Raw genomic sequence first — 72,089 nt, forward strand, 5'->3', positions numbered from 1 at the left:
ATTTTTGTATGGCAAAAAGGCCTCTCAAAATACTATCTCTCCTTAAAATTTCATGAAGAAACTCATCTTATATAGAGAGATATGATAGAGTCCTTATCTAGGTCAAACACCTAGTCAAGGCTTATCCAAACATGGCAAGTAAAGGGCCGCCCAACTCTTGAGCACCTCCTTCATATTTTCATGGATGGATCAACAAAAAAGGGTGCACAGTGTAAACCCTAAAATTCACGAAAATTCCAAAACAAATTTGGATAAATTCGGTGCAAAATTGAAAGAGTTTTGGATTTCTAAAACTCTATCTCATAGAATTCGAAATCCAAACTTATTCCTTTTAGATTTGATCCAAATCACCTTCCATGTAAGAAAGAAGAGAGGAGACCTTTTGTGAATGTGGGAGAGATCTGGGAGAGGGCTTTTGTCGCACAAAATAAGTGGAGATTGGCGTTGAATAAGAGAGAGGGCGTGGAGACGGTTTATGTGGCGCAAGGTGGAATCCTAGTCCTACTAGGATTCTATCTCATAACTTGTTTTAATTTGGTTTCCCAAACCAAATCAAATCAAAATTAGATCAACTCAATTAAAATAGATCTTAACCTAATTAAGAACCTAATTTAATCAGATTAAATTAGATTTAAATCTGATTTAATTTTCTAATCAAATTAGAAATTAGATTGACCCAAGTCCTAGTTGAACTAGGACTAGTTTTTCCTTGCACTTGGTTTATCCAATAAACCAATTGGACTTGATCCAATCAAGCCCAAACTAAATCTAATTAAATCATATTTAATTAGACTTAATCTCAGCCCATTCGCTTAATCAAATTAAGCCAATGAGCAATCAAATTGCTAATCGATCCTCCTGCAACACTTGCACTGGGTTAAATGTCAATCGTATTGATTATTTAACCCTATAATGATTCTTAATCGTTGATCAACCATCCGATCGGATCATGAACTCTAATGTGTGTGACCTCATAGGTCCGAACCTAAGCCGGTAGCATAGAAATAAATTCTTATACCAATCGAAGTGACCATCTAGCAATGATACCCGACGTCCGGATAGGTCGAATGTGTAGAACAACATCCTTAGAACCCATGCGGATATAGTTTTCATATAATTCATCCCCTTGACCAAAATGATCATAGGACACCCCAGAGCTCAACTGTCAACTCTGATCAGGTTGTCCACATTGTATTTCAAAATATCAAATCCATCTGATGGATTACCCTGACCAAGGTTTTGTTAAATTGAAATACAGTGACTCATTCTTCTCCAACTCTTGGAGTGGTCAATCCCATCTCGATCACACTCTGACTTTGCAAGTACTTGACTGTGCCCAGAAGCCTTCCATCCCTGAATTAGAAATTCAGTTAGTCCAGTACCAAAGCACAGTGAGCTGCTTGCAAGTCACTGAGGCGATCTCAAGTCTAAGGGACACTTATACCTATATCCCATCAGAGACATTCTCGACAGCAGAATGCTCTGAAGTTGGTCACGTTCAATGATGATGTACCCTTACATCTCACCTGTATGCCATACCAGTGTCTCCACACTCCTTGGTTAAGAGGACAACCAACCCATATGGCCTACAGCGACCTATGCTCGATAGAAGCTGTCGTCCTTATTAACAGCCTATCATTTGGTCGTGAACAGTTTTAAGGACTAATCGATAAATCCTCTCTTTATCGAATCTAAATAGTCCTAAGGACTTCATCATAATAACGTTGTTCATTAGAAGATGAAAGCTTATGATGAAGATGCCAAATATATTTTATTTATTTACAAATCAATTACAATACTTGGTTGCTCAACCGTCAACAGCTTGACGATTGGCTTTTTGAGACACATTTCCCAACAATTTGGGCTCAAGAAGCCAGGATCAGTGCCCTTAAGGTGGAACTGTCAGCTGCGAAGAAGAAGATCGGCCAGCTGGAAGAAAATTCATCCCGGCTCTTGGCCTGGGTCGATGATGAACAGAAGTGGTCGCAGAAGGTCTCCGACCTTCAGAAGCAGCTCCAAGACGCCGAGATGAGCCACGACGTGCAGTGGGCCAGCTGGCGCCGGCAGGTGGAAGAGTATAAAGAGAGATTCCGGACGGCGGCCGACGAAGTCGTTCGTCTCCAGAGGCAGCTGGCTAACAGGGCGCAGCTTACTTCCACCCAAGATTCTGAAGAGCTCCAAGCCCTGAGAGGCACTGTTGAAGGGATTTCCGTCTCCCTCGGGGAGAAGACAGCCGAGCTGCAACAAGTGAAGATCCAACTGGCGCTTGAGCGGCAGGCCGTCGCAGACGCGGAGGCGGAGTCTGAAGTTTTGAGGAAGAGGCATCAGGAAGCGGAGGCTGAGAGCCAGCAACTTTGTCGGGTGCTCCAGGATGCGCTGCGGAAGAGGGAAGAGCTAGAAGGAAAAATAGAGAATCTGAGGCAGTCCTGGTTGAGGGATGGAATAGATAACTCTAGGTCGGAGGGAGCAAGGCCTCCTTAGGGCTCTTTTTGCCTTTCTGTCTTATCATGTAGTTACTTCCTTTTTGTCGTTTTGCCCTCCTTTCCTTGGCCTTCCTAGCTTTGTAGTGTGTATATCGAAAATGGAATAAAAAGAGCATTTTGTGTTACCTCGTCCGTGCGCTGCACTAATATCGCTGTCTGTCGAACCTTTCTTGCCATCTGTCTTGCCTGATGTTGACATCGTTGGGAGGGGGCTTTTTCCTTTCATCTGATCTTGTTAGCCGGCCAGGTTTCGCCACCATTAACCCTTGCTACAGAAGTCGTGGATGGAGCCCGACTCTCGTAGGAGTCCGGCTGAAGTCTTCCTTGTAGGCGGAACCCGGCACCCGTAGGAGTCCGGGTGAAGTCTTCCTTGCAGGCGAAACCCGGCTCCCGTAGGAGTCCGGGTGAAGTCTTCCTTGCGGGCGAAACCCGGTTCTCGTAGGAGTCCGGGTGAAGTCTTCCTCGCGGGCGGAACCCGGCTCCCGTAGGAGTCCGAGTGAAGTCTTCCTCGCGGGCGGAACCCGGCTCCCGTAGGAGTCCGGGTGAAGTCTTCCTCATGGGTAGAACCCAGCTCCCGTAGGAGTCCGGGTGAAGTCTTCCTCGCGGGCGGAACCCGGCTCCCGTAGGAGTCCGGGTGAAGTCTTCCTCGCGGGCGGAACCCGGCTCCCGTAGGAGTCCGGGTGAAGTCTTCCTCGCGGGCGAAACCCGGCTCCCGTAGGAGTCCGGGTGAAGTCTTCCTCGCGGGTGGAACCCGGCTCCCGTAGGAGTCTGGGTGAAGTCTTCCTTGCGGGCGGAACCCGGCTCCCATAGGAGTCCGGGTGAAGTCTTCCTCGCAGGCGGAACCCGGCTCCCGTAGGAGTCCGAGTGAAGTCTTCCTCGCGGGCGGAACCCGGCTCTCGTAGGAGTCCGGGTGAAGTCTTCCTTGCGGGCGAAACCCGGCTCCCGTAGGAGTCCGGGTGAAGTCTTCCTCGCGGGCGAAACCCGGCTCCCGTAGGAGTCCGGATGAAGTCTTCCTCACGGGCGGAACCCGGCTCCCGTAGGAGTCCGAGTGAAGTCTTCCTTTGCGTCGTGAACAGAACCCGGCTCCCGTAGGAGTCTGGGCCTTCCATTTTGCTCGAGCCGGTGTGAGGTTCTCCCCTCGTTACCAGCTTAGCTGTGGGGGCGCATTAGGGCACTGTAAGGCCTCTCCCCCCATCCGGTCTAAAAGAACCGGGCCTTCGACTTTGCTCATGTCAGGACGAGGTTCTCCTCCTGTTCCTGACATGGCTGTGGGGGCACATTAGGGCATTGTAAGGCCTCTCCCCCCATCCGGTCTAAAAGAACCGGGCCTTTGACTTTGCTCATGTCAGGACGAGGTTCTCCTCCTATTCCTGACATGGCTGTGGGGGCACATTAGGGCGTTGTAAGGCCTCTCCCCCCATCCGGTCTAAAAGAACCGGGCCTTTGACTTTGCTCATGTCAGGACGAGGTTCTCCTCCTGTTCCTGACATGGCTGTGGGGGCACATTAGGGCGTTGTGAGGCCTCTCCCCCCATCTGGTCTAAAAGAACCGGGCCTTTGACTTTGCTCATGTCAGGATGAGGTTCTCCTCCTGTTCCTGACATGGCTTTGTTTTAGGAGGGATCATATCCAGTCATAATAAATCCACACCAGGTGGGAAGGGCACGTTAGGTAGAAAGGAAAGTAGATTCAAGGTGAAATCGTAAGTGATACATTTACAGTTTTCCCGCTCCTCCTTGAGGCCCTCCGGTGATGGAGTCGATGGTCCCGATGGGAGGCCGGTCCCCAGGTTGCTCCTCCCTTCTCTGCGGTTCAGGCTGTGGGAGGGCTCTTGGCCGGTCTCCTCTACCCTCAGGCCTGCGGCGGATGAATCTGTCGAGTCGACCTCGTCGAATGAGCTCCTCGATCTCGTCCTGAAGCTGGATGCATTCCTCTGTGTCGTGGCCGTGGTCGCGGTGGTAGAGGCAGAACTTGTTGGGGTTGCACTTCCCGGGGTGTGTGCGCATCCTCTCCGACCTAGGGAGCTGCTCCCTGACCTCCATTAATACCTGGGCCTTCAAGGCGTTGAGGGGGGCGTAGTTGCGAAATCTCCCTGGTGGGGAGCCCCGCCGAACCCCGTGGTCCGGGCTTCTCTGTCTGCGTGCCCGGGGTGGAGTATGGGCGCGCTTATGTCCAGGAGGGGATCGAGAACGCGGTCGGGCTTTCTTTGGCCTTTTCTCAACTGCGGGCTTACTCGAATCTCCCGCTTGCCGCTCCCTTGCTGTCTCTTCGTCCTTCATTTTGAAGGCTTCTTCCGCTCGGGCGTATCCTTCAGCCCGAGCCAGTAAATCGGCAAAATCCCTGGGGTACTTCTTCTCCAGGGAGAACAAAAGATCATTCTTCTGAAGGCCACCTTTCAGGACGGCCATGGCAACTGATTGGTCCAAGTTCCGGACCTCCAACGCCGCGATGTTAAAGCGGTTGACGTAGGCCCATATGGACTCCCCTTCCCTCTGCTTGATGTTGATGAGGGACTCCGAACCCTTCCGAGGGTGCCGGCTGCTGACAAAATGGGCCACAAATTGGTGGCTCATTTGATCGAAGGAAAAGATGGTACCCGGCTTCAAAGCTGAGTACCAGTTCCTCGCTGCTCCCTTCAAAGTAGACGAGAAAGCCCGGCATAAGATGGCGTCAGGAGCGTCGTGAAGCAGCATCATCGTCCGGAAGGCCTCCAGATGATCAACTGGGTCCGAAGTCCCGTCGTAGCTTTCGAACTGGGGAAGCTTGAAGTTTGGCGGGATTGGTTCCTGCATGATCATTTGAGAGAAGGGAGGATCAGTACAAATATCCTCACCATGAGCGGGGGGCGCGTGGCGGAGTTCTTCAATCCGTCGGTTCATCTCCTGGAGCCTCCGGTCCAGGAAATCCTCTCGACTTCGAGTCTCGAGGGTCCTCTGGTAGAGCGGGGGCAGGGATCTTCCAGGGGTGGAGTCGTGGTCCGATTGAGGGCTCTCTACTCTCGGATTTGTTTTCTCAGGAAGGATGGGGTGGCTGGCCCAGGTGGCCCGCCCCGCCGCCGGGTTCAGACATTCTGGAGATGCCCTTTTCGGGTGCGCCGATGCCTGCGGTTGCTGCTGCTGCATTGCTTGCACAGCTTCGATGAGGCCTCTGACCTGCTGCGCCAGCAAGTCAAATTGCTCCGCGCCGACCGCCACCGCCAGAGGAGGAGGAGGAGGCTGGGAAACAGGAGGGGAGGCTGGAGCCTGAGATCTGGCTGTGGAGGCCGTGGACCGTCGTGTGGACACCTTGCGTGGAGGCATCGAGCATGGATCTCGCGGGGAAAAATTAGGAGTGGGTGTCGGAGAGACGATCGAAGGCGGCTCCGTTGAACACTCCTTTAAGAACAAGGGTACTGCGAGGGTTCACCCCCTTCCTCTAGCGCCAATCCTGTTGGTGCAACAATCTGCTTGCGTCGGAGAAGCTGGAGTTGGGGAAGCCGTGGTCGCCGCCGGGACCTGCAAAGGAAGTCTAAACCGGAGGTGGGGTTGCTCTGGCAAGACCCTCCGATGCTCAAGTCAGTTCTCTGCCTCAACAAGAATGGAGTGCTCGAACGGAGAATTTAGCAGAGTTTTGGGATAAGAAATGAGCTTATTGAATAACGTATCTGGGTCCCCCTTTTATAGGCGGAGGAAGCAACGGATTGATGGCGACGTTTGTAACTGTCTGGCGTGGACTGCCCGAGGTCAGGCAGAGTTTGCTACGAAGCGTAGTGGAACGGACCCGTGGCTATCGCTGGGGCATGCCACGTGGAGTCTGCCGCATGAAGTGGGGCGGCGTTTGTCGTCGTGACTTGCCAGTGGATGGGAGAATCGTGCAGTATCCGTTGTAGGAGGTGGAGCAAGATCGTGGCCATTTATCGTGGCTGGTCAGGTAGTAATGGAGCCACGCGGGATCCGTCATAGGGAGTGGAGCAGTGCTGCGATCGTTACTGCGGCCTGTCAGAGAGTGGTGGAGCTACGCGGAATCCGCCGTAGGAAATGTAGCAGAATCGTGGCCGCGATTGTGGCCTGGGAGTGCTGATCTGTCGGCTGAAGTTCGGCAGTGGTTAGAGTCCGGCTACCGTAGAGATCCGGACGAAGACTGTCTGCAGTCGTTGGAATCGAGGACGGGGCCCGGCTCTCACAGGAGTTCGGGCGAAGTCTTCCTGCAATCAAGGTTAAAGGCGAAGTCCGGCTCCCGTCGGAGTTCGGTCAAGGCTTACCAGTAGTTAACGTTGAGAACGGAGCCCGACTCCCGTGGGAGTCCGGGCGGAGTCTGCTCGCTGCTGAAGTTATCGGCGGAGTCCGGCTCCCGTAGGAGTCCGCCCGGATCCCGTAGGAGTCCGGGCGAAGTTTTCCTGCAGTCAAGGTTAAAGGCGAAGTCCAGCTCCCGTAGGAGTCCGGACGGGGCTTACCAGTAGTTGACGCTGAGGACGGAGCCCGACTCCCGTAGGAGTCCGGGTGGAGCTGTCCTGTAGTCGATGTCGGTGGTGGAGCTCGGCTCCCGCAAGAATCCGGGCGGAGTCTGCTTGTGGCAGAAGTTGTTGGCTTCGAGGATGAAATCCGGCTCCCATAAGAGTCCGGGCGAAGTCTCCCTGCAATTAAAGTCAGAGGGGAGGTCCGGCTCCCGTAGGAGTCCGAACGAGGCCTACCAGCGATTGATGCTGAGGACGGAGCCCGGCTCCCATAGGAGTCCGGGCGGAGCTATCTTGTAGTCGATGTCGGCGGCGGCGCCCGGCTCCCGTAGGAGTCCGGGCGGAGTCTGCTTTGCAGCCTTTGGAGTCGAGGACGAAGCTCGACTCCCGTAGGAGTCCGGGCGAAGTTTTCCTGCAGTCAAGGTTAAAGGCGAAGTCCGGCTCCCGTAGGAGTCCGGACGGGGCTTACCAGCAGTTGACGCTGAGGATGGAGCCCGGCTCCCGTAGGAGTCCGGGTGGAGCTGTCCTGTAGTCGATGTCGGCGGCGGAGCTCGGCTCCCGTAGGAGTCCGGGCGGAGTCTGCTAGCGGCTGAAGTTGTTGGAGTTCTTGGTGACGGAGCCCGGCTCCCGTAGGAGCCCGGGCGAAGTTGTCGTGTAGTCGATTCCACTGAGGACTTTGGCTGTGGGCATTTTATACCCAACACTAACCTTAGGTCTAACCCAATTAAAAAGACATGATTTGAGTTAACCCATGCTTCATGTTTTATGCAATGCCATTAGATCTTTAATCATAATTCTAGATCTAAAATATATTTTTTAATTCTTAATTAAGTACAGCATCAACATGGTTAAGGTTATGAAATAATTTTTTATGTAAATCTTTTACATTAAATCATAAAATATTTTAGATCAAATCTAAATTTTCATCATTTTCAGTCAAAGCAATTTTGATTAATTAAGATTAGATGTAACTAGTTTCTTCATAACTTGTATCACATACAATAACACCTAAGGTTTCAAGATCTAGGGTTTTGCAAGAAAGTAAGTTTTTTTTTTCACTTTCTTCTTCATGAGATCTCACAGTGGCACCCCTACACGTCATGAAGAGCACCCCATTGAATGAAAAGAGAGGGTCATGTAACCCTACTTGCTCCTATGACCAGACGGCCTGGTGATTACCCAATCCGAATACTTTGCTACTCAGAATATCTAATCTAATTCATATATTATATATGCAAAAAAATTTAGATCAAATCTAAATTGTATTAGATTTGATTTTACATTAGATCATACCTAAAATTAGATCATAATACATCTCATGCATTGCTAAATCTAGATTTCAACTCTACATGCATATATGTTTATGTCATGATGAATGTGGCTCTGATACCATTTGAAGGGAAGCATGGTGGGTGATGTGCATGTATTTTCAAAATTTTATAAAAAAAATATATAGATTAAATAATTAATCTATAATGCATGCATAGATCAAATCTAAATCACCATACAGGATCTATGATATAAACTAATATACATGTATGCACATCTGAAATCTAAAATTCAGCAAGTATAGAATATATCTAATTTATATTTAGATCACATCTAAATATTAATTGAGATCAAAACCTCATACCTTAGTGCGGGTAGTAGATCACCGCATCTGAAATCCATGGTAAATGGTTCTTCATGATGCTTGGCAACCGCGCACGCGTCTGGTCTCTACGGATATCTATACGAAGCCCTTGTGCTGATCGATCTCTCCGGGAGTGCTAACTCATGAGGACACCATCTAAGAAGAAACATAATGAGGATGAAGAATAAAGAGATCTTCTTCTTTTCTTTCGAGATCCATATATCTGATCTCTACAATAGAGATCAAGAGAAGAATCCTTTCTTCTCAATTTCTCATGCATAAGAGAGAACCTTTCTCTCTTCCTTTCACACCCTTAAGAAGAATTTTTCTTCTCTAATTTTTTATGATAAAAATTAGATCTAATCTAATTTCTTATGCTAAAAATTATATAAAATCTTGAGATCTAGAAAAACTCAAAAGAGAGATCCAAGAGAAGAACCGTTCTTTTTTCTTCTTCTCCCTTTTTCTTCTTGATCTAGAACTCTAGGAAGCCCCAAACATCCAATCAGATTTTTTTAATATTTCTTCTCTAAATTTTTATATTAAAAACTAAATTAAATTAAATTTTCATTTTAGATAAAAATAAAAAAAAAATCTGAAAGAAGAACTCCTTCTTCAAGCGTGCACACAAGAAAGAAGATCCATCTTCTTCCTTGATCTAGAACTCCAAGAAGTCCCAAATATCCAATCAAATTTTTTTGATATTTTTTTTTAAATTATTATATTAAAATTAGATCTAATCTAATTTTTATCTTAAAAAAATAAAAAAAATCTGAAAGAGGAACTCCTTCTTCAAGGCTGCGCGCAAGAAAGAAGACGCATCTTCTTCCTCGATTTTTTTCTCCTTGGGAAGAACTTTTCTTCTCCAATTTTCTGCTGTATAACCAGTAGATAAGTCTCTTTTTGATATCTAAAAATCAGTAAGAAACTCTCACAAAATCCTTTCAAGAAGGGAGAAGAAGAGGAGAGATGGTGTGTGGATGTTGGGGCGTCCAAGAGAGATGGCGTGTGGATGTTGGGGCATCCAACTCTTGGATGCCCCCTCCTTATTTTGGGCGACATGGAGAAGGGAGGGATGCCTCCTTTTTTTCTCATGGAAGGAAGAGAGGGGGTGCACAACATAGGGCAAGGATATCTCACGTTAATGAGAGTAGGACATGAGGAATTAATTATCAAATAGGGTGGCTTGGTTTTGGTTTAGTTCTATTCCAAATAGGATTCAAGATCTTGATCAAATTCTAACTAATTCTTGAATCCAATCCTAACTAACTTAGAAATTAGTTATAACCAACTAACTAATTGGGTCCTAACCCAATTATTAAGCTCTAATTAAATTTATAATTAGTTAGATTAAAACCTCATTGATCTAGGGATTGATTCTTGATGGATATCAGGAAAGCTATTTGATAATAGGGCTTGATCCAATCAAGCCTATTATCCAATAAGATTTGATCCAATCAAAACTTATATAAAATAATTGAATCCTATTCAATATAGGTTTTAATTTATTTTCCTGAGATCAATTGAAACAAGTCCTATTATTTAATAGGACTGCATCCAATCAATCCAAAGTCAATCTAATTGAATCCAATTCAATTAGATCTATTCCAATCTCTATTGCTCAATCAAATTGAGCTAATTAATAATCATATTATCAATTGCTTGTTTCTTTAATTTACTAACTATTAGTAAATATTTATTGCAACCTTTGTATAAGATTAATCATCAATCAAATTGATAATTAAACCCTCCAATGATTCATAATCGTCGATCAGCTATTTGATCAGACAGGTACTTCTATGTGTGTGACCCCATAGGTTCGAACCTAAGTCGGTAGCACAAGAATAATTCCTGTACTAATTGATGTAACTATCTAGCAATAGGACCCGATGTCTGGATAGGCCGAATGTATGTCCAGCAACACTCTAGAATCCATGTAGATATAGTTACCGTATAATTCATTCTTTTGACACTTGATGCTCAAAGACGACTAAGGGTTAAACTGTCAACCCAGAATGAGTAGTCTACATTATGTCTCAACCTCAAAAATTTTAGGACTCCTCACTAGGACTACTTTGGCCAAAATTTTGCTAAATTGAAATACAATAATGCATCATCTCTAATTTTACTTGGAGAAGTCAATCCCATCTTGACTCGCACTCAGATTTTAAAAGTACTTGACTGTACCCAATAACCTTTCATCATCGAATTAAAAATTTAGATAATTTGGCACCAAAGCACAGTGAGTTGCTTGTAAGTCATCGAGGCAGCCTTAGGTCAGAGAGACACTTATACCCATATCTCATCAGAGCAACCCTTGATAGTAGAGTGCTCCGAAAGTGGTCACGCTCAGTGAAATGTACTCCTACAAATCACCCATATGCCATACCCATGTCACCATACGTCTTGGTTAAGAAGACAATCAACTAATATGGCATACAACAACCTATATGTGATACAATTATCGTCTTTGTAATAATTGTATCATTTGGTCGTGAGCAGGATTTAAGAACTATATGATAAATCTTTTTTTATCATTTTGGTAGTAATTCTAAGGACTTCATCATAATATATAAGTTTTATTTTGGAAGATGTATTCCTCATGATGAATCTATCAAATAACATTTATCATTTTATAATTTATATATTTGTATGGAGCACAATCATCTACAACTTAGATGATTGGCTTTAGGACATATTTTTCAATAATGTGTGATACATGAGTTTCAAATCTAGCCAGCAATGGATCCAGACTCATGACATAATCCTAATCTGATTAGATTAAATCAGCTCAAAAGTCTGAATCAACTCAAACTCTTCCTAATTGATTTTTGAATTAAACTCTTTTAATTCTGATGAGTCCATAAGTCAAGATTGATATCTAGCAATATATCATGACTATTCGAAAGATTTAGAATTTGATAGAAATATTAAAATTATTCTTCTGTGGTGAGTTATCGTGCAATTCAATCCTTCGATTACACAACATCCCAGAAAGACCATGGGTATAGAATCATATCAAGCCCAAATATCTATCCATATATATCTCGATCTGATAATGATGACTCGATTGATGAATCAGTAAAATTTTTTTTTATTATTCATCCCTGCTTTGACCAGAGACTCTCAGAGTCATCATCCTATGAGATCACATAGGATGTTCTCTCCTTCTACAAAGAGTGATCGATTCCTTATTGATCACTCACAACCTCCATGCACACTTCACCATACCCAAAATATCCCAGGCACATCTCAAAGTGGCATGTTAGAAAATAAACCAATGTAAGGATCCATGTACACAAGGTACCAGATGATCTCAGGTCAAAAGATCACATGCACTACTCTCACTAGAGAATCATCTGTCGACATGCTGTAAGGCTCCATCACATATTTTTTCTATGGATCAGTTTCGTGAACTCGTTCTCTAATAAGCACCTACATCTTTGTATTAGTGTCAGCACACAAGTGATTGTGAGATCAATCACCCTCTCCATCGAGCGTACATAGGATGTATCAATCTTACCGGCATCATCGATCCTCGACTCGATGATCCAACGACTAGAAATATTTTAGATTGGAGCTATCAAGATTTTAGGTCTTACTAGAATGATCTCATCATGACCCTAAAATCATTACCCTAATCTATGGGATTTATCATAATCATAAAAAATATGATGCAGCAAATGATAAAACATAATATCTCAAAAATAACTAATGTCATGCAAATAAGTAGGAAGATATCATAGAAAAGTCTCTTTGCACCACCATAAGATTGGCATGAAGAGCATTATTCTTTCATCAACCAGTGTCCATACATCATTGATCTCCATGAACTCCATCTCGAATTTCATGGCATCAAGCCATTTCTAGGAGTCGGGCCTTTGCATAGCATCCATGTCGGTGATCAGATCCTTTCGTTCTCATCTAGTTTGACAGGATCACCATCTCAGATCAAAAAATTATAGTATCTGTCCGATTGATGCGGTACTCTATTGGACTTCTTTAATGGCACCTTTACAGGCTTTGAATTTAATTCTCCAATCAAATATAATTCTATATTTACTGATATTTTTACCTCACAAACTTTACTAAGTTCTATTTTAGTGGCATTAGTTCCTTCTCCAAGAAACTTCTTTTCTAAAAAGACTGTCCTGCTGCTGATGAACATCTTTTGCTCTTCAGTGAGGTAAAAGTAGTACCTTTTAGTTTTTTTTGGATACCCTACGAACAAGCATTTATCAGATCTAGGTCCAAGCTTGTCTATCTTTAAATGCTTTATATAAGCCGAACATCCCGAACACTAAGGTATAAGAGCACTGACTTACGTCCTGACAATATCTCATATGGTATTTTATTTACAGACTTGCTTGGGACCTTATTAAGTATGTAATAGGCGGTTTCAAGAGCATATCTCTAAAAAGAGATTGGCAGAGTTGCAAAGCCCATCATGGATCGAACTATGTCTAATAGTGTTTGATTCCTCCTTTCTGACATCCCATTATATTGTAGTATTTCAGAAAGTCTATTATGAGAGACTCCCATTCTCTTCTATATATGTTAGAAAATTACTGGTGAGGTATTCACCTCCGCAGTCTACTTGAAGAATTTAATACTCTTTCTGATCTATTTTTCTACTTCACTACGGAATCGTTTGAATATTTCAAATGATTCAGATTTGTACTTCATAAAGTAATGTATCCATACCTCGATAGGTCTTCAGTAAATATAATAAAGTAATAAAATCTTTCTTTGGTCTCTATGTTCATAGGTCCACATACATCACTATGTACTTAGCCTAGAACATCACTAGCTCGCTCACCTTTTTCCTCAAAAATTGACTTGGTCATCTTATCAAGAAGACATAATTCATAGGTCGGTAATGATTTATAATCATTAATTGTAAAGACATCCTCCTTGATTAATCTGTCTATCCTATTTTTGTTCACATGACCCAGCCTACAATGCCAAAGGTAAGAATCGTTGATATTATCTATCCTAGGGTGTTTGTTCAATATGTACATTATACCAATAGACTGTGATAGTAAATATATGTCATGTTTTAATTATTCTCATATGATTTTAATATCATTTATAATGATATCACAAAAATCATCCTTTATTAAAAATTTAAAATTAAATTTAGCTAAAAGGCCTACAGAGATGACATTCATCATAAAAGAATGAGAATAATGACACTCATCTAATATGATACTACTAGACTTGAAAATAAGTTGCATAGTTCTTAAGGCTAGAATTGAAATAAGGCTTCCATCTCCAACATTCAGGAACTACTTACCTTCTCTAAACTTCTTATTAACCTGCAGTCCGTGCAATGAGTTACAAATACTAATTAGACTTCTGATATCTAATAGGTAGTAGTATCACATACAGAGAAATTATAGAGTTATCATATAAGTACCTTGTGAAGCAATAAATTGCTTGCTTCTCATGTTCTTTGGCCTGTTTGGATCAAAGAAAGCTATATATGCAAGATAGTTCTTCTTCCAATGATCCAGCTTCTTACAAAAGAAGAATTCTATTTGGCTCTTATCAACCTTTGATTTTTTACTCTGCTTTGGCTTTGGATTGACGGCATAAACCTTTTGCACCTTCTTCTTCTTTCTTCTCTTAGAGGAATGACAACCTACAAATGATCCTCCCACGACATGCACCAGCTCCTTCTGGAGTTGATGGTCCTTCTCGAATATGTGTAGCAGCCCAAGCAAACTATGGTAGTTCACTACAGGCTTGATCATTCCATAATGACTCAAGAAAGATAGGTAGGACTTCAGTAGTGAGTTAAAGATAACATCTTTGGTCCACTGTTCATGTAACAAAAAGTTAAGTTTGCTCAGGCATTCAATTTGCTCAATCATGTACAATACATGATTAGTGATCGATGCCCCTTCTCACATATGGGCATTAAATATAGCACAGAATATTTTTTATCTCTCGACATCCTCAGGAGTGTAAAAGACTCATTCAACAATTGAATCATCTCCTCAGATTGGGCATCCTCAAACTTACGGCTAAGTTCATCATTCATGACTGTCCTCATGACACAACACACTATCGTGCAGTCATTGAACCACTTCAAATAAGTCTCTCATCACATGAGGTGCGTTCGCAACAGGTTCTTCAGGTCTGGGATTCATAAGCACATATAGGATCCTTTTATGCTCCAGGATAATCTTTAGCTTTCGATAGCAGCTATCAAAATTTTGTCCGATAAGCTTGTCACTATCCAATAGTAATCAGAGCGATAATATGTTGGCCATAATTGAAAAAAAATAAAAAATCAATTAATATATGAATTATTTTAATTCTAAAGATATGGACTTTAGTTTAAAGGTCTTCTCATTATTTTATACGAATTGATAGCCTCTATCTCCAATTTGAAGAATTATATTAATCCCTTAGCGAGTACTAGATCCACACAGACTGCATTCAGATTTGAGTGTGGCTCGACCAACCCTAGTTCATCCTTCGATAGGTTCTTAATCAATTATTTCACCAAATAATTTTTAATAATTAGGTTTTGCCCCAGGCATCTTTTCAATAGGCATGTGACGCCTCAACTGAAATCTTGGTTAGGTCCAACTATTAATATGACTATACTAAGTGCATCCAACAAATGAATGTCCAGGTCTGAGTGTGGCTCGACCAATCTGACCATTAATCTGAAGGACACAACAAGGTGATCATATGATGAATGATAATTTCAATACTCAATAGACACTAGGCATGTGGTGCCTCCAATGCCTATTTAGAATATTGGATGCATTATCACGTACCTTAATTGAAGGTTATGAACTAGTTATCTCTATAACTGTATCATTTTAAGGATCTAATAATTTAAAAGATTTGATATAATGATTTGAGAATAAGAGAAGAAATTGACCTGTGAGTCATAGTCCTCCCACTGACTTCATCAAGTTATAAAGAGGACTTGATACAAGCGAGTCTAGAGATACCTAAATCAATCATACTGATTTATCTTAATGGCATGGGTCAGCTCAAATCAATCAGTAATCTAATCAAAATATGATCTATCAAATTAGCCAGATAAGTGAGATCAGTGAGAGGGTCTGCCTCGACTTACCTTAGACATCATCGAAATGGTCAGATAAGTAGAATACCAATTAAAAACCATCGATCAAATTATTTTATAATATTGTCAAACTTATCTTAGATACTAATTGATCAATTAGTTTTAATTTAGTCAGTCAAAGAACTCAGGCTAAACCATTGAGCCATGATCATAGTCCAATTGGTATGGTCAAAAATATGAATTTCATCAAGCTACAACTATTGAGGTTGATCTAAAAAATTTTGACATAATCTAATTCAATATTTGATTAGATTTAATCAATTTCTCTAATTAGTCTATATTTATTTCTAACTCTAGGTCTAACCTAGTTAGTTGACATAATTCATGCTAACCCATTACCCATTGATTTATGAGATGCCTTAAGATCTTCAATTCTCAAATTTAGATCCTTTTAAAAAAACTTAATTCTAAATTAAGTATGTGAAATGTGTGTTTCAGTTTGTAGAACTATTCTACTAGGATTTCAAGTGAAGCATACCATATATTTTAAATCAAAATCTAATTTTTAATTTTATATTTTACAATTAAACATGTATCAATTTTATCTAAATTTATGTATACATCATATGTATTATAGAAAATTCATATTTCTACATCATATGCAACATACAATTCAGATCATGAAATCTAATTTTTATATCTAAATTTATTTTACTAAAATTATAATTAATCATAAATTACTTTAGATCTAATCTAAATATATTCATGATCAAAATAATTTTAAAATATTTTTCACTATTCTTCATCATGAGACTTGATCACAATCATATCTCTACATGTCATAAAAGTACCCCATCGAATAGGAAGAGAGGATCTTTAAACTCTACTTACTCTTATGATCAGATGGCTTGGTAATCTTCTCAATTCGAGTACTATGCTACTAAGATCTAAAATCTTATTTTAAAAACTAATTACATGAATATATAAATTATCATACAATCCATGCGTATACATGATCTTACAAATAAGATGTGCATCTAATCTTATTAGATCAATGCATAAGTATATTTTAGATCTGAACCTATTTTTATATAGTATATAAAACTATTAATTTAGATTTGAAATAATAAAAAAATATATTTTAAATATATGTATGATTGTATAGAAAAATTTTAGTTAGAGATATGATCAAACATGCATAAATATTATACTAAAATTAGATATGAAACTTTGTCAAATAAATTCAGATCTGAGCATGATTCAAACATCAATTCTCTAATTGAATTACATTATAAAAAATCTATCAAAATAGATTTAAATCAATAAATAATCAGATGTTAAATCAGCATAAAAATTTGCACAAAAAATTTTTGCTAAAACAGATTTTCAGCAGACCGGATTCAGAGGCTGATTTTGATTCGATACTTTGATCAAAATTAGATAAAAAATATACAGAAGATATCAGATAAAATTAGGTTTAATTATAATAAAAATTTAGTTCAATATTAGATTAGAAAAATTAAAAAAATCTCAAAATTAAACTACACAATCATGACATACAGGGCTGGCTCTGATACTAGTTGAAGAAAAAATTCATCCGATTGCATTGGATACTAAAAAAATAGAATAGATTAGTAATTAAAATTTTTATAATATTTATGAGATTTTACCTTGATTCACAGTGAAAAAAGATCAACATTGAAGAAGCTCCTCAATCAATATACTTTGTGAGATCCGGATGCGCGGATCCTCTATTTTGCGCGCACGTCAAACTCTATAGAAGAGAGGGATGAATGTCTTCTTTAGAAAAGAGAGAGAAGAATACTTGAGATCTGATCTCAAACCCTTGGAATAGCCCACTCATCACCACAAAGGGAGGGAGGATGCCAAGAGGAGAGAGACACCCAGGGAGAGGTGACACCCAAGAAAAGGGGATGCCCAAGCCTTTCTCACACCTAGATTGGTTGATTGATTTTTTTTTCTCTTCTCCACACCCCTCCTTGTATAGGCAAGAGGTCCTAAATCAAATTAAACTCTTTTAGATGCTAGGAAAAGGACTCTCCATGTTTGAATCAAATCCAAACTCCCTAAAGCACAAGGAATCCCAATCCAAGTAGAAGAGGCACCAACTTGTACCTCCCTTCATAATGCCGCACACCCAAAGGGAGGGGGCTATTTTCAGCCCCTTCCTAACCATCTTGGTCATCCCACATGGTGAGAGAATAGCTAAAAAAAATGGCTAAGTATATTAAATTAGATTTGGTTCAGATTTAAATCAATTCGAATCCGATTCGAACCAATTTTGAAAAGGCTGCTGATCCTAATTCAATTAGGATTTTTGTTCAAGTCCAACTTGATAAATTAACCCAATCAAGTCTTAGTAATATTAAATCTAATTAAATTAAATTTGATCTAAAGTAATTAAAATTTAAATCGAATCTCTCATAATTCTTGCATCATTGATTTGATTTAATTCATCCCCAGAATCAAACCCACACCTCATGCACAGTGCTAGCTGAACATTGTCGGTGTTTAATTCTACAAGACCTATAACTTAATTCTTAATTAAGTTAATCTACATATTCCATCAAGTCTCATACTTTTAAATTGAACACAAAATATTTGGTCAATTCTTTTCTATATTATTTTTGTACGTGACTCTATAGATTCGAATACTAAACTAATAGTGTAGGAACTCCTTCCTATACTAATCGAAGTGATCATCTAGCAATGATACCCGATGTCTGGATAGGTCAAATATTTATAAAATAATATTTAAGAACATCAACATATGATTACCGCATAATTCATCCCTTTGACCCTAATGCTCAAAGTGACCTAGGGTTTAACTGTCAATCTTTAAGCAGTCATCCACATCATATTTCAACCTTTCAAATCCGTCGCATGGATTATCCTAGTCAAGATTTTACTAAATTAAAATATAGTAATACATTAATTGTTGGGCCTCATGTGGTGCTCTTAAGGATTAGGGGACCAAGGCTAAGGCTAAGGTCCAAAGTCTATGAGGTGGTCATGGGATTTCTAGGGCTAGTTTGGGCCCTAGGACGAAAGGCTGTCAGCCTTTCGGATCTTGAGGTCCAGAGATTTTGGGTCTTGAGGGGTTAACTTATATTTGAACTAGGATTGACTCTAAGATTATGAGATTGGACCAAGTCATAGATGTACATAGGTTTGGATAAGCACAATCTTGTATTGAGTTAGCCAGGAGAGTTTTTTTGGTTGGATCACATTGACCATGTATATAAACATACACTGTATTTAAACTCGATGAATCGAAGGAATACAAAATCATTTTCTTCCTTGCTCTCTCTCTCTTCCTTCCTCTCTCTCTCTGGTCTTTTTCACATCCTAGCACAAAGAAATCCTTAGGTTTCTTGGCCGCCATCCCAAAAAGGAAAGAAAGGAGGCGCTAGAAACCAGCACCCCCCTTGTGCATGCCCCCCTGTTTGTGCACCCCCTCTTGGCCGTCCAAGAGTAGTTTTAGGTCTCATATTTTATTTTTTAAAGTCTTCATCAAGAGTACTTTTAGGTTCCAAAAGATATATTTCAGATCTAATAGAGAAGGGATTCAAATTGCAAAAAGAAATCCTGTCGACAGGATTTACAAGGCTACTGAAATCCTAAAGGCTGTTTTTGTTTTGCTTGATTGTTGGTCTTCAAGGACCACCACAACCTGATCCTTATTGTTTCTTGACATACACAACCTAGAGAAGTTGGTCCATTAATTGGTTTCAGAGCACGGGCTGTGTGGAGAAAGAAGGAGACTCCATAAGTTGAAGATCTTCAAAGGCTGAAATTTCAGCAAGGACCCTGTCAAAGTATTTCTCAAATCCCTTGGAGTTTTGTTGTGTTTTTGGTTTGGATCCAGCCATAGGAAGCAAAATGAAGATTGATTTTGAGAAGTTTGATGGAAAAAAAAATTTCATGTGGAAAGTTCGGGTAGAAGATCTTTTGGTTCAAGCAGATGTAGATCAGGCATTGGAGGAGAAGCCTAAAGAGATGATGGATCATCAGTGGATGTTCCTAGAGAAGAAGGCTTGTTCTATGATTAGAGAATGTTTGGCGGATGCGGCACTCTATTTTGTATTAGAGGAGAGGACCCCAAAAGGTTTGTGATCGAAGTTGCACACCATGTATATGGAAAAAAATATGTGCAATAAGCTGATGTTGAAGAAGAGACTGTACAGCCTTCGGATGCAAGAAGGTGGAGATGTCTTGGGTTATATCCAGAAATTCGATCAGGTGTGCAATGAGTTGTTGAACATCAGGGTGAAAATGGAGGAAGAAGATAAGTCATTGCTACTGCTATGCTCGCTGCCCCCTTCCTATGATCCATTGGTGACGACGCTGCTCTACGGCAAGGAGACCCTAGAGTATGAAGACATGGTCTTGGTGCTACAGTCCAATGAACAGTGGGAGAAGTTGACCAAGAAAGATGCTCCTCAGGAGGGCTTGGCCATGGGGGAGAGATTGGGAAGAGAAAGGGAAAGAGGCAGGTCAAGAGAACGATCAAAGTCTCAGAAGAGCAGGAGCAGAAAGGAAGCTAAGTGCTACAAGTGCAATGAGATCGGGCACTTCAAACGAGATTGCCCGCAGTGGAAGAACAAAAAGGGAGATAAGGGAGGATCTGATGCACTGAGTATGATGGCTGATAGTGAGATGGAGGATGATCTCTTGGTAGTATCAGATGGTCACAGAGAAAATATAGATGTATGGACCCTGGATTCAGCCTGTTCGCATCACTACACCCCAAACCGGTCTTGGTTCACTACATACACCAAGATGGATGAAGGGAGCGTGACCCTTGGAGATGATCACCCATGTCGAGTTGTTGGTATTGGGAGCATTCGAGTGAGGATATTTGATGGGATGGTGTGGATGCTTACTAATGTGAAGCACGTCCCTGATCTAAAGAAAAATCTCGTGTCACTTGGTTATCTGGAGAGGAGCGGCTACAGCTTCAGCAGTCATGCTAGGAGTGGGGTATTGAACATTTCAAATGAATATATGGTAGTGATGAGAGATAGGAGGATGGAGAACAACCTCTACAAGATGAAAGAATCTGTGGTGATTGAAAATCTGATGTAGCAGCAGCAGCGCAGAACCAGCAGGGGACTCACCGGTTGTGGCACTACCGCCTAGGCCACATGGGAGATCGTGGGATGAAGGAGCTGAGCAAGCATGGTCTGATTTCAGATTTGAAAGGAGGTATTTGAGAGGTATGTGAGCCATGCCAGATGGAAAGCAGAGGAGAGTGCAGTTTGCCAGCAGTTCAGCCCGCAGTGCAGCCCCACTAGAACTAGTTCACACTGATGTGTGGAGACCGACCTCGATTTCAGCCAGAAATGAGGTGAGATACTTCTTGACCTTTATAGATGATTTTTGAGAAAGGTATGGGCCTACTACATGATGGAGAAATTATAAATCTTCACCAAATTCAAGGTGTGCAAAGCTGAGGTAGAGAAGAAGACAGGTCAGAGCTTGAAGTGTCTGCGGTCTGACAATGGTGGGGAGTATACCAGCAAGGAGTTTCAAATTTTTTGTGAAGAGTGTGACATCAAAAGATACTTCTCAGTGAGAGGGACTCCTCAGCAAAATGGGATGGTCGAGAGGATGAACAGAACTCTTATGGAAAAGGCACGGTGCATAAGGCTGCAGGTAGGACTTTCTAAGGTGTTCTAAGTTGATATAGTGATGCAGCCTGTTATTTGGTGAATCGATCACCTCACACTAAGTTAGATGGTGGTATTCTAAAGGAAAAATAGTCTGAAAGGAAGATTGGGCTAAGCTATCTAAGGGTGTTTGGGTGCATGGCATTTGTGCACATCGATGCTGGTGAGCGGAGCAAATTGGACGTTAGGTCACAGAAGATGGTGTTCTTGGGATATCTGCGAGGAGTTAAGGGATACCGACTGTGGGATCCCTTGGAGAAAAAGGTTATCATCAGTAGGGTTGTCACCTTTGATGAAAATTCAGTTCTCCAAAAGTGAGATGGCATGGAGGAGCAGCAGGAGGTCCAGCAGGACAGCACTGGACAACTAACATCCTATTCTGTTTTGTCACTTATAGGTGCATCGGGAGGACTTGGTATTCAGGTGGAGCACTCTCCAAAGGTGTCTCCATAGGTGGAGTGAGCTCAAATGAATGAAAGAGGTCAAGATGTCTAGCAGCAGCAAACTGGACCTAAGACAGATATCAAGGTTGCATTGCACAAGCCCAAAAGGAATGTCAGGCAACTGAATGATATGGCTTTGAAGAGACGGTGTCATATACCCTGGTGATAGTGAATGGAGACCCCTACACCTACGAGGAGCCTATGGAGAGCCAGGATAGAGTGAGGTGGGTCCAAGCAATATCTGAAGTGATGCAGTCTCTCCACAAGAATGAGATGTGGCGATTGGTGCAGTTGCCACAAAGAAAGAAATCCATTGATTGTAAGTGGGTTTACCAATGCAAAGAGGAGCCTTAGGAGTAGGGAGGTATTAGGTACAAGGTGAGGCTAGTGGCCAAGGGATACTCCCAGAAGGAAGGCATTGACTCAGTGAAGTTTTCTCTCCCGTTGTCAGGCATACTTCCATCAAGGTGCTGTTGAGCATCGTAACAGCTCAGGACTTAGAGCTAGAGCAGATGAATGTCAAGATGGTATTCCTCCATGGGCATCTGGAGGAGAGCATCTACATGGAGCAGCCACCTGGGTTTCGAGAGCCAGGAGTAAAAGAAAAAGTCTGTTTATTGCAAAAATCACTGTACATGTTGAAGCAATCATCGAGGCAATGGTACAAATAGTTTGATTCTTATGTGAGAATCATCGAACTTTTCAGGTGTGAGTATGACTCTTGTATTTATGTTAAATCTTTAAAGGATGGGTCTAGGATGTTTCTACTCTTATATGTGGATAACATGCTTATAGCATGCAAGAGTAGGAAGGTTGTGCAAGAACTGAAGGCAGCCTTGTCTCGGGAGTTTGAGATGAAGGATTTGTAACCTACGAGAAAGATCTTAGGCATGAAAATCTTTAGAGATTGAGCCAAGAGGGTGCTGCATTTATCTCAAGGAGGTTACATCAAGAATGTTTTGAAGAGGTTTGGGATGAAGGAAGCGAAACTGATGGAGTTGCCACTCGCTCAGCATTTTAGACTCTCAAAGATGATGTCGCCACAGACTGAGGTGGAGGCTTAGGAGATGGAGAATATGCCATATGCCTCTGGTGTGAGAAGCTTTATGTATGCCATGGTATGTTGTAGGCCAGATATTGTCGATGCAGTGAGCCAGATCGGCAGGTTCATGGCGCAGCCTGACAGGGAGCACTAGCGAGAACTGAAGGGGATCTTCAGGTACTTGATGGGTATTGTTGGAATTGGTATCTACTACGGATAGTGAGGAGGTACTGAGGGACTCTCCAACACATCCAAGGAGGCTCGAGGGTAGATAGGAGGGTTTGTGGATGCGGATTTTGATGGAATGTGGACACCCGATGGTCGATGATAGGTTTTATATTTAGCCTATTTGGAGGTCCCATTTCATGGATATTGTGCTTCCAGCCCATCATGGCCTTATCCATGACTGAGGTGGAGTACATTGGTGTTACGGAGGAAGTGAAGGAGGCTCTATGGTTGAAGGGTTTGGTATTGGAGATGGGCCTCGCATAGGAGGCCGTCAGAGTGCACTGTGACAGTCAGAGTGTGCTATTACTTGCACAGAACTCTATCTACATGCGAGGATGAAGCACATCCATATTAGGTATCATCAAATGAGAGAGCTTATAGAAGAAGGTGAGGTAGAGCTGGTGAAGGTCTACACCAAGAAGAATCCAGCGGATGCACTGATGAAGGTACTTCCACGGGACAGCTTTCAAAAATGTGTGATACTGATGTACTTGATGGTCAGGATGGAGTTGGTTGAGGCCTTAGGGCACCAAGGTGGAGATTGTAGGGCCTCATGTGATTCTCCCAAGGCTCAAGGGACCAAGACTAAGGCCTGAAGGAACCAGATCTAGGGTTTCAGGGTTAGATCTTGAAAAAGAGGGTTAGATCTTGAAACTTTTTCAAGATCATACAGCGGAAGACTAAAATAAATCAAAATTTATTTTCTAAGATCAGAAAATCCCTAGATCTAAGATCCTATTACATGATTATTACATGGCATTAAATCAGAAATTAAAATATATAAATATAGCATGAACTACATGTTGATCATATCAACATGTTTCTATACTACATCTAATGTATGTTTTAAACAATAGATCAGATCTATTACCTTGCAAGTTAGACGTTCTAACCTTGTTGATCCGGGCTTAAGGATGATGTTGCAAGCTGCACATGCGTCCAGCCTCTAGGAGTCGTCCACACGAGCCCACGAATCTCGATCAGAAGTCCTGCTTCAGGAAATCAGCACAGTATGCTAGTACTGCGCTGATCCTTCTTTGATGGTTGATCAGGTGCCTCCTTCTTCTTGATTTGGACTCTTCCAAAGATAGAAAGTAGAAGGAGGAGTTTTAGATCTGAGATACTCTCAGGAAACTCAAGATGGAAGGAGGAAAGATATGAAAATAAAAACCCTAGAAGAAGACCCTCTTCTTCTTCACGTTTTTCTCTCTAGATATCCAAACTTGCATCTTTTATATCTCCACGACCCAAAGGTATTTCTCTCTGATTTTTGCATGGAAGAAAGGTCTCTCAAATATCTATCTCTCCTTAAAATTTCATAAAGAAACTCATCTTATATAGAGAGATATGATAGAGTCCTTGTCTAGGTCAAACACCTAGTCAAGGCTTATCCAAACATGGCAAGTTAAGGGATGCCCAACTCTTGAGCACCTCCTCCATATTTTCATGCATGGATCACCAGAAAAGGGTGTACAATGTAAACCCTAAAAGCCATGAAAATTCCAAAAAAAAATTTGGATAAATTTGGTGCAAAATTGAAAGAGTTTTGGATTTCTAAAACTCTATCTCATAGAATTCGAAATCCAAAGTTATTCCTTTTAGATTTGATCCAAATCACCTTCCATGTAAGAAAGAAGAGAGGAGACCTTTTGTGAACGTGGGAGAGATCTGGGAGAGGGCTTTTGTCACACAAAATAAGTGGAGATTGGCGTTGAATAAGAGAGAGGGCATGGAGAAGGCTTATGTGGCGCAAGGTGGAATCCTAGTCCTACTAGGATTCTGTCTCATAACTTGTTTTAATTTGGTTTCCCAAACCAAATCAAATCAAAATTAGATCAACCCAATTAAAATAGGTCTTAACCCAATTAAGAACCTAATTTAATCAGATTAAATTAGATTTAAATCTGATTTAATTTTTTAATCAAATTAAAAATTAGATTGACCCAAGTCCTAGTTGAACTAGGACTAGTTTTTCCTTGCACTTGGCTTATCCAATAAACCAATTGGACTTGATCCAATCAAGCCCAAAATAAATCTAATTAAATCATATTTAATTAGACTTAATCTCAACCCATTGGCTTAATCAAATTAAGCCAATTAGCAATCGAATTGCTAATCGATCCTCCTGCAACACTTGCATTGGGTTAAATATCAATCGTATTGATCATCTAACCCTAGAACGATTCTTAATCGTTGATCAACCATCTGATCGGATCATGAACTCTAATGTGTGTGACCTCATAGGTCTGAACCTAAGCCGGTAGCATAGGAACAAATTCCTATACCAATCGAAGTGACCATCTAGCAATGGTACCCGACGACCGGATAGGTCGAATGTGTAGAACAACATCCTTAGAACCCATGCGGATATAATTTTCATATAATTCATCTCCTTGACCAAAATGATCATAGGACACCCTAGAGCTCAACTGTCAACTCTGATCAGGTTGTCCACATTGTATTTCAAAATATCAAATCCATCTGATGGATTATCCTGGCCAAGGTTTTGCTAAATTGAAATACAGCGACTTATTCTTCTCCAACTCTTGGAGTGGTCAATCCCATCTCGATCACACTCTGACTTCGCAAGTACTTGACTGTGCCCAGAAGCCTTCCGTCCCTGAATTAGAAATTCAGTTAGTCCAGTACCAAAGCACAGTGAGTTGCTTGCAAGTCAATGAGGCGATCTCAAGTCTAAGGGACATTTATACCTATATCCCATCAGAGATATTCTCGACAGCAGAATGCTCTGGAGTTGGTCACGTTCAATGATGATGTACCCTTACATCTCACCTGTATGCCATACCAGTGTCTCCACACTCCTTGGTTAAGAGGACAACCAACTCATATGGCCTACAGCGACCTATGCTTGATAGAAGCTGTCGTCCTTATTAACAGCCCATCATTTGGTCGTGAACAGTTTTAAGGACTAATCGATAAATCCTCTCTTTATCGAACTTAAATAGTCCTAAGGACTTCATCATAACAACGGAGTTCATTAGAAGATGAAAGCTTATGATGAAAATGCCAAATATATTTTATTTATTAACAAATCAATTACAATACTTGGTTGCTCAACCGTCAACAGCTTGACGATTGGCTTTTTGGGACACATTTCCCAACAAGGCCAAGGTCTAAAGTCCATGAGGTGGTCATGGGGTTTCTATGGCTAGTTTGGGCCCTAGGACGAAAGGCTATCAGCCTTTCGGATCTTGAGGTCTAGGGATTTTGGATCTTGAGGGGCTAACTTATATTTGGGCTAGGATTGAGTCCAAGATTATGAGATTGGGTCAAGTCATAAGTGTACATGGGCTTGGATGAGCACAATCTTGTATTGAGTTAGGCAGGAGAGTTTTTTGGGTTGGGTCACATTGACCCTGTATATAAACATACACTGTACTTGGACTCAATGAATCGAAGGAATACAAAATTATTTTCTCTCTAACCTTTCTCTCTCTTCCTTCCTCTCTCTTTTTGGTCTTCTCCATGTCTTAGCAGTAAGAAATCCTAAGATTTGTTGGCCGCCAACCCAAAAAGGAAAGAAAGGAGGTGCTAGAAACCAGCGCCCCCCTTATGCACACCCCCCTATTTGTGCACCCCCTCTTGGCCGCCCAAGAGGAATTTCAGGTCTCATCTTTTATTTTTTAGAGACTTCATCAAGAGTACTTTTAGGTCTCAGAAAGTAAATTTCAGATCTGATGGAGAAAAGGTTCAAATCACAGAAAGAAATCCTGTCGACAGGATTTACAAGGCTGCTGAAATCCTGAAGGCTATTTTTGTTTTGCTTGGTTGCTGGCCTTCAAGGACCTCCACAATCTAATCTTTGCTATTTCCTGACGTCCACAACCTAAAAAAGTTGCTCCAACATTAACTCTTATAATTTGGAGAGGTCAATCTCATCTTGATCTATACACAGATTTCGTAAGTACTTGACTGTACCCTATAGCCTTCCGTCACTGTATTAGAAATGCAAGTAGTCCGGCACCAAAGCACAGTGAGTTACTTGTAAGTCACTATGATGATCTCAGATCTGATGGACATTTATATCCATATATTTCGTGAGTTACTCTTGATAGTAGAGCACTCAGTAGGTGAGTCACTTGTTCAATGATGATGTATTCCTATATCTCATCTATATGCTATACCAGTGTCACCACACTCCTTGATTACGAAGACAATCAACCTATATGGCACACAATGACCTACGCTTGATAAATATCATCATCCTATTAATGACATATCATTTGGCCATAAACATGTTTAAGAACTATTCAATAAATCTTTCTTTATCGATCATAATATAGTTCTAAGGACTTCATCACAACACGAGAGTTCTAATAACGAAGATGTACACCTTGTGATAAAAATATCAAAATAATTTTATTCATTGATCAATAATTTATATAAAAAATTCAATTATTTATAATAAGCCGATTAGCCTTAGGACATAATTTCTAACATAAGGCAAGGCTGGTAGCGAAAGGTTATAGTTGAAAGAAACATGCGATAGTACTATGCATGTAATTTCAAAAATTTATGCAGTCGAACAATAAGATTAAATAATTAAATCTAAATTATATGTACAAGATCTAATCTAAACTACCATACCAATACCTATGATATGAAATAACATGCACTTTAGATTTGAAATTGAAAACTTGCATCGATCTAATCGATGCTGCCATGAAGATCTAACCGTTAGATCCAACATACAAGATCAAGAAAGTTTAAAAACCATTACCAAATTGAAGTCTCTTGATCTCTTCTAGTCCAACGCTTGAAGAGGCTCTCCTTCAGATTGATCGTAGCCATACGAAGTCATCTGACCTCTACAAAAAATCCACACAAAGATTGGCGTAGATCAGGATCCTTGAAAGTGCTAGCTTGCAAGGAAACTTGGAGGGTGATTTCTTCCTTCTTCTTCAAGAGCCTTGGATGCTCCAAAGGATGAAGAAATTTGGAGGAGGAAGAGAGGAAGAGGAGGAGAAGCTCTGGAAAAACAAAAACCAGCAAGGAAACTTTAGAAGTAATGCCAAAGAGAGGAGCCAGCCTTTTATGGACTAGGGCTAGGGCTTTCATCCAAGGGGAGGGTGCCAACATCTTCATGCCAAAAACCTTTTTGGGAATTCAAAAATTTTCAGATTTGAGAGTTGGCATGGGGAAGGAGATCTGATATCTCACACATACAAAAACTCTCCAAAGAAAATAGGAAAAAAACAATTTGGTGCTTCCAACTTTCCTTGTTTGAAAAATCCCTTTCCTTCTTATCACTTTATCTCTAACTCGGATTGCATTCAAATTAGGCAGGAGATAAGATTATGACTTACCATCCATTGCCACCCACCCTTACTGGGTCCACTCTCATGATGCCAAAAGGGTCAAGCCAAATCCAATTTGGCATTGAGATATGGGCATGGGTCCAGGTGTGATGCAAGAGATAAGGATAAAGTCCCTGCCGACTGGGACTCTTCATTTTTAATTCGATTTTGAACCAAATCAAAATTGATTTGAACCCAATATTAGCAATGACCCTAATCTAATTAGAAGTCTAATCATCTCAATAAATTCTTAACTCAATTAGAAATTAGCTGAATCTAAGTCCTGATCGAATCAGGATCAAATTTCTCATATAATCAGGCTTGATCATATCCAACCCAATCTAAGTCGAACAGAATCTAATTCAATTAGACATGATCCAAAGCTCTTTACTCAATTAAATTGAGTCAATTACTAATCTAATTACTAATTAATTCTCCATTAATAGTAGAGTCCCAGTCTAGTAGGACTCTCCTCCAGAGTTCCAGTCCTAGTAGAACTCTTTAGTCATCAGATCTAATCAAATCTTCTAATGCATATGACCCCATAGTTTCGAACCTAAGCTAGTAGCATAGGAATAACTTCCTATACCAATCAATGTAACCATCTAGCAATGGGACCCAATATTCGGATAGGCCGAAAGATTGCAAAGCAACATTCTAGAACCTACTGGAGTATGGTTACTGTATAATTCATCCCTTTGATCCTAATACTCAAGGTGACCTAGGGTTTGACTATCAACCCTAATATAGTCTATCACATTATATTTCAACCTTTCAAATCCACCACATGGATTATTCTGATCAAGATTTTATTAAATTAAAATACACTGATGCATATCTCCTATTAATTTAGAGGGGTTAATTTTTTTTTGACTCACACACCGACTTGATAAGTACTTGACAGCACCCAGTATCCTTCCGTCACTGAGTTAAAAACTCAGATGGTCTGGTACTAAAGTATAATGAGTTACTTACAAGTCATCGTGATGGTCTCAAGTCTGAAGGATACTTATATCCATACCCTTCACAAGCTACTCTTGACAGTAGAGTGCTCGACAAATGGTCACGTTCGATGCGAATATACTCCTACATTCTATCTGCATGCCATAACAGTGTCTCCACACTCCTTGGTTAAGAGAATAATTAACTCATATGGCACACAACGATCTATACTCGATATTGCTATCATCCTATTAACAGCATATCATTTGGTCATGAATATTTTTAAGGACTAAATAACAAATCCTCCTTTATCGATTAATTATAGTTCTAAGGACTTCATTACAACATAGGAGTTTAAAATAAGATTGATAATTTATAATGTAAAAGTCAAATAACTTTAATTAATAAATATATATATATAATTTATAAGAATGAGCACAATCATCAATAGGCAGATGATTGGCTTTGGGACATATTTTTCAACAACTTCCACTTGGACTAAAGCCAATCAGTATAGTATCGTATACCCATCTTCGACTTGTGATCATTGAACTCCTTGATTCCGAGAGCTTTAGTAAATGGGTCGGCTAGATTCTTCTTTTTATTGATCTACTGAAGGTCGACATCACCTCGATCCACGATCTTTCGGATATGGTGATAGCGGCACAGAATATGCTTGGTGTGCTGATAGGACCTCGGCTTCTTGGCTTGAGTAATTGCTCCAGTGTTGTCGTAGTATAACAAGACAGGATCATCAATGGAGGGTGCCACTTTGATCTCACCGAGAACTTTTGCAACCATACAGCTTCCTTCGTAGCATCGGATGTCATGATATACTCTGCTTCACAAACAGAATCAGTCACAGTGTGTTGCTTGAAATTTTTTCAACAGATTGCTCCACCGTTTAAGATAAAAATATAATATGATATACTCTTGCTATCATCATGATCTAACTAAAAATTAGAGTCGATGAACCTCACTAGTTTCAAGTTAGTTTCACCATACACAAACCACTGATCTTTAGTATTTCTTAAATACATAAGAATGGTCTTTACGATCTTCCAATGGTTCTCTCCTGAATCAGACTAGTATCTACTTACTACCTCTAGTGAGTATGCCACGTCTGTTCTTGTACATGTCATGACGTACATTATAGAACCCACTGTCAAAGTATATGAAACTCTACTCATATGCTCTCTCTCTTGAGGAGTTGTCGGACAATCTCTCTTCTAGAGAAAAATTTCATAGCCTATCGGAAGATACCTTTCTTGAAATTCTCCATGCTGAACCATTTCAGCGTGGTATCTATGTACGTAGATTGGAAGAGCCCGAGCAGCCTCTTAGATCTATCCCTATAGATCTTCATCTCTAAGATGTAGGCTGCTTCTCCCAGATCCTTCATGAAGAATTATGACAATAGCCACATTTTTATTCCCTATAATACAGGGACATCATTCTCGATTAAGAGAATATCATCCACATATAAAATAAGAAATATAATTATTGAACCATTAGCCTACTTATATATGTAGGGTTCCTCCCCATTTCTAATGAAGCCATACATTCTGATTATCTTATCAAAACATATGTTCCAACTCTGAGATGCTTGCTTTAATCCATAAATAGATCTCTAAAGCTTGCACACCTTAGACTCGTCTGTGGATGTGAATCCTTCAAGTCATATCATATATACCTCTTTGTTTAGCTCTCTATTTAGAAAAACTATCTTTACATCCATTTACCAGACTTCATAGTCCAGGTATGCTGCTATCACAAGCATAATCCCAATAGACTTGAGCATTGCCACAGAAGAAAACATCTCGTCATAGTCAATACCATAATGCTGATGATAATCTTTGATAACCAAATGAATTTTAAAGGTCTCCACCTTCCCATCTGTGCCCCACTTCCCTTTGAAAACCCATTTACACCCTATGGGTTTAATCCCTTCAGGTGGGTCAACTAATGTCTATACATCATTGACCTTCATAGACTCCATTTTGGATTTCATAGCTTCAAGCTATTTATCAGAGTCGAACCTCTACATCGCATCTATATAGGTGATCGGATCCTCATTGTTCTCATCGAGCTCAATAGGATCTCCATCCCAGACCAAGAAATCTAAGTATCTATCCGACTGATATGGTACTCTACAGATCACCTTAAAGATGTTTGTATATTGGGCTCTGAGTTTGATCTTATCAAATCCAATTCAGATTCAATCATTGATGTCGATTCTTTGACTTGTCGAATTTCATCAAGCTCGATTTTAGAGGTACTTATTCCTTCACTAAAATTTTTTTTTTTCAAAAAGTGTGCCTTACTGCTGACAAATATCTTTTGTTCAGCAGGCAGGTAAAAGTAAAATTCTCTCATTTTCTTGAGATACCCGATGAAATTACATTTATTAGATTTAGATCTGAGCTTGTCGATTTGTAATCGTTTACCATAAGCCGGACACCTCCAAACTTTAAAGTAAGAGAGGTTTGGCCTATGCCCTGACCATATCTCATATGTTATTTTACTAATTGACTGACTCAAAATATTATTGAGTACAAGATAAGCTGTCTCAAGTACATATCTCTAAAAAGAGATCGACAGAGTTGCAAACCCCATCATGGATCGAACCTATCTAATAAAGTTCGATTCTTACTTTCTGAGACGGCATTATGTTGTGGTATCCCTAGAGGGATCCATTATGAGAGAATTTTATTCTCTCCTAGATATGTCAGAAATTCTCTGAAAAGGTATTCACCCTCTTGGTCAGACCGAAGAGTTTTAATACTTTTTTTAGTTTATTTCTCTACTTCATTATGAAACTATTTAAACATTTTAAATGATTCAAAATTGTGTTTCATCAAGTAGACATACCCATACCTAGATAGGTTGTCTGTGAACATGATGAAATAGCTATACCATTCTCTGGCACATATGCTCGTGGGTCCACATACATCAGTATGTACCAGACTCAGAACATCACTGGCTTGTTCACCTTTTTCAGTAAAAGGTGATTTGATCATTTTTTCATGTAGGTAGGACTCACAGGTAGATAACAATTTATAATCATTTTTATCAAGAATTTCTTCTTGAGCTAACTTGTTCATCCTATTCTTGTTGATATGACCTAACCTACAATGCCAAAGGTAGGCATTCATGACATCATCTATTCTAGGATGTTTATTAGAAATGTACATTCCATTAGGCCTAGATACAACATAGATACCATTATTCAACTGTCCATGTAATATTGTAACAGCATTCAAAATGATATCACAAAAAAAAAAATTATTGATATTTCATAATTTGACTTGGCCAAAAGGCCAACAGAAATAACGTTCCAAAAAAAATTGGGATAGTAATGACATTTATTAAGAATAATATATTGAGATTCGAATACAAGCTAGATAATTTCTAATGCTAGAACTGGAACTACTCTTCTATCCTAATATTCAGAAATCTCTCATCATCTCCAAATCTCCTACGAACATAAGTTACAAGATGTTATCGCATAAGTACCTTATCCAGCAACTGACTACTTCTTCTTTGGCCTATTCAGATCAAGAGAAGCTCTATACTGAGGACAGTTTCTCTATCAGTGACCCTGCTTCTTGCAAAAGAAGTACTCTGCCTGACTTTGATCAGCCTTAAACTTGAGTTTCTAAGTCTGACTCCCAGAACCTTGCACCTTTTTATTTTATTTTTTTTTTAAGGGACAATGACTATCCAAAGAAGATCCTCCCACTACATTCACAGTCTCCTTGTGGAGCTAGTGATTCTTCTCAAAATCTGTAACAACCCCAACAAAACGTGGTAGTTGACTACAAACTTTGTCACTTTGAAATGACTGAGAAACGATAGGTAGGATATAGGCAGGGAGTTCAAAATTGCATCCTTTTCCAGCTGTTCATGCAAGAGAATGCTGAGCTTACTCAATTTGTCGATCTGTTTGATCATGTACAATACATGATAGATAACAGATGCTCTCTCCCTCATTCAAGCATTGAAAATAGCGAAACTAGTCTTGTACTGCTCAATGTCGTCGGGAGTACCAAAAAACTCTCTCAACACTTGGAGCATTTTCTCTAGCTGAGCCTCTTCAAATTTTTGGTAGAACTCATTATTTATGAAGGCCCGCACTATGCAATGAACCATGGTGCGATCACTGAGCCACTTCAAATAAGTGTCTCTAACTACACCACGAGCATGAGAAGCGGGCTCCTCAAGTGCTAGATTTGTAATCACATACATGATCTGCTCGTACTCCAGGATGATCTTAAGTTTTCGATATCAGTTATTAAAATTTGATCCGATTAACTTCTCACTGTCCAACAATGTCGGAGCGATAAGTTTGAGGCCATATCTACATACATAAGGAAAAACCAAAACCTAATCAGTATATGAATTTATTAATCCTAAAGACATGGACTTCAGTTTAAAGATCCTCCCACTATTTTATATGAATTGATAGCCTTTACCTCTAATTCAAGAAATTACCTTAATTTCTTAACGGATACTAGAATCCACACAGACTGCATACAGGCCCGGGGATGGCTTGATCAACCCATATGCACCTATGAGTAGGTTCTTAACTACGTGTTTCTCTAAATAATTTTTAGTAGTTAAATTAGCTCCAAATTTCATTTCAATAGGCGATAGGCCTCCACTGAAAGTCCCGATTAGGTCAAACCATTAACATGAACCTATTTAGTGATTCTAGCCAAAAAATAATCAGGCCCAAGGATGGCTCGATCAATTCAACCATTCATCAGATAGTACAATAGAGTTATTATATGATGAATGATAATTTCATCATTCAGAAAGAATACCAGATGGATGGTGCCTGCAATGTCAATCAAAAATAATGGATCCATTATCATTCATCTTAATGGGAGGCCATGATCTAGTTATCACCATAACCAGTATATTTTAAGAACCTAATAATTTAAAAAAAATTAATTAATTTAGAGAAAAAAAAGAGATCAATTAGAAGACCACAATCTTCCCACTGACTTCACCAAGTCATTGAATCAGATTAGGGTCATGCTGATTGAAATGGCACCTAGATCAGTCACACTACAACCTTAATGGCATGGGTTAACTCAAATCACTTAGCAATCTAATCAAAACATAATTCACCAAATTGGTCAGGTAAGTGAGATTGGTGGGAGAATTTTCTAAGCTTGTCTTAGACACCATCGAAATGGCCAGATAAGTCGCTCTCAATTAAAAACCACTAATCGAAATGCCAAACTTACCTTAGACACCAATTGGTTAATTAGTTTTGATTTGACCAACCTAATGATTCAGATTCAACCATTGAGCCACAATCAAGGTCCATTTGGTCTAATCAAAGATATGGACTTGATCATCTACCACTATTGTATTAGAGAAATCTTGATTAATCTAATTTAATATTTGATTAGATTTAATCAATTTCTCTACATGATCAATTAATTTTTTGATTCTAACCTTAGGTCTAACCCAATTAAAAAGGACCTGATTTGAGCTAACCTATGCCCCATATTTTAAGCAATATCATTAGATCTTAAATCATAATTCTAGATCTAATCAATCCAACACTTAATTCTTAATTAAGTTTTTGCATCAACATGGTTTAGACTTTAAAATATTTACTCATATAAACTTTTTACATTAAATCATAAAATATATTTGAATCAAATCTAAATTTTTATAATATTAAATTAAAATAATTTTGATTAATCAAGATTAGATGTAACTAATTTCTTTGCTACTTGCATCACATACAACAACACCTAGAATTTCAAGATCTAGAATTTTGCAAGAAAGTAAGTTTTTCTCTTTTTACTTTTTTCTTCATGGGACCTCATAGTGACACCCCTACATGCTATAACAGTATCCCATTGAATAGGAGGAGAGGGTCATGAAACCCTACTTGCTCCTATGATCGGACGGCCTAATGATTACCCAATCCGAATACTTTGCTACTCAGATCATCTAATCTAACAAGATAAAATCAGATTTGAAAATAAATATATGTAGATCTAATCTAAATCATAAATAATCAGATCTAACATCATAAAATCAGATTTAAAGATATAATAAATCATATCACAATGAACTAGCACTGATACCAATTGAAGGAAACATGCAGTAGTACTATGCATGTAATTTCAAAAATTTATGCAGTGAAATAATAAGATTAAATAATTTAATCTAAATTACATGCATAAGATCTAATCTAGACTATCATGCCAAGACCTATGATATGAACATGAACTTTAGATCTGAAATTAAAAGCTTGCATCGATCTAATCGATGCTACCATGAAGATCTAACCATTAGATCCAACATATAAGATCAAGAAAGTTTAGAAACCATTATCAAATTGAAGTCTCTTGATCTCTTTTGGTCCAACACTTGGAGAGGCTCTCTTTCAGATTACTCACAGCTACACGAAGTCATCTGGCCTCTATAGAAAGTTCATGTGAAGACCGACACAAATCAGGGTCCTTGAAGTGCTAGCTTGCAAGGAAATTTGGAGACTGATTTCTTCCTCCTTCTTCAGGGGCCTTGGATGCTCCAAAGGATGAAGAGATCTAGAGGAGGAAGAGAGGAAGAGGAGGAGAAGCTCTCATAAAACAAAAACCAACAAGAAAACTTTAGATGTAGTGCCAAAGAGAGGAGCCACCCTTTTATAGATTAGGGCAAGGGTTTTCATCCAAGAGGAGGGTGCCAACATCTTCACGCCAAAAACCTTTTTGGGCATCCAAAAATTTTCAGATTTGAGAATTGGCATGGGGAAAGAGATTTGGTATCTCACACATCCAAAAACTCTTTAAAGAAAATAGGAAAAAATCAATTTGGGGCCTCCAACTTTTCTTGTTTGAAAATTTTCTTTCCTTCTTATCACCTTATCTCTAATCTGAATCACATTCGAATTAGGCAAAAGATAAGATTATGACTCACCATCCATTGCCACCCACCCTTACTAGGTCCACTCTTATGGTGCTAAAAGGGTCAAGCCAAATCCAATTTGGCATTGAGATATGGGCATGGGTCCAAGTGTGGTGGAAGAGATAAGGATAGAGTCCCTACCGACTGGAACTCTTCATTTTTAATTTGATTCTGAACCAAATCAAATTTGGTTTGAATCCAATGTTAGAAATAACCCTAATCTAATTAGGAGTCTAATCATCTCAATAAATTTTTAACCCAATTAAGAATTAGTTGAGTCCAAGTCCTGATCGAATCAGGATCAATTTTCTCTTGTAATCAGGCTTGATCATATCAAACCCAATCTAAGTCGAACTGAATCTAATTCAATTAGACTTGATCCAAAGCTCTTTACTCAATCAAATTGAGTTAATTAGTAATATAATTACTAATTAATTCTTCATTAATAGTAGAGTTTTAGTCCAGTGGGACTCTCCTCTAGAGTTTCAGTCCTAGTGGGACTCCTCACCAGAGTCACAATCCAATTGGACTCTTCAGCCATCAGTTCTGATCGAATCTTTTAATGCATGTGACTTCATAGGTTTAAACCTAAATTGATAGTATAGAAATAATTTTTTATACCAATCGATGTAACCATCTAGTAATGGGACCCGACGTCCGAATAGGCCGAAAGATTACAAAGCAGCATTCTAGAACCTACTGACATATGGTTACCGTATAACTCATCTCTTTGACCCTAATGCTCAAGGTGACTTAGGACTTGATTGTCAACCCTAATATAGTCAATCATATTATATTTCAACCTTTCAAATCCATCACATGGATTACTCTGCCCAAGATTTTACTAAATTAAAATATATTGATACATATCTCCTACTAATTTAGAGGGGTCAATTCCTTCTTGACTCACACACCGACTTGATAAGTACTTGAGTGCACCCAGTATCCTTCTGTCACTGAGTTAGAAACTCAGATGGTCTGATACTAAAGTACAGTGAGTTGCTTATAAGTTACAGTGGTAGTCTCAGGTCTGAGGGACACTTATATCCATATCCTTCATGAGCTACTCTTGATAGCAGAGTGCTCGATAAATGGTCACGTTCGATATGAAGGTACTTCTACAATCCATCTGTATGCTATAATAGTATCTCTACACTCCTTGGTTAAGAGGATAATCAACTCATATGGTACACAATGACCTGTACTCGATATAGCTATCGTCCTATTAACAGCATATCATTTGATCGCAAATATTTTTAAAGACTTAACGACAAATCCTCTTTTGTCTATTAATTATAGTCCTAAAGACTTCATTACAATATAGGAGTTCAAAATAAGATGGATAATTTATAATGAAAAAGCCAAATAATTTTTATTAATAAAAATTCATATACAATTTATAAGAATGAGCACAATCGTCAACAGGTTGATAATTGACTTTGGGATATATTTTTCAATAATAGTCAATGTGAAGGCATTGACTATCAAGAAATCATTTCGCCAGTAACCATGCTGAAATCCATCCAAACTCTGCTTGCTATTGCAGCTTACTACGATTATGAAATTTAGTAGATGGATGTAAAAATTATCTTCCTGAATGGATATCTTGAGAAAAATATCTATATAAAGCAACCTATGGATTTCAGATCCAGTGATAATGATCACAAAATCTGCAAGCTGTAAAAGTCTATTTATGGACTTAAGCAAGTTTCTCGAAGTTAGAACATTCACTTTAATGATATGATCAAATCATTTGATTTTATCAGACATGAGGAGTTTTGGGTATATAAAAAGCTCAGTGAGAGTGCTATCACATTCCTTATATTATATGTGGACGATATCCTCCTGATTGAAAATGATATTCCTATACTGATGTCGGTCAAATTATGGTTGTCAAAGGAATTCTTCATGAAAAACCTAGGAGAAGCTTCCTATATTCTTGGTATAAAGATCTATAGGGATAGATCTAAAAGAATGATAGGACTTTCTCAGAAAATATACATAGAGGAGGTGCTAAAGAGGTTCAGCATGAAAAACTTCAAAAAGGATCTTTTGCCCCTTTGGCATGGCATTTATCTCTCCAAAAAGATGTATCCTGATACATCTGAGGAGATCTAATGTATGAGTAAGATTCCTTATACTTTGGCAATAGGGAGCCTTATGTATGCCATGCCGTGCACTCGACATAATATAGCACTTATCATGAGTGTCACTAGCAGATATCAGTCAAATTCAGATGACGAACACTAGATTGCAGTTAAGAACATTCTTAAGTACTTGAGAAGGACTAAGAATTTATTTTTGATCTTTGATGGAGGATCAAAGCTGAAAGTGGAAGGATACACCTATTCAAACTTCATATTCGATATTAATGATAGAAAATCTACACTGGGATGTATTTTTCTATGTAATGGTGGATCGATTAGTTGAAAGAGTTCCAAACAGCCGATCATTACTAATTCGACTATGGAAGCCGAATATGTCACTACCTCTGAAGCTGCTAAGAAAGTATACTGGTACAAGAAGTTCATTGTGAAGCTAGATGTGATGCCATTGGATGCCATTACACTGCACTCCGACAACAACGGTGCCATAGCCTTCGCTAAGGAGCCAAGGTCTCACCAGAAGTCTAAGAATATAGAGTGGTGGTTTTATATTATATGCGACTACCCTGAGAAGAAGTTCGTCAAAGTGTAGAGAGTTGACTCTGCACAAAACGTGATGGACCCGCTGATGAAACCTCTTAGCCAGCAGAAGACAAAAGTTCATCTTGAGAAGATGGATCTTAGGTATATGGCCAATTGTCTTTAGGTCAAGTGAGAGCTTGTTAGATGTATACCCTAAAAGTCAATTGTTGGATGATACATTTGTATTACCCGGGCCTTTTCCTATGCTTGTAAAACTTTATTATTAATAAAAAGATATTTTCATTTCCAATTATATTTATGTGTCCATGGTTTATCATAGAAATTAACAAAAATGATATTGTATATTTTTAAAGTGTTGAGAATTTGAGACATAAATTATTAATGGTTAGTTTTTAAATTCTTTCGATCGTCGGATCGTCATGGAGGATAGTGATCAATCTATTTAAGATCAGTGTATGAATCACCTCTCTTATGGATAGATGAATCTCGAGTCTATAGTGCGGTGATAATGGGATGAGAGTACAGGTGGTTGTTAGAAAACAACTTACACTGAGCATAACTAATACGAGAAACCACTTAGATGTCTACTCACTCGTCAGTGGTCTTCTTCATGCTGTAGTAGTGTGAGTGATCCTTTGATTTGTGATATCATTGTCTATTCACAGTGAGGCTATCGAGTTTAACTGAATGTTCTATTGATCCCTAGCCATTCGGATCCTTACTGTGTATGTTGGCTACAGTATATTTAGTTTGCTGTTAGAGTAGGATGCACCTAAATAAAAGCTATCGACCTTGGTAGAAAAAGAGAAGTCTTATGTGATTAGCAAGACTGAGTTCAGAAAGTCTTCGATCGAAGCAAGTGTAAATACTAGAAAAGAGTTTTAATGAGATTCATAAATGAACTCGAGTTGAGCCAAGCTGACATATGACTGATGATGGAATTTGATGAGTTCTCCATGATCTCCATCAAGTCTAGACTCACGATAGAGGGACTAAATCACACAGTAACTGCACCTAAGAGTTTATATTTTTTTATTCTGTTGGATTGCCACTATATGCTGCTAGATGTCACTAGTGGATTGTGAGAACTCACTAGGATTATTTTTAGATCAATGATCTTTATTGGGTTGAGCTAGAATTGTTCTGATCTATCGAAAAAAGTTTCGATGATACTATGATGGAGATCACGATATATCTCACTATCAAACAGAAAAGAACCTGAGGGGTCACACACAAAAGAAGTTTGACTTGATCAATAGTTTGGATCAAAATCAAATTATCAATTTGATTGATGGTTTAAATTTAAAAACTACTAATTTGTAAGTGTTATAAATTCAGTAACTGCTAATTGTTAGCATAGGAACTTAATTATAAATATTATAATTTAATTGAAGCTGATTAAATTATGGATCAAATCTTAATTAATTTAAATCAGATTTAATTTAATTAAACTTAATTTAATTTAATATTAACTAGATTTAATTATCCAAATAAGATTTAGATTTCAATCCTGATTAGATCAAGTTTGACAGCCTTTCGGATTTGATTCAATTCGAACTCCATATAGACTTGATTTTGACTCAGTTTGAACCTAATTGACCTTGACCCTTAGAGACTAGGTTCTCTAGATTTCTCTCTCTAAGTGTCCAACCAAAAAGAAGGAGGGGTGATGAAAAACCTCATTGCTTCTCTTGGGCGCGTGTGTGGGAAGATAGAAATGAGGCACCACCTCATTTCTTAGTTAGTTTGAATTCCTATCTTGATAGGAATAAGGCTAACTGATTTTAAACTGATCCTAATCTAACTAGAATCCATTATGGGCATGGAAAGGAACTCAATTTTGTGTGAAAAATATTTAAAGGGGGTTGTTTTGGCATGTTCATGTGATATCTTGTTTTACGTGCCAACTACCTTGCCGCCCCCTTCATCCTCCACACCAACTTCTCTTGCCCTCTCCTTTCTATGCCTATTCCACATCAAATAGAAATCTAAGAGAGAGCCTTTAAGAGAGAGAAAGAAAATCAAGAAAATATTTCTTAATTTTTTTTTATGGTTAGGATCAATCCCCAGGATCCTATGTAGGGCTGTTTCAAGTAAATTTAAGTAAAGGGCCTTGATTCAAGCCGAAGAATGAAGCCTGCAAGGGAGCTAGCACCCCAAAAATTTTAGAGTTCTAATCAAGACATCTCTATGTGGATACCAATAGAGGCCAGATGCTTGTGTGGCTATGACAGCAACCTCAGACATCCGCAGGATCTGATCCAACAGAGGAGGAGAGAAAAGCGATCAGGTATACTTTCTTCCTGCTGTTTATGATTTCAGATCTATGTTTATAAATTTATTTATGTATGTTAGATGATCCTAAAAATGATTATGATTTAGAATCAGTATGCTTAGATTAGATTAAAATTTTAAAAATTTACTTTCACTATGGTTACCGTAATCGTGTAGATCTATGCATACAAATCAGCCTATTTTCTAACATGGCTTTGTCCTTTAGTGAAAAAGGGAACAAGGTTAGACTAAGTATATCATCAGTAAAATTTTGGATTTTCACTGTGGAATAGATTTCTAAGAACTCATCTAGATACTTGTAAGGATCTTTATTGATGTTCCCATAGAAAGATGGGAGCATCTGGATCGTGGTCGACTTGATCTCATAATGGCTTGCAGAAATATCAGATAAGTGGATACAAGTCGATGGATTATAGATTGAAAGAATAAAGTATTCTTTCATCTGCCTAGGTGGTTCTTCAGCCATTTGATTATCAGGTTTAATGTGGATCAGTCGTTCAATTTCAAGATTAGATTCAATTAGATCAAGAAAAAGAGATCTTCTATCGTGCATGTACCAGTGCAAACCCTAATATGTGTGGTCAGATATTTTTTTCTTTAAAGGAAGAGGAAAAGAGGAAAAAGAAAAGAAGAGAAAGAAAGAGAGAAGTTCTAAAGATGAGAAGCCTAAGAGAGTCCTAGATCTAGAGATGATAAATGAGAAGAATTAGTTGTGGTTGATGTTAAGTGTAATCAACTTAGCACAAAGTAGACTCTCTATCATAAGGTTATCCTAAATCTAAATAGCTCCTAACAATTCTAAGTACACCATCAAGCACTTTAAGTGTAAACCTAACCAACCAAATGGCCAGATAAGTATAAGATTGATGGGGGTCCCCCATTGCTTTCTTTAGACACCAACTAAGTTGGCCAGGTCAGCAAATGGAATCAATTAAATAACCATCTTCCTTTGAAACGTAGTCTCTAAATCACTTTTTTAGATATCAATTGATCAACTAGGCCCGATCTGATTCAACTTTCAAGGTCACTTATCCTATTGAGCTCGAGTTCTTTAGAGGCTGACATCTAGTTAATTTTAAATTAGACGCTTGGGTTAATGAGGGATGCTGGTTGGTTGTTTTTGGGCTAAAAAAGGATGATGAAATATCCATCTTATCTTGTTAATAGGTGTTGTTCTTAAGTTGATTTGAGATGAATATGCACAATCAATTTCAAACAAGAAGTTCTATACAACTAAATTAGATGCATGAAACTAATTAAACTTGAGATGCTCACCTTATCTCCAGCAATCACCAAAAAATAAATAAATCTAAATGATAGATGTTTTAAGCAATTCAGATTTCTACTCTTGTCATAAAGTTTTAATTAGGTTTAAGTGGGTTATTTTTAAGTTAATTTGAAAAGAAAGTAAATAATGCTAAAAAGAAAAGAAGTCTAGGGTTAGGATTGATCTCACCAAGCAAAATTGACAATCTTCTATCCCTTTTTTGATTTTTTCTATTTTTTCTACAAAAAAGGGCAAAAAAAAAGTTGTAAGCTATATTTATAAAAAAATTAAAAAAATCAAAAACTTTAGCATTGTGCCTTCTCTGACAATGGTGCCAAAATTGATAGCTCATGATGTTGTCGTTAGAACATCGTGATTATCAGTTTAAATTTAATTTTTTTAAAATTTAAAATATATAAAAAGTAGTGAGTTGGGTCGATTCCATAGAGAAGATAGTACTAACTTAAAATTTTTGATTTTATAAAAAATAAAAAAATAATTTAAGTCAAAAAATAGAAATTAAAAAGTGCAAAAAATAAACTTGATATTAAGATCTACTATCTAGATCTTAGCTTTTACTTACAATAAAAATAAATAATAAAAATTTAAAATACATAAAAATAACTTGGTATTAAGATTTACAATCTAGATCTTAGTATCTATTTATAATAAAAATAAATAATAAAAATTTAAAGAGCATAAAAATAAATTTTGCATTAATTAAAAATAAAATTCAATTATAAAGAATTTAAAAGAATAAGCAAATAAATAAATAAAAACTATAACAAAAATTTGAAAGAATAAGTAAATAAAATAAACACTCTAACAAAAATTCAGAGTAAATTGGCGCAGTCTCATCGGGAAGATGGTTGATGACTTCTCCTTCTTCCTTCAAACTTCTTAGAGTATGCTAGACTTTCTCTTCTTCTTTCTCTTTGGATTTGATCTTCGAGATGGTGTAGGTGTGGAGATAGTGCAGGAACAAATATCTCTTCTAAGCACCTCCTTCTTAGAAGCTTTCCTACAACCCAAAGCTTGCTTGCTGCCCCCCTCTATGCCTCTCCTCTCTTGGATGATTTTTCTTGTATGCCTGGGATTCTTTTTATAGCCTTTCTAGCCTCCTCGTATCATATCTCCTTACTAGCCTTGGTTTCCTTCATGTAATAGTACTTTTGGACATGCTAAACCTCTCAAATCGCATCCCAAACACATCTCACAAGTGAAAACAATTTTTGGCCATCGGATTCTGATCAAACACACGAGATCACACCAAAACACTCCTAAATCAAGTCGGCAATCAATATGGACCATTGGATCTCGCCTGAAATCGCTTCTAGATCATCAGATGGTGCTCCAGATCTCTTCTTTCTTTAGTTCTCCAGCCAACATCAACCCTAACCATCCGATCTTGCCCAAATTGATTCTCACCCATCCGATCATGCACAAGATGTGGGCCACCACTACTAGATATAGGATAGCATGTTCTCAGTCATTGATCAAATGTTTCCAATCATTTTTAGCCATCTGATGGTGCAAATTCCTTTCGCCAGCCTGTGCACCATGTGTAGACCCAAGATCCTGTGCTGTGGATTGTGACTTGGTTCTGTGGTGTTAGAAAATAGGTTGATTCGCATACATAAATCGACACAGTTACAGTAACCATAGCAGAAGCATATTTTAGAATTTTTTATCTAAGCTAAGTATGCTGATTCTAAATCATAATCAACCCTAGGATCATCTAACATGCATAAATAAATTTATAAATCAGATCTAAAATCAAAACAGGAAGAAAAAAATTATACTGGATTACTTTTTCCTCCTCCTTCCTCAGATCGTATCCTTTGGATGTTTGGGGTTACTGTCAGAGTTGTGCAAGCATCCGACCTCTGCTGGTATCTACATAGAGATGTCTTAATCAGAACTTCAAAATTCGTGGGGTGCTAGCTCTCTTGCAAGCTTCATTCTTCAGCTTGGATCAAGGCCCTTTTCCTTATATTACTTGAAGTAGCCTTGTATAGGATCCTAGAGATTGATCCTAACCATAAAAAAAAATCAAGAAACCTTTTCTTGATTTTCTTTCTCTCTCTCTAAGGCCTCTCTTTAGATCAGTTCTAGAAGGAGTGAGGCATGGAAGATGGAATAGGGAGGAAAGAAGGCATGATGAAAGAAGTGGGATGAGAAACAACTAGCACACACAACTGGTGATCATTTCTCATGCCAAAAACCAACCCCTTTATAATTTTGTCATACAAAATTATCTTCTTTTCCATGCTAACATCTGATAAGATCTGATTTGAATCAAATTCAAAACATTCCTTTTCAAGAAGAGTCCCAACAAACCAAGAAAGTGGGCGCTGCATCCCAAACAACTCATGCGCACGTCCAAGAAGGAATCAGCAAGAAAAATATGGCCCCATCCTTTTTTTGGTCAACCACTTGGAGAGAAGCCCAAGGAACCTAGGCTCAAAGGGTCAAGATTAATTTGGTTCAAACTAGATCTAAATTGAGTTCGAATCGAATTGAATTCGAAAGGATGTCAAACCTGATCCAATCAGGATTGAAATTCAAATCTGATTTGGATAATTGAATCTAATTAATATTAAATTAAATCAAATCTAATTAAATTAAATTTGATTTAAATTAATTAAAACTTGATCCATAATTTAATCAATTTTAATTAAATTATAATATTTGTAATTAAGTCTCTGTGCTAACAATTAGCAGTTATTGAACCTATAACACTTACAAATTAGTAGTTTCCAAATTCAAACAATCAATAAAATTGATAATTCAAATTTGATCCATATTGAAAAATGTGTCTTAAAATCAATCGTATGACGATTGAGTTCTTTTTGTATATAAATTATTTATTGATAAATAAAAGTTATTTTAGCATTATTCATCATAAAGTTGCATCTTCCTTGTAGAACTCTTGTGTTGTGATGAAGTCTTTAGAACTATGTAAATAATCGATAAAGGAGGATTTATCATATAGTTCTTAAACATATTCACGATCAAATAATATGTCATTATAGGATGATGACGTTTGTCGAGTGGAGGTCGTTGTGTGTCATATGGGTTAGTTGTCCTCTTAACCCAGGAGTGTTGTGACACTGATATGGCATACAGATGAGATGTAGGAGTATATCATCGCTGAACAAGTGACTCACCTGCTAAATGCTCTACTGTCAAGAGCTGCTTACAAAGCATATGGGCATAAGTGTCCCTCAGACCTGAGATCACCATAGTGACTTATAAGCAACTTACTGTACTTTGGTGCCGGACTATCTGAATTTCTAATGTAATGATGGAAGGCTACTGGATACAGTCAAGTACTTATGAAGTCTATGTGTAGATTAAGATGGAATTGATCCCTCTGAATTATAAGAGCTGATATATTGCTGCATTTTAATTTAATAAGGTCAGAGAAATCCATGAGATGGATTTGAAAGGTTGAAATACAATGTGGATGACTTTGTCAGGATTGATAGTTAACCCTAGATCATCTTAGAACATTCAGGATCAAAGTGATGAATTATGTGGTAACCATATGCATAGGTTCTAAAATATTTTTTTATGATTATTCGATCTATTCAGACATCAAAAATTATTGCTAGATGGTATTTCGATTAATGCAGAAAATGGTTTTGTGCTACCGGCTTAGTGTTCGAATCTATGGAGTCACGTACAAAAGTTTGGTATCGTAGGAAAGAATTGACCTTTGTTTATATATCGTATTTGGAAGTACTTGACTTGATTGAATATATAGACTAACTTGATTGATAATTAAGTTATGGGTCAAACGGGATTAAAAAGTTGACTATGTCTAACTAGCACTACATATGAGGTTCAGGTTCAATCTCAGGGATAAACAGTTTTTGATCTATGATGCAAGAAGCCTATGAGAGATTGGATTAAAGTACTAATTAATTTTAGATTAGATCTGATTTAATTAGATTTAATTAGGTTTAAAAATTTTAAGTTAGACTTGGTCATAAATTCTAAACAGTTTAGGATTGACAGTCTTTTGAAATTATTTCGAATCAGCTTCAAATTAGATTCGAATTAATCCAATTTTGGATAAAATCCTTAGAGTTTATTTTTATAAAATTCTCTCACCTCCATGGCCGACCAGCACCTAGCATGGTGCTGGTTGTGGGCCATCCCACACAGGTGTGGGCATGGGTGCCTGTAGGCACCAAGTTAGGTGCCAATCTTTTCTTAACTAAGAGTTCTTCTTTGATAAGTTATAGATTGATTCAAAGCTTATTTGAATTAGAAATTCTAATCTTAATGAGTCATGGGGAATCATCTATAAAGAGGTAGGTGAAGAAAAAACTGCCTTTTTTCTTTGTAGGATCTTTCAGGTTTCATCAAATTTAGGGCGGAATAATTTAAAAATTTTTATCCTATGCTATTTCAGATCTAATGTATGTTAGATCTAATTTTATTATCTGATTTTAAAATCTAAAATTAAATCTAAAAGTATGAGAAGTATAAACATACCTCAAGGGTAATCTGATTACCCGATAGATGATCTCTGCAAAGCCCGAGGTTCTGATGTAGCCACGCAAGCGCCTGACCTCTACCGGTAACCACTCAGATAGGACCTGGAATGTCTTCTCCTCATGAATCTATGCTCCAAAAATTAGATCTCTATCTGATTTGGAAGTGTTTCAGAACTCCTTCATCCTGTCGAAAATGTCCTGCAGCCTTCCTGTTCCAAGCGTCACCATGCCTTGGACCTTTGCCAGATGGATGTCCAACTCCTTGGACATGAAGAGGGGAGAGAGGAGAGTAGGGAGGATATAGAGAAGAAGAGAGGATTCTCATTTTGTTTGGGTATTGAGCAGAAACTTTTAAACCCTAGGCACAGACAGGGATTTTATAGACCCTGTATGCTGCGCAGTGCCACATCATTCGATCAATCAAAAAATTCTAATAAATTTTAGAAAAGTTATGATTGGTGAAGTGATGTCATCTAATCACATTAGATAAGAACCCCCACCTTCTCTCCTATGTTGGTGCCAACTTTGGATAAGCACAAGCAAGGGTTGGCGCCAAAGAGTCCATGTTAATCAGGAATCTTCATCCTTATCCATTTGGGGTGCCCACTTTAATCCAATTGGGCTCATGCCATAATTTGATTATGGTACCCAATTCAATGTAGTTTTGGCATGTGGACACTCCATAAAAATCTTTCAATGAGCTCTTTTCAGTTGAAGACCCATATGTCAACATTTGACAGATGTCCTAAAATGAAATTAGCAGTGAAGGAACCAGATCTAGGATTTCAGGGTTAGATCTTGAAACTTTTTCAAGATCATACAGCGGAAGACTAAAATAAATCAAAATTTATTTTTTAAAATCAGAGAATCCTTAGATCTAAGATCCTATTACATAATTATTATATAGCATTAAATCAGAAATTAAAATATATAAATATAGCATGAACTACATGTTGATCATATCAACATGTTTCTATACCACATCTAATGTATGTATTAAACAATAGATCAGATCTATTACCTTGCAAGTTAGATGCTCTAACCTCGCTGATCCGGGCTTAAGGATGATGTTGCAAGCCGCACATGTGTCCGACCTCTAGGAGTCGTCCACACGAGCCCACGAATCTCGATCAGAAGTCCTGCTTCAGGAAATCAGCACAGTATGCTAGTACTGCGCTGATCCTTCTTTGATGGTTGATCAGGTGCCTCCTTCTTCTTGATTTGGACTCTTCCAAAGATGAAAAGTAAAAGGAAGAGTTTTAGATCTGAGACACTCTCAGAAAACTCAAGATGGAGGGAGGAGAGATATGAAAACAAAATACCCTAGAAGAAGACCCTCTTCTTCTTCACGTTTTTCTCTCTAGACACCCTAACTTGCATCTTTTATATCTCCACGACTCAAAGGTCTTTCTCTCTGATTTTTGGATGGAACAAAGGCCTCTCAAATATCTATCTTCTCCAAAACTTTTATAAAGAAACTCATTTTATACAGAGAGATATAATAGAGTCCTTGTCTAGGTCAAATACCTAGTCAAGGCTTATCCAAACATGACAAGTTAAGGGGCGCCCAACTCTTGAGCACCTCCTCCATATTTTCATGCATGGATCATCAAAAAAGGATGCACAATGTATACCCTAAAATCCATAAAAATTCTAAAAAAAATTTGGATAAATTCGGTGCAAAATTGAAAGAGTTTTTGATTTCTAAAACTCTATCTCATTGAATTCGAAATCCAAACTTATTCCTTTTTGATTTGATCCAAACCACCTTCCATGTAAGAAAGAAGAGAGGAAACCTTTTGTGAACGTGGAAGAGACCTGGGAGAGGGCTTTTATCATACAAAATAAGTGGAGATTGGCATTGAATAAGAGAGAGGGCGTGGGGAAGGCTTATGTGGCGCAAGGTGGAATCCTAGTCTTACTAGGATTCTTTCTCATGACTTGTTTTAATTTGGTTTCTCAAACCAAATCAAACCAAAATTAGATCAACCTAATTAAAATAGGTCTTAACCCAATTAAGAACCTAATTTAATCAGATTAAATTAAATTTATATCTGATTTAATTTTCTAATCAAATTAGAAATTAGATTGACCCAAGTCCTAGTTGAACTAGGACTAGTTTTTCCTTGCACTTGGGTTATCCAATAAACCAATTGGACTTGATCCAATCAAGCCCAAAATAAATCTAATTAAATCATATTTAATTAGACTTAATCTCAATCTATTGGCTTAATCAAATTAAGCAAATTAGCAATCGAATTGCTAATCGATCCTCCTGCAATACTTGCACTGGGTTAAATGTCAATCGTATTGATCATTTAACCCTAGAACGATTCTTAATCGTTGATCAACCATCCGATCGGATCATGAACTCTAATGTGTGTGACCTCATAGGTCCGAACCTAAGCCGGTAGCACAGGAATAAATTCCTGTACCAATCGAAGTGACCATCTAGCAATGGTACCCGACGACCGGATAGGTCGAATGTGTAGAACAACATCCTTAGAACCCATGCGGATATAGTTTTCATATAATTCATCCCCTTGACCAAAATGATCATAGGACACCCCAGAGTTCAACTGTCAACTCTGATCAGGTTATCCACATTGTATTTCAAAATATTAAATCCATCTGATGGATTACCCTGGCCAAAGTTTTGCTAAATTGAAATACAGCGACTCATTCTTCTCCAACTCTTGGAGTGGTCAATCCCATCTCGATCACACTCTGACTTCGCAAGTACTTGACTGTGCCCAGAAGCCTTCCGTCTCTGAATTAGAAATTCAGTTAGTCCAGTACCAAAGTATAGTGAGTTGCTTGCAAGTCACTGAGGTGATCTCAAGTCTAAGGGACACTTATACCTATATCCCATCAGAGACATTCTCGATAGCAGAATGCTCTAGAGTTGGTCACGTTCAATGATGATGTACCCTTATATCTTACCTGTATGCCATACCAGTGTCTTCACACTCCTTGGTTAAGAGGACAACCAACCCATATGGCCTACAGCGACCTATGCTCGATAGAAGCTGTCATCCTTATTAACAGCTTATCATTTGGTCGTGAACAGTTTTAAGGACTAATCGATAAATCCTCTCTTTATCGAACTTAAATAGTCCTAAGGACTTCATCATAACAACGGAGTTCATTAGAAGATGAAAGCTTATGATGAAGATGCCAAATATATTTTATTTATTAACAAATCAATTACAATACTTGGTTGCTCAACCGTCAACAGCTTGACGATTGACTTTTTTGGGACATATTTTCCAACAACTCCCACTTGTCCTAAAGCCACTCGGCACAGTATCTAATACCCATCTTCGACTTGTGGTTGTCGAACTCCTTTATCGCCAGGGCTTTAGTGAAGGGGTCGGCTAGGTTCTCCCTTCCGTCGATCTTCTGAAGGTCGACGTCACCTCGATCCATGATCTGTCGGACCAGGTGGAAGCGACGCAAGATGTGCTTCGTTCGCTGATGTGCTTTGGGTTCCTTCACCTAAGCTATGGTACTAGTGCTGTCAGAGTAGAGCAGGACTGGACCATCGAGGGAGGGTACTACTCCGAGCTCGTTGATGAATTTTCTCAGCCACACAGCTTCCTTCGCAGCATCCGATGCTGCGATGTACTCTGCTTCACAAACAGAGTCTGCCACAGTATGCTGCTTGAAACTCTTCCACCAGATGGCTCCACCATTCAGAGTAAAGATATAACCCGACATGCTCCTGCTGTCATCATGGTCAGATTGAAAGCTGGAGTCTGTGAACCCCACAAGTTTCAGATCTGACTCGCCATAAACCAACCATTGGTCCTTAGTATTTCTCAAATACTTAAAGATGGCTTTAACCACTTTCTAGTGATTTTCTCCAGGATCAGATTGGTATCTACTCACTACTTCTAGTGAGTATGCCATATCTGGTCTTGTACATGTCATGGCGTACATAATAGATCCTACGGCTGAAGCATATGGGACTCTACTCATACACTCTCTCTCTTCAGGAGTTGTCGGACAATCCTTCTTAGAGAGAGAAATTTCATGACCTATCGGTAGATAGCCCTTCTTGGAATTCTTCATGCTAAACCTCTTCAGCACAGTGTCTATGTACATGGACTGGGATAACCCAAGCATCCTTTTAGATCTATCCCTATAGATCTTCATTCCTAGGATGTAGGATGCTTCACCCAAGTCCTTCATGGAGAACTGTGATGACAACCAAACTTTTATTCCCTGTAGTGCGGGGATGTCATTCCCGATTAAGAGAATGTCATCCACGTACAAGACAAGGAATACCATAACTGGACCATTTGTCTATTTATAGATGCAGGGCTCTTCTCCATTTTTAATGAAGCCATACGTTTTGATCACCTTATCAAAATGCATGTTCGAACTCCGAGAAGCTTGCTTCAGTCCATAAATGGATCTCTGAAGCTTGCACACCTTGGACTCATCTGTGGATGTAAACCCCTCAGGTTGTATCATATACACCTCTTCAGTCAGCTCTCCATTCAGGAAAGCTATCTTTACATCCATCTGCCAGATCTCATAATCCAGATGGGTAGCTATTGCAAGCATTATCCGAATGGATTTGAGCATTGCCACAGGGGAAAATGTCTCGTCATAGTCAATACCACAATGTTGACGATACCCCTTGGCGATCAGACGGGCTTTATAGGTCTCCACCTTTCCATCTGCGCCCCTCTTCCTTTTGAAGACCCATTTACACCCAATGGGTTTAACCCCTTCAGGTGGGTCAACCAATGTCTATACATCGTTGACCTTCATGGACTCCATTTCGGATTTCATGGCTTCAAACCATTTCTCAGAATCAGGTCTCTGCATTGCATCCATATAGGTGATCGGATCCTCATTATTCTCATCAAGTTCGATGGGATCATCGTCCCAGACCAAGAAATCGTAGTATCTGTCCGGCTGATGTGGTACTCTATCGGATCACCTTAATGGTGCAGGTATATTGGGCTCTAGATCTGATCTAATCATATCTGACTCAAGCTCAGCTATTGGTGTCAGTCCTTCTACCTGTTGAACTTCATCAAGTTCAACCTTAGAGGCAATGGTTCCTTCACCAAGGAACTCCTTTTCTAAAAAGATTGCCTTAAGGCTGACGAACACCTTTTGTTCATCAGCATGGTACAAAAAATATCTTTTTGTCTCTTTGGGGTACCCTATGAATGAGCATTTGTCAGACCTAGGTCCAAGTTTGTCTGTGACTAATCATTTGACATAGACCGGGCACCCCCAGACCCTAAGGTGTGAAAGTGCTGGCTTACGTCTCGTCCATATCTCATATGGAGTCTTAATTACAGATTTACTTGAAACTCTATTTAACAAATAACAGGCCGATTCGAGTGCATATCCCCAGAAGGATATCGGCAAGCTAGCAAAACCCATCATGGATCGGATCATGTCTAACAGAGTCTGATTCCTCCTTTCAAACACACCATTATGCTGTGGTATTCCTGAAGGAGTCCATTGGGAGAGAATCCCATTCTCTCCTAGATATATGAGAAATTCATTAGAAAGGTATTCTCCTCCTCGATCAGATCGAAGAGTTTTAATACTCTTCCCAGTTTATTTTTCTACTTCACTTCGAAATTGTTTGAATATTTCAAATGAATCCGACTTATGTTTCATCAGATAGACATATCCATATCGGGAAAGGTCATCCGTGAAAGTTATGAAGTAGAAATATCCACCTCTAGCACTGGTGCTCATGGGTCCGCATACATCAGTGTGTACTAGGCCCAAGAGCTCAGTAGCTCTCTCACCTTTTTCAGTAAAAGATGACTTGGTCATTTTACCAAGAAGACAGGACTCACAGGTTGGAAGTGATTCACAATCACTGACTTCGAGGATTCCCTCTTGAGTCAACCTGTTTATTCTGTTCTTGTTTAAATGACCTAATCTACAGTGCCATAAGTAGATATCTGACACACTATCTAATCTAGGGTGCTTGCCAGTAGAATAGACTCTTATCAGGCTTGATCTTTTTGGTCTGGCTCTGCACTGATGTCCCAGCCTGAACTTGCACCTTTTTCACTTTCTTCTTCTTGTTCTTCTTCCCTTTCTTAAAAGGTCGAGAACCAGAAGATGAACATCCCACTAAGTTCACCGACTCCTTGTAAAGTTGGTGATCCTTCTCAAAGTTCTGAAGCAACCCCAGTAACCCGTGGTAGTTCTCTTCAGGCTTTGTCATTCTATAATGAGTGAGGAATGGGAGATAAGACTTGGGCAGCGAGTTCAGTATTACATCTTTCCCAAGCTGCTCATGCAAGAGAAAGCCGAGCTTACTCAATCTTTTCATCAGCCCGATCATGTACAATACATGATCAGTGACAGAGGCACCATCCTGCATTTTGGCATTGAAGATGGCACAACTAGTCTTATGCCTCTCCACATCATCGGGTGTGCCAAAGGCATCCTCCAACACTTGAAGCATGTCCTTTGGCTGAGCCGTCTCAAATCTACGACTGAACTCGTCGCTCATAGCAGCCAGCATGATACAATGCACCATAGTCCGATCACTGAGCCACTTCTAGTAAGTGTCTCTGACTGTTTCACGTGCATTGACAGCTGGCTCCTCAGGTGCAGGATCCATTATCACATATAGGATCCGTTCATGCTCCAAGACCATCTTCAACTTTCGGTACCAGCTACCGAAGTTGGATCCCACCAACTTATCATTGTCCAACAATGATCGGAGCGATAGGAAAGTGGCCATATTTGCACAAAGGAGAACCATAACCTAATTAGTAATTGTTTTATTAAACCTAAAGATTTGGACTTTAATCAAAAGGTTTCTCCCACAATTTTATTCGAATTGGTAGCCTCTACCTCCAACTCGAGGAATTACCCTAATTCCTTAGCGGGTACTAGAATCCACTTAGACTGCACACAAGCCCAACTTTGGTTGGCCAACCCATGTACATCTAAGGGTAGGTTCATAACCAATTGTTTCTCTAAACAATTTCTAGTAATTTTAATTTTTTGCCCCAGAAATCTAATCAGTAGGCTTTGGCCTCCACTATAAGGATCCGGTTAGGTCCAACCATTAACATGATCATACTTGGTGTATCTAACCAACGAATGATTAAGCCCAACTTTGGTTGGCTCACCTAACCACCATTAGAGAGACACTTCCAAGTCGTCATATGATAAGTGATAATTACATTAGTCAACAAGCACCAGGCCTTTGGGTCTGTAATGATTATTGAGTTAATGGACTCATTATCAAACACCTTAATGGGAGGCTATGACTCAATTATCTTCATAACTTTGTCATTTTAAGGACCTAATAATTTTAGAGGATTTAAATAATATAGATGATGAGGTCAGATGAACCAGCTTATCATGATCCTCCCACTGGCTTCACCAAGTCAGCTTAAGGGAGACCATTAAAAGGGCTGGTCTAGGAGCACCTAAATCAGTCACACTGATTTACCTAGCTGACATGGGTTAGCTCGAATAGTCAAGTGATCCGATCAAAACATAATTTCACCAAGAGGCCAGGTAAGTTCGATCAGTGGGAGGGTCTGCCAAAGCTTGCCTTAGACACCATCAGAAATGGCCAGGTAAGCGGGCTTCCAATTAAAAACCACTGGTCTGGTTTACCTTAGACACCAACTGGTTTAATTAGTTTCGATTAGATCAACCTAACAGTTCATGCTAGACCGCTTAGCCAAGAATCAAGTCCATTTGATTCTCGTTAAAGATATGGACTTGACCAACTACAACTATTGTAATTGATCTAGAGAATCCTTGACCATATCTAAGACAACAATTGATTAGATTTAGTCAATTCTCTAATTAAGTCCATCTTTAATCTAACCATAGGTCTAACCCAATTAATGGACCTAATTCCCACTAACCCATTAACCCAATGTGTTATGATTTGTGTCTTAGGTTCTTCAATTCACAATCCTAGAACCTAATCAAACAACTTCTTAATTCTTAATTAAGTTTTGGGCTGAGGGTTGGGTTCGACTTTTCAAAAAATAATTTTCATATTTGTAAAATAATTTTATAATATGATTCTACCAACCATATTGCATGTTTGATTCATAATCAAGATACAAGTGAAATAAACATGAAACTACTTTAGATCTAATCTAAACAGGTTTATGTAATTGAAACAATTTCAACTTTAAACAATTTCTTTGCACAAAATTATTAACAAAGAGATTTTATTTCAAATTTAAATATCTTTTAAATCTAATAAATCATAAATTTAATCTAGATCATATCTAACAAATTTATGATTAAAGATAGATCTACACAAACTAGGACAACCTTTGCACTGTAAGGGGTAAACCTTACAGCAGGACAACCTTGCAGTTTGTGATTGATCTAAAATTTTAATTTTGAATTTAATAATCAGATTATAAATTAGATCTAATTTAATAAATAATCTAAGCATGTATAAATAATCAAGTAATAAAGAACCTAGGCTCTGATACCAATTGAAGGAACCAGATCTAGGGTTTCAGGGTTAGATCTTGAAACTTTTTCAAGATCATACAGCGGAAGACTAAAATAAATCAAAATTTATTTTCTAAAATTAGAGAATCCCTAGATCTAAGATCTTATTACATAATTATTATATAGTATTAAATCAAAAATTAAAATATATAAATATAGCATGAACTACATGTTGATCATATCAACATGTTTCTATACCACATCTAATGTATGTATTAAACAATAGATCAGATCTATTACCTTGCTAGTTAGATGCTCTAACCTCGCTGATCCGGGCTTAAGGATGATGTTGCAAGCCGCACACATGTCCTGCCTCTAGGAGTCATCCACACGAGCCCATGAATCTCGATCAGAAATCCTGCTTCAAGAAATCAGCACAGTATGCTAGTACTGTGCTGATCCATCTTTGATGGTTGATCAGGTGCCTCCTTCTTCTTGATTTGGACTCTTCTAAAGATGAAAACTAAAAGGAAAAGTTTCAGATCTGAGACACTCTCAGGAAACTCAAGATGGAGGGAGGAGAGATATGAAAACAAAAAACCCTAGAAGAAGGAAGACCCTCTTCTTCTTCACGTTTTTCTCTCTAGATACCCTAACTTGCATCTTTTATATCTTCATGACCCAAAGGTCTTTCTCTCTAATTTTTGGATGGCACAAAGGCCTCTCAAATCTCTGTCTTCTTCAAAAATTTTATGAAGAAACTCATTTTATACAGAGAGATATGATAGAGTCCTTGTCTAGGTCAAATACCTAGTCAAGGCTTATCCAAACATGACAAGTTAAGGGGCGCCCAACTCTTGAGCACCTCCTCCATATTTCCATGCATGGATCATCAGAAAAGGATGCATAATGTATACCCTAAAATCCATAAAAATTCTAAAAAAAAATTGGATAAATTCGGTGCAAAATTGAAAGAGTTTTGAATTTCTAAAACTCTATCTTATATAAGTGGAGATTGGCGTTGAATACGAGAGAGGGCGTGGGGAAGGCTTATGTGGTCCAAGGTGGAATCTTAGTCTTACTAGGATTCTTTCTCATGACTTGTTTTAATTTGGTTTCTCAAACCAAATCAAATCAAAATTAGATCAACCTAATTAAAATAGGTCTTAACCCAATTAAGAACCTAATTTAATCAGATTAAATTAGATTTAAATCTGATTTAATTTTCTAATCAAATTAGAAATTAGATTGACCCAAGTCCTAGTTGAACTAGGACTAGTTTTTCCTTGCACTTGGGTTATCCAATAAACCAATTGGACTTGATCTAATCAAGCCCAAAATAAATCTAATTAAATCATATTTAATTAGACTTAATCTCAACCCATTAGCTTAATCAAATTAAGCCAATTAGCAATCGAATTGCTAATCGATCCTCCTGCAATACTTGCACTGGGTTAAATGTCAATTGTATTGATCATTTAACCCTAGAACGATTCTTAATCGTTGATCAACCATCTGATCGGATCATGAACTCTAATGTGTGTGACCTCATAGGTCCGAACCTAAGTCGGTAGCACAGGAATAAATTCCTGTACCAATCGAAGTGACCATCTAGCAATGGTATTCATATAATTCATCCCCTTGACCAAAATGATCATAGGACACCCCAGAGTTCAACTGTCAACTCCGATCAGGTTGTCCACATTGTATTTCAAAATATTAAATCCATCTGATGGATTACCCTGGCCAAAGTTTTGCTAAATTGAAATACAGCGACTCATTCTTCTCCAACTCTTGGAGTGGTCAATCCCATCTCGATCACACTCTGACTTCACAAGTACTTGACTGTGCCCAGAAGCCTTCCATTCCTGAATTAGAAATTCAGTTAGTCCAGTACCAAAGCATAGTGAGTTGCTTGCAAGTCACTGAGGTGATCTCAAGTCTAAGGGACACTTATACCTATATCCCATCAGAGACATTCTCGACAGTAAAATGCTCTGGAGTTGGTCACGTTCAATGATGATGTACCTTTATATCTCACCTGTATGCCATACCAGTGTCTCCACACTCCTTGGTTAAGAGGACAACCAACCCATATGGCCTACAGTGACCTATGCTCGATAGAAGCTGTCGTCCTTATTAACAGCTTATCATTTGGTCGTGAACAGTTTTAAGGACTAATCGATAAATCCTCTCTTTATCGAACTTAAATAGTCCTAAGGACTTCATCATAACAACGTTGTTCATTAGAAGATGAAAGCTTATGATGAAGATGCCAAATATATTTTATTTATTAACAAATTAATTACAATACTTGTTTGCTCAACCGTCAATAGCTTGACGATTGGCTTTTTTGGGACACATTTTCCAACAAGCAGGTGACAGGAATTAGCAGGTGCTTGTCGTAAATTCATCTCATGAATTAAGACAAGCCTTTTCTGAGCTGAACAAGCTTCATTTAGATTGAGAAAAACTTTTTCAAGATTCTCTGGGTGAGTCAAATCACATTTGACTCAGTCGAGATAGAAAAGATTACACGAAGAAAAAGTTAGGCTCAATCGAATGCTAGCATGATTTCTTTGAACCTAATTGGATCTAATCCAAATCAATTGGGTTAGCCTAATTGATGACATCCAGACTCTAACCCTTATTTGTGTGATCCAGTTAGGTTCAATTCCATATGGTAATGAGACATGTCATGATCTCATCATCGACATCATCAAAACTTCTTTTGATGGACCAGAACTCTTCTGATTCAGACAATTAGAATGATCGATCATCAATATCATTCTAATTGCTTCCAAAATCCACCAGTGACACCTAGCAGTATGTGGTGGCAACCCATTAGAACTGAAGATGAACCTCTCGGTGCAGCTACCTGTGTGATTGAGTTTTTCTATCATGAGTCCTGACTGAATTAGGGTTAAGGTAAACTCATCAAACCCAACATCAGTCATATGAATCAATCGATTGATCCAAGTCTGATGTGAAACCCCAATGAAAAATTCTTTTTCCATTATTTCACTCTGCCATGGCCATGGGCTTAAGGACTCGATCTTTCGATTATCATAGGATTACTCCTCTCATCTACCGAGGTTGATAGATCCCATCTTGATGCGACCTAGTTCCTATAATGAATATGCTACAGCCAACATACACCTCAGGATTCCGAATGGCTAGGAGATCGAGTTATGGTATAGTCAAACTATAACACACTCAAGGTGAACTGTCGATGCATCTCAGGTCAAAGAACTAGACACACAACTACAGCATCGAGCTAGTCATCGACGAGAAGGTAGACTTCTTTATGACTGCTCGATATGGTCACGCTCAGTACTCTCATTCTCAACAAATACCTATACTCTCACTTCGGTATCTCCACACTGTAGACTCAAGATACATCTACCCTAAGAAAGCGATCGTACACCAACCTTCCGGATCGATCACCATCCTCGTGATGATCCTATGGTTAGGAGCTGTTTATGAGTTAGTTATGTAAATTCATGCCTTAAATTTTCAACTCTTGAAAATATGAATTGACATTCCTACTAACTCAAAGGATGTATCACAAACACAATGTACACAATGTGATAAAACAATAACCCATTTATTGATTTATAGTCAAAATTATAAATTTACCCTTAGATTTGTACAGGAAGGTGTCAGCCAATCTGGCATCTAGGGCACACATCTAACAAACTCCCACTTGACCTAATGCCAATTGACTACATATCTAAGTTCTATCTTCTCAAGGTGGGCTTCGATCTTTTGCTGGCCTAATGGCTTTGTCAGTAGATCTGCCACATTGTCTGTGGAGTCGACTCTCTTAACCTCGACATAACCCTTTTTGAGATAATCACGGATCAGATGGAATCGCCGCTCGATGTGCTTGGACTTCTGGTGAGACCTTGGCTCCTTAGCTAGGGCTATGGCATCATTATTGTCACAGTAAAGAGGGATGGCATCCGATGACATCACTTCAAGCTCTGCAGCAAACTTTTTGTACCAGAATGCCTCCTTTGCAGCTTCCGATGTAGTAATATACTCTGCCTCCATGGTGGAATCAGCAATCACCGTCTGCTTGAAACTCTTCCAGCTAACTGCACCACCATTGCAAATGAACAGACTTTCAGATGTCGACTTTCAATCATCCTATATCAGACATAAAGTCTGAGTCTGTATATCCCTGAATCTGGGGTTCTCCATTCCCAAAGACTAGAAACATATCCTTAGTCCTTCTCAAGTACTTAAGGATACATTTTACAGAAGTCCAGTGCTCTTCATCTGGATTCGACTGATATCTGCTTGTGACACTTACAGCATGGGCTATATCAGGTTGTGTACATAGCATGGCATAGATGAGGCTTTCTATTACCGAAGCATAAGGGATCTTGCTCATGCATTCAATCTCCTCAGGTGTGCTAGGGCACATCTTCTTGGAGAGATGAATGCCATGTCTAAAAGGTACTAAACCTCTTTTAGAGTTTTCCATGCTAAACCTTTTTAGCACCTCCTCTATGTACATCTTTTGTGAAAGTCCGAGCAACCTATTTGTTCTATCTCTATAGACCTTAATACCCAGTATAAAGGATGCCTCTCCTAGATCTTTCATAGAGAACTCCTTAGATAACCATACTTTGACTGAGGTCAACATGGGAATGTCATTCTCAATTAGGAGGATGTCATCTACGTACAATACAAAGATGACAACTGCACTCCCACTGATCTTTTTGAACACACATGATTCCTCGTCGTTCCTGATGAAACCAAACATTTTGATGATATCATTGAAATGAGTATTCCAGCTCCGAGATGCTTGCTTAAGTCCATAAATGGACCTTTGCAGCTTGCAAACCTTGTGATCATCATCACTGGATGTGAAACCAAGTAGCTATTCCATATAGATATCTTCCTCAAGATGTCCATTTAAGAACGCCGTTTTCACATCCATCTGCCATATTTCATAATCGAAATAGGCTGCAATAGCAAGCAATGTGCGGATAGATTTTAGCATGGCTACGGATGAGAAGGTATCCTGATAGTCAATGCCTTCGTGCTGACTATAACCTTTCACTACGAGCCTAGTCTTGAATGTCTCTACATTCCCATCTGCACCTATCTTTCTCTTGAAGATCCATTTACACCCAATAGGTACAATACCTTCAGGTAGATCTACCAAGGTCCAGACTTGGTTTGAGTGCATCGAGTCAATTTCTGATTTCATTGCCTCTAACCATTTCTTGGAGTCGATATCTGATATCGCCTCGTCATAGGTCTTGGGATCATCACCATGAGCCCCATTTCCCATGATAAATATTTTCTCTACATCCTCTTGTATGGTACCTAAGTATCTTTTAGGAGGATGGAAAACCCTAGTCGATCTACGAGGTGGAAAAGGTTGTGTTCGGACTGGTTCTGATTGATTAGGTTCCTCAGATTCTTTAACTTATTACTCTTGGGAGACATTCTCCTTGAGCTTAATTATTCTTCCGATGTCACTATCTTGAATAAACTGTTTTTCAAGAAAAATAGTATTTTGACTCATAATCACATTGTGGTCTTTCGAAATATAGAAATAGTATCCTAATGACTCTTTAGGATATCCTATGAATCGAGCTCTAAAAGACCTGAACTCTAACTTGTCCGTCTGCTGTCTCTTGACATGAGCCGGACAACCCCAAATTCTGAGATGATTTAGACTTGACTTCTTACTATGCCATATCTCATACGGTGTGGTAGAAACGGTTTTAGAGGAAATCCTATTCAATACATAAATTACTGTCATGAGACAATATCTCTAAAGAAATTTAGGGAGGTCCGTGAAGCTCATCATGAAATGGACCATATCTAATAGGATCCAGTTTCTCCATTCTAAAATTCTGTTGAGTTGAGGCATTCCAGGTGGAGTCCATTAAGAGACTATACCATTGTCCTTAAGATAGTCTAGGAACTTCCGACTAAGGTATTCACCTCCTCGATCTGATCGAAGAACCTTAATGGGCTTTCCTGTTTATTTTTCTACCTCATGTCTGAATTCTTTGAACCTTTCAAAAGCTTCAGACTTATGTTTCATTAGAAACACATACTCGTATCTAGACATATCATCGATAAAGGTAATAAAGTAGACGTAGTTGCCTCTAGCCGACACATCAAATGGGCTGCACACATCCGTATGTACTAGGGCAAGTAGGTCTGTGGCCCTTTCCCCATGTCCCATAAAAGGAAGCTTGGTCATTTTGCCTTGAAGGTATGATTCACAAACTGGATATGACTCAGAAGTCAACGGACTTAATAGTCTGAATTTTTCTAATTTGTTAACCCTGTCTTCCACTATATGACCTAGCCTTAGGTGCCATAGATACCTATCATTTAGACTATCTCTAGGCTTTTTAATTCCTATGGCATTCATATTTTGCTCGATATTAAATACAGATACATCAATATGTAGCTGATAGAGACCGTTAATAAGAAAGCCATCTGCAACTTTATTATTTTCATAAAAAATATTACAATGGTCCTTATGAAACCTAATCACATAGCCTTCTTGTGCTAAACATAAAACAAAAATCAAATTCCTGCTTGCTGCAGGCACATAATAACAATCTCTAAGAAATAAATCTAATCCTAATGGTAATCACAGAGGATAGGTTTCCACGGCCACAGTAGCAACTCTTGCTCCATTTTCGATGCGTAGGATCATCTCCCCATCCCTCAGCCTCCTGCTCTCCTCAAGACCCTACATAGAAGTGCACAAATGAGCACTAGAACTAGAGTCAAGCACCCAACTGGATGCAAAAGAAATCGTAAGGTTAGATTCTAAAATGAGCATACCTCCAGAAGGACCATCCTTCTTGTTCTTTTGGGTGGCCAGGTACTGAGGACAGTTTCGCTTCCAATGGCCGTTTGATTGGCAGTGAAAATATTTTCTCTTATCAGCAGCCTTCTTCTTCGGTTCTGTCTTCTTCTTCTTACCATCCACCTTCTGCTTCTTCGCAAACTTCTTTTTCTTTCCAAAAGACTTTCTTTTGGAAGAAGTCTGCTCCACAGTAAGAACTGAGCCTTTTGAACCCTTCATAGAAAGCTCAGCCGTAACCAGCATGTTCATTAACTCGGCCAAGGTACACTGCATCTTATGCATATGAAAGTTCATGATGAACTGACCATATGCATGGACAAGGACTGAAATATCACATCAATTTGAAAATCCTTGTCTAAGATGATACCGAGCTTCTCAAGCTCCTCAAGATCCTTGATCATTGTCAAATAATGATCTTGGACTGACTGCTCATCACGCATTTTAGCCTTAAAAAGTCTTTGACAGACTTGATACTTGGCTGCACGACTTTGTTCACCAAACAACTCTTATAGGTGAGCCAACATTTGATGGGTAGTCAAAATATTCTCATGTTGGCACTACAAGTCATCAGACATTGCATCCATCATGTAGTACCTTGCTTTGTTATCATCATCCGTCCACCTTTCCAGAGATGCTCTCTGTTCAGCAGTCGAACATACTAGCATGGCAGGTGGGTCCTGGTCCAAGACATGAGTCAATTTTTTGAAACTTAGAATAATTCTATAGTTCCTCAACTAGTCCTTGAAATTAAGTCCAGTCAATCTGTGGGTGTCTAGTATTTTGGTCAGGGGATTGGAGGCAGACATGTTTACTGTAGAAAGTCAAAAGTTTCTAGTTAGATTTTATAATCAGACTTAACCAATTTGTTTAGAGATTTCATTTTTAAACAAATTAGGCTCCCACTATTTTCTCAGATCCCTACACTCCCTTGGTAGAGATGTGAAAATCTCCATGATCAGTGATTTCTAGTGGGTGGTGCCGTCTCACCAACTGGCTCATCACCTCACCTAACAGTTATTGGTGATAGGTCAACCAATGAGTGGACAACTCTTGTCCAATGATTCTCTAATCATGGTGCACCCAAAACTTGGTCTCTAATTCATGAAGCTCACCGTATCTGGAATATTGCTCCAATCCTTAGTTAAGCCAAACCCACCATTTGCACGAACTAGATTCCTGATGGGTCCCTCACCGTATCCAGAATATTGAGCCCAACCCATCCTCTAATCTGTAGCATCCAATACCTAATGGACATGGTTGCATCTTCTCGGTGCAACTGAGCTACTGTAACCAGTCGAGAACAATCAACCCCGGGAAGGGCCCGCACATCTACAATGGTGGAAGACCTAGACTTAATATTTTCTTAGGGAGATTTGATTTAGGTCTCAATAAACTTGATTTGACACAGACATAACAATTATGACTAAACTAGTGGCATGGGTTAGCTCGACTTGTTAGCCACCTCTAATCAGAACTGAGTCGACACATATGGTCAGGTAAGTGAGACCAGTGGGAGGGATATGCTATTAACTCGACAAGAACGCATTCGAGTCGAGTAGCTCCCATTTAAAAATCAGTCGATCACATCTGTCCAACTTACCTTAGACACCAAATTATCGAACCAGAACTAATTGGGTTAGCCTACAATCCAGGCTCTAACCTCTGAGCCAAATTAGGTCTTAACTTGATCGAGTCACATCTAAATGTGATTCGACCTTGACCCAGACTTAATCCTATTAGGCTGATCAATTATTAGCTTTCATGATCCCACCTAACCAACTCTTGATTCGATTTGATCAACTGCTAGACCTAATTGAGCTACCCAAGCCCGAATCTAATTTTATAAAAATATCTTAGATCTGAAATTCTCAATTTTAGACCAAATTGATTTCATAAACTTAATTCATTAATTAAGTTTGGGTTCATAAACAAAACATAAAAAATAAATTCTAGGATTTCAGGATCTAAGATTTTACAGAAAAGTAAGTTTTGATTTCTGATTAAGGATGAACGCGCGGCACCCCTACATGTCATAAGAACACCCCATTGAATGGAAAGAGAGGGTCTTAAAACTCTACTTCACTTTTATGACCGGACATCCATGAGGAACACCTTAATCAAAAATATAAATTTAACTACAAAACTAGTTAGATCTAAATTTACATATCTCATATATAATTTAAGATCTAACTAATACATGCTGTGCATACATCTCATGTATCAAAAATTGATCTAATTAACATGCTTTCAGATCTGATACATCACATGTAATATCTAAAAAATAAGATTTAAATTGAACTATTCAAAATTAAATCTATTCTAGACAAGTTACTGGAACAATTCTACAACTAGTCTAGACATGCAACAGATGAATTTTATGAAAAAAATAAAATTTTATTTTTTATTTTTTGATCTAATTATAACACTTATAATATCAAAAAAATAAAGAATAAATTAGATTTAATTCATATTTTAATCTCATTAAAATATAAAACTTAAGACTGTTCATGGATTCAACTAATCCTAGTCTAGTCATGCATCTCATGCATGTTAGATCTTCTTAGATTTAATTTTAAATATTTTAATTTTAGATCCTATCACATCTGATGTGACATCTAAAATTTTTTAATATCAAATAAATTAAAATTAAAATCAGATCTAAATTAGATCTGAAACTGAGCCATCAACCTGGCTCTGATACCAGTTGAAAGAAAAACCACCTTTTTCCTTTGTAGGATCTTCCAAATTTTATCAAATCTGGGGTGGAATAATTTAAAAATTTTTATTCTATACTATTTTAGATCTAATATATATTAGATCTAATTTTATTATCTAATATTTAAAATCTAAAATTAAATCTAAAAGTATGAGAAGTATAGACATACCTCAAGGGTAATCTAATTATCCTGTAGATGATCTCTGCACAGCCCGAGGTTCTGATGTAGCCATGCAAACATCTGGCCTCTACCAGTATCCACTTAGGTAGGACCTAGAATGTCTTCTCCTCATAAATCTATGCTCCAAAAATCAGATTTCTATCTGATTTGGAAGTGCTTCAGAACTCCTTCTAAAGTTGGAGCAGCAGCCTGTCGAAGATGTCCTGTAGCCTTCCTGTTCCAGGCATCACCACGCCTTGGGCCTTTGCCAGATGGATGTCCAACTCCTTGGATGTGAAGAGAGGAGAGAGGAGAGCAGGGAGGACATAGAGAAGAGGAGAGAATTTTCATTTTGGCTGGGTATTGAGCAGAAACTTTTAAACCCTAGGCACAGATAGGGATTTTATAGACCCTGTATGCTGTGCAATGCCACATCATTCGACCAATCAAAAAATTCCAATAAATTCTGAAAAAATTATGCTTGATGGAGTGATGTCATTTGATCACATCAGATAAGAACCCCCACCTTCTCTCCTATGTTGGTGCCAACTTTGGATAAGCACAAGCAAGGGTTGGTGCCAAAGAGTCCATATTAATCAGGACTCTTCATCCTTATCCATTTGGGGTGTCCACTTTAATCCAATTGGGCTCATGCCATAATCTGATTATGGCACCCAATTCAATGTGGTTTTGGCATATGGACACTCCACAAAAATCTTTCAATGAGCACTCTTCAATTTAAGACCCATATGTCAACATTTGATAGATGTCCTAAAATGAAATTAGCAGGTGACAGGAATTAGCAGGTGCTTGTCTTAAATTCATCTCATGAATTAAGACAAGTCTTTTCTAAGCTAGGTAAGCTTCATTTAGACTAAGAAAAACTTTCTTAAGGTTCTCTGGGTGAGTCAAATCACATTTGACTCAGTCGAGATAGAAAAGATTACATGAGGAGAAAGTTAGGCTCAATCGAGTGCTAGCACGATTTCCTTGAACCTAATTGGATCTAATCCAAATCAATTGGGTTAGCCCAATTGATGACATCCAGACCCTAACCCTTGTTTGTGTGACCAGTTAGGTTCAATTCTGTATGGTAATGAGACATGTCGTGATCTCATCATCAACATGAACGAAATTCCTTTTGATGGACCAGAACTCTTCTGATTCAAATAATTAGAATGATCGATCATCAATATCATTCTAATTGCTTTCAAAATCTATCAGTGACACCTAGCAGTATGTGGTGGCAACCCATCAGAACTCAAGACGAACCTCTCGATGCAGCTATCTGTGTGATTGAGTTCCTCTATCATGAGTCCCGACTGAATTAGGGTTAAGGTGAACTCGTCAAACCCAACATCAGTCATATGACTCAATCGATCGATCCGAGTTCGATGTGAAACCTCAATGGAAAACTTTTTTTCTATTATTTCACTCTGCCATGGCCATGGGCTTAAGGACTTGATCTTTCAATCATCATAGGATTACTCCTCTCATCTATCGAGGTTGATAGATCCCATCTTGGTGTGACCTAGTTCCTACAGTGAATATGCTACAGCCAACATACATCTCAGGGTTTCGAATGGCTAGGAGACTGAGTTATGGTGTAGTCAAACTATAACACACTCAAGGTGAACTATCGATGCATCTCAGATCAAAGAACTAGACACACAACTGCAGCATCGAGCTAGTCATCGACGAGAAGGTAGACTTCCTTATGACTGCTCGATATGATCACGCTCAGTACTCTCGTTCTCAATGAATACCTGTACTCTCACTCTGGTGTCTCCACACCGTAGACTCAAGACACATCTACCCTAAGAAAGTGATTGTACACCAACCTTCCGGATCAATCACCATCCTCATGATGATCCTATGGTCAGGAGCTGTTTATGAGTTAGTTATGTAAATTCATGTCTTAAATTTTCAACTCTTGAAAATATGAATTGACATTCCTACTAACTCAAAGGATGTATCACAGACACAATGTACACAATGTGATAGAAGAATAACCTATTTATTGATTTATAGTCAAAATTATAAATTTGCTCTTAGATTTGTACAGAAATGTATCAACCAATCTGGCATCTAGGGCACACATCTAACAGTAGGGTCTCTACCTATGAAGCATAGCAATTAGATTATGTGATAGAGAGAAAAAGAGAGAGAGGCGTGAGAGACTTTGGGCGTCCCACCCTTGGCGTGTCCCCTCTCTTGCCGCCCCCTCCTCTCTTGCCATGGGCCTTCTTCGGGCATCTTTCTTACTGGTGTGACGCATCACATCAGCAACTTTCTTTCCTCCCTTGGTGGCCTTACGAAGGTGCTTCAATCCGAAGCTTCATCCCGCTTTCCTGTGGAGCTTGGCATGCGCACGAAATAAAGGGCCGACTGATCCAAGCCTAACAAGGATTTGAATCTAGATTCTGGAGATTTGATCTCTATTCCACTGCAATCCAGATAAAATTTGATCTTTATTTAGTTTAATATATAAAAAATTTTTAGATGCAATCTTGGTTATCCACTAGAAACAGAGTTTCTTTTCCTTCAATTGGTATCAGAGCCAGACTTTGATACATGAATGTATAACTAATTCTTTTAAGACTATTTATATATTGTATGTAATTAAAATTTTATGTTAGATATTAAATTTAATTTAGATCTATTTAAATAAGATTTATAATCTGATTTTGATTAGATTATATGAACCTAATCAATGGTTGATTAAGATTTGTTATAAGTTTGTTATAACAGAATTTTATTGTTACTGAATTTTACTAGAATAATAATCTAATTTGAAATCTATTTTAAAATAGTTTTAATAAAATTTTAATATTATTATTTTGGTTATGAAGTTGGACTTATTTTAGATTTAAATTAAATCTATTTTGATTGATTTTCAGATCTGATTTCTAATAAAATTTTGTACTATACTAAAATAGGTTTAACCAAAAAATTAATCCTTATGCATTCATGTTTGTATCTAATTAATTTTTTATATGATATCAAATTTGAAATTAATATTTTATAATCAGTATAAGATGTATTTCAAATCTGATATGATGCATATGATGCATCAAATCTAATTAGATTAGATGAAAAATATGATTGATAAGATCAATGACATGTTCATGGCATAAATTATTTTGTCAAAATTACATATTGATGTAATTGTATATGAAATTAGATTTTAGATCTTAGTAGCCCAGTACTCAGATTAATGAGATCACAGACCATCCGATCATAAAAGATCGAAGGAATTAATCCCCCTCTCTTGCCCATTCGACAGATTCTCTTATGACATGTAGGGGTATCATTGTGATCTGATTTTATGAAAAAAAAATAAACAGATTCTTATGAATTATTTTGATCATAAATATATTTAGATTAGATCTAAAGTAATTTATAATTTATTATAATAAGATAATTTAGATATAAAATTATTTTAGAATCTGAATAGTATGTTACATTAGATGTAATAGGTATTGATCTAAAAGTTATCATGATGCATATGATGTATGTATGAAGTTTAGATCATACCTATACATATTTAATTGTTAAACATATTATGAAAATTTATTTTCATGACTTGAAACATATGATATACTTCACTTGAAATTCTAATAGAAAGTTCTACAAACTGAAATACATATTTCACACACTTAATTTTGAATTAAGTTTAAATGATCTAGATTTAAGAATTGAAAATCATTAAGATATCACATAAATCGATGAGCTATTAGTTAGCATGAATTAGATCCTTCTAATGGGTTAGACCTAGGGTTAAAAATATATATGGACTAAGTAGAAAAATTAGTTAAATCTAATCAAGAGTTGAATTAGACTAGGTCTAAATTTCTCTTGATCAACCTCAATAGTTGAAGTTTGATCAAGTCCATATTTTTAAACTTAATAAATGGACCATGATCATGGCTCTATGGTTGAGTCTAAATCTTCTGATGGACTAAATCAAAACTAATTAACCAGTTGGTGTCTAAGGTAAGTCTGGCAGTTTTGATGAAGTGGTTATTAATTGGGAGCTACTCACCTAGATGGCGTCTATGACGAGTTAATGGCATATCCCTCCCACTGATCTCACTTACCTAACCAACATGGTAGATTATGTTTTGATTAGGTCACTAGTTGATTCAAGCTGACCCATGCCATCAAGGTAAATCAATATGATTGTTAGGTGTCTTTAGACTAGCTTGTGTCTAATCCTCTACATGACTTGGTGAAGTTAGTGGAATGATTTACATCTTGCAAGTCAACTTCTTTTCTTATTCTCAGATCAATAAAAATTAAAATTTTTAAATTATTAGTGTTGGGCACAAAATACCCTCGGCCGAAGTTCTTGGCAGGGTCGACCCTCGCGAGTCTCTTCCGACTTTCGATAACTGTTGGTGAACTCCCGTCACTCCGCCCGGACTCCTACAGGAGCCGAGCTCCGTCCGCAATTTCTGCAGCAAGGAAGACTCCGCCCGGACTCCTACGGGAGTCGGGCTCCGTCCACGATTTCTGCAGCAAGGAAAACTCCGCCCGGACTCCAACGGGAGCCGGGCTCCATCCGCAATTTCTGCAGCAAGGAAGACTCCGCCCGGGCTCCTACGGGAGCCGGGCTCCGGCCACGATTTCTGCAGCAAGGAAGACTCCGCCCGGACTCCTACGGAAGACAGGCTCCGTCCGCAATTTCTGTAGCAAGGAAGACTCCGTCCAGACTCCTACGGGAGCTGGGCTCCGTCCACGATTTCTGCAGCAAGGAAGACTCCACCCGGGCTCCTACGGGAGCCGGGCTCCGTCCATGATTTCTACAGCAAGGAAGACTCCGCCCGAACTCCTACAGGAGTCGGGCTCCGTCCGTAATTTCTACAGCAAGGAAGACTTCGCCCGGACTCCTACGGGAGCCGGGCTCCGTCCATGATTTCTGCAGCAAGGAAGACTCCGCCCGGGCTCCGTCCACGATTTCTGCAGCAAGGAAGACTCCGCCCGGACTCCTACGGGAGTCGGGCTCCGTCCGTAATTTCTGCAGCAAGGAAGACTCCGCCCGGGCTCCTACAAGAGCCGGGCTCCGGCCATAATTCCTGCAGCAAGGAAGACTCCGCCTGGACTCCTACGGGAGCCAGGCTCCGTCCGTAATTTCTGCAGCAAGGAAGACTCTGCCCGGACCTCTACGGGAGCTAGGCTCCGTCCATAATTTCTGCAGCAAGGAAGACTCCGCCCGGGCTCCTACAGGAGTCAGACTCTGTCCATAATTTCTGCAGCAAGGAAGACTCCACCCGGGCTCCTACGGGAGCCGGGCTCCGTCCATAATTTCTGCGGCAAGGAAGACTCCGCCCAGACTTTTATGGGAGCCGGACTCCGTTCACCACTTCTGTGGCAAGGAAGACTTCACCCGGACTCCTACGGGAGCTGGGCTCCATCCACGACTTCTGCCGCTGGTAAGCCTTGTCCAGACTCCTACGGGAGCCAGACTTCATTTTTGATTTCAATTGCAGGAAGACTCCGCCCGGACTCCTACGGGAGCCGAACTCTGCCTGCGACCTCCAACTGCAAGTAGACTACATCTGGACTTCTATGAGAGTCAGACTCTGTCTTCTATTCCGACTGTGGGAAGACCTCATCAAAACTCCTACGGGTGTCGGACCTCGCTACCGACTCCAACCGAACTTCGGCCAACAAGTTTGGATCCCCTGACAAGCCACAGTAATGGACACCACTGCTCCACTCCCTGCGGCGGACCTTGCGTAGCCCCATTACTCCCTGACAGGTCGTATTAACGGCCACGACTCTGCTCCACTCCTTGCGGCAGATTTTGTGCGAGTCCACCACTCCCTGACAAGTCACGACAGCGGATGCCGTTCCACTCCCCGTAACTGATTCCACGTGGCAAGCCACGGCGATAGCCACGATCCTGCTCCACCACCCTCCGTAATAAATTCCTCCTGACTCAGGGCGGCCCATGACCAGACGGTTTCAGACATCGCCATCAATTTATTGCCTCCTCCGTCTATAAAAGGGGAACCCCAGATACGTTATTCGATAAGCCCTCATTTTTACCTAGAAACTCTGCTAAAATTTTTGTTCGAGCACTCCATTCTTGTTGAGGCAGAGAACTGACTTGAGCATCGGAGGGTCTTGCCGGAGCAACCCCACCTCCGGTTTAGACTTCTTTTGTAGGTCCCGATGGCGACCGCGACTCCCTCGACTCCAGCTTCTTCGGCTCAAGCACATTTTTGTACCAACAGGATTGGCACTAGAGGAAGGGTGTGTCTTCGCAGCATCCTTGTTCTTAAAGGAGCGCTCAACGGGACCGCCTCCGGTCATCTTCTCCGGCACCCACTCCTTCTTTCCCCCACTGGATCCTCGCCCGATGCCTTCTCGCGAAGCATCCGCGCAGCTACCCACGACCTCCACAGCCATATATCGGACCTCGGTCTCGCCTCTGGTTTCCCAGGCCTCACACCCTCCGGCTATGGTCGCTGGCATGGAGTGGCCGGGCGATCGACCTCCGACGAATTTTGCCAACACCATCTCGGGAGGATCCCGACAGAAAACGACCAACATACCGGCTGTATCCCCCAAGCGGCAAAAGACTGAAGAGCCCATAACCTTTACCGAAGAAGACACTCAGGGAGTCCAATTCCCTCATAACGATGCGGTCGTAGTTTCTTTGAATATAGCAAATTACGACGTTCGTCGCATTCTTGTCGACAATGGAAGTTCGGCCGATATCTTGTTCTACGACGCCTTTTCAAGAATGTCCACTCTTGACAGCCATCTGAGGTCGATTAGCTCCCCTTTGGTAGGGTTTACCGACGACACTGTTCTGACGGAAGGAATAATAACTTTGACTGTGGCCGCAGGTCAATATCCAAGGCAATCCAGGGCCCTGATGAATTTCTTGGTGGTGAAGGTGCCATCCGCCTACAATGCAATCCTCGGCCGACCTGGCCTCAATGCTCTCCGAGCCGTCGTATCGACCTACCATTTGAAGTTGAAGTTCCCC

The sequence above is a fragment of the Elaeis guineensis genome, chromosome 1, assembly GCF_000442705.2.
Source record: "Elaeis guineensis isolate ETL-2024a chromosome 1, EG11, whole genome shotgun sequence".
Lineage (NCBI taxonomy): Eukaryota > Viridiplantae > Streptophyta > Magnoliopsida > Arecales > Arecaceae > Elaeis > Elaeis guineensis.